Genomic DNA, 72,089 nt, shown 5'->3' with positions numbered 1-72,089 from the left:
AAAAATAATTATTTAATTACAAATAAATTACTTCCCACCCTATTCCCCTATAAACCCACAACCCGCTGTGGTAGTAAAACATATTATTTACTTTTATATATTTTTAAATTATAAAAACATATTAAACACATATTATAACAATTAATTTAAATACTTAACTAATATTTCTAACACATATTAGTAAATCGAAATTACTTACATCGATATATATGCTATCGATATTAGTGATTTCGATATTATTTACCTTAGGGTCGATATTCTGGCCATCGATATTCTGGACATCGATATTCTGTCCCATCGATATTAGCAACTCGATATAAGTGTAGGTCGAAATTAAAAACTCGATATTTTGACTGTTTACCAGAGAATTCACCAGAAAAATATGAACCCAAGAACTGGAATGAAGGCACAATCCTGTCACGTAGGTACACAAAAATGGATGGCTATTCCTATTTCCTTAGAAAAACCTCAGAGACTTCAATACAACATTTTCAGGGTGCCATTCTCAAGGCACTTGCCAAATGTAAGTGATTTGAAAGGAAGGGTAGTTCAGGGCCAACAGAGTTATCTCTGGTTTGATGGGGTAATTAAAAGCCCATGATTAAATGCAAAGGTAGAGGTTATTACCATTATGGACATTGTGAGAAAGACTCCTTTTTTCCCTGATCACCCCCGTTTTTGATTGATACTAGATGTAACTGACTCTGACTGTGCCCTGAGCTCTGCTTACCAGACTTTGGGCCAGTGCTCTGATTGTCAGGCATATGGTAATTAGGTTTAATTACAATTGGTACTGACAGTCTAGCGAATATTTAGCCGGGCATGTAGGTCTGGAGGTCCAGTAGACTTAAAAGACTTAGACGTGCACTACTGTGCTGCCTACTGTCATTTTAAAGTTAGAACTGTTCTTCAGACTGCCTGTACATTAAAATTATATGCAAATTCGACTTTGGAATTGATGGTACTTCCAAAGTCTCAAACTACCTTATTTTTACATATACACCACCCTAAGTGCTCCCCTTTGTGCCCCAGGGTTAAGGTGCCTTGTAACTATCAGCAGGGAGATTATAAAATATGTTTTATATGCCCAGGTGAAGGAAAAACAACCAATTGCATGTTTCCCCATTTTAGCACAATGGCTCTATAGGCTCACATGGGAATACTTTATTGCACTCTAGCAATTGAAAGAAGGAGCTATACATATACTTCAAAGTATCAAAATGAAAGTTAGACTAAATACAACAATTTGCCACTGTTAGATTTATTATAACTATCAAGGAAAAGAAATGATAGAACTTTCTTTTTTATAAGTCAAAATCCAGACTTCCAGTAGCCCTGCTATGATTGGTCAGCCTCTGCCAGGCTGAGACAAGCTTTGGTAATATGGAGAAAAGTAGCCTGACTAGAGACAAAGGATTTCCTGTAGGAGGAGAACTACAAGTTGCAAAGCAAAAGGCAGGGTGGGGGAGGAGTAGTCAAACTGATCTTTAATTAGAGAATGAAAGTTTAGGGCTGCTCAGGCTTACCAGCATATTGTGTAACCCCAGCCAAATTGGAAGCCCTGTAATTAGATTAGCAGAGGGGCTGGAAGGGGAGTGTTAGGGAAACCTAGCCCCAAATTGGGTTGACCTAGCCAGGCGTAAGCCTCCAGGAGCGAGTTTCTCCATTTTGTTTTTTGAATAATAGGGATTTCTGTGGCACATGTATGCCACACTTTAGAGAAAATGACCATACCTGATGGTGGGACCCTACATGTGATTGGTCAGGGGTGCCCCCCTGCTTGACATTCAGGAACTGTCAATAAATATGGGAATGTTGCCCAGCAACTCATATCCCTGCCTGTAACAACAAGGAGAAGAAGGACTGCCTTGCTGGACCCCGTTCTGCATCCTAAGTCTTGCACTCTGAAAGACTGCACCTGCTGCAAAATCTGGAACTGCAGCCATAAGGACTTTGCCTGACTTCACATGGATTAAGGAATGGACTTCCTGACGGCAACAAGTTCACAGATTTCACCTGCATTATCTCCACCAAGAAGTCCTCAGCCTGGAGTGCATCCAGTGGACATTTAAGGATTTAGCCAAGTGCATTGTGGGAACTGTATTCCCAACATCCCAAGGACCATCTCATAGCTTCTAGACATTTGGTTTGGTGTTTTGGACACTTTGAACCCACAAGAGAAACTTCAAGAAGAAGTTCTAGCAGTTTGGAGCAACTTTTAGCCTGAGGAAGTGCCTGGCTCAACGACAAGAGAAAAAGCTCTGAAAACTTTTCTAATTTGGAAGGTAAAGCTTTACCAAGGACTCCCGCCTAGTGTATCCGACCAGGGCTTCATCACAGTTGCCCACAAACTTTGTTTTTGTCCTAGTCAACCATGACCTGATGTCCCAAAGTGGTGCTTAGGGCTTTTAAGCACTAGAAAGTATTTATTCTTATCTCTGGTTTCCTACATTGGGTTTTTGTCATTTTGGTGTCAATTTGCTCATAAAACTATAACCTACTTTTATAAATTTGTGTGGGAGTTTTATTGTGTGTTGTGTCTTACTTATTTAATGAATTAGTGTTTTTAAATTCTTTACATATCTGTCTCCTAAGTTAAGCCTGTCTTCACATTGCGAGCTGCCACAGGTTGAGCAAGGAATTAATTTATTGAGACATTGACTGACCCTTTTATTGTGTTTGCGGCCTTATTACCAGTGGTAAGTCCCTATTTATCATTCCTGATAAACAACTTTCCATTAGCCATATTTTGAAGCATTCTCAATGCTTTGAGGGACACCGAGCGCAAATCATTTTATTGACTGTCATTTCACATTATCTGACAGAAATATTAATTAGCAATAGTGCAAAAGTGTGGAATTCCCATAACAACTTACTACAACTTACAATTTCTATGTAACTAACTTCATAATGTTTGATTAATTTTAATCTTACATAGAATACAATACAATCATATTCAGCGGTGCCCCCCCAATTAGGGCAGAGGAGCGTCGCTACCATGCCGCCAGTGCAGCAAAAGTGACAAATAAAACGGTAATAAAATTAATTACTGTTTTATTTTTCCCCGCTCCCAACCTGAGCAGTGTTCGTGGGTGGGGAACTGCTGATGACTGGCAGCAGGGTAGCTCTAATTCCACAAGTTTACACTGTACAAGTCACTTTGGCTGGCCATCTTGTGACGGGCAGCCTGACATGCGCAGTGTACACCTCTCCACCTAGCTGTCTCAGAAAGTTGGGTGGAGAGCAGACACCAGCCTCCTGTGCCTGCTGGATCGTTGGGGCAGCCTGTTCCAACCAATCCTGGTACTGCTCTTATGCTATTCATCTTCAGATTGAGAGCATGTTGGGATTTCCTGAAGGCAGTTGCACAAGGTTCCATGAGGTGTCCTGGCTTGTGCTAATGCCAGAAGGCACGGGTAAGTACATTTTTTGAATTATCTTTTTGCTGGTCATACATGTTTTTGTATGAGTATATAGTTTTGTGTGAATTCTTGGCCTAATTCTAGGTGTTAGCTACCAAAAAGTCTTGTGTTTTTAGAGCTGATTTCAGAGCAGCATGCAGAAGATTGTTTTCCCAAACTGACTGCGCCTCTAGGTCCTTGACAGAAATTGATAAATACGTAGGCCATGGGGTCACAACAAGACTCTCACTGGACAGATTAGGTAGCAGTACGCAAAAAAAATTGCCTTGCAAGCCAGTTCTTGATGAACTAGGCTGAATTCCAGATACATTTGTGAGTGGGAGCAGCTCCAAGGTAAGTGAAACTATTTTCAAAATGTATTACACTGAATGAGGTCAAGTGTTAAAGCAAAAAGGGCTGGGAAGCACAGGTGATAGAAAGTCATGGATGGGATTATTGTTGCTCTGGTTACATTCAGGAATGATCTTGTTGAAGGGCTGTAAAGGTTTATGTTACGCCACAAAGAGAAAACGCAACAGAAGTTCCTTTAGGTCTCTGCTTATTCAGCTGGTATCTAGGTATTTTTCCATAAGCCAAATGTCCAAATGTTTGTTGAATGGGCGAATGCTAGTGAGAAATAGTTGTACTGTCATGCTTTTTCTGACTTCATTTTTTGGGAAATTTTCATAAAACTTGACTTGTTTAGGCTAAATTTCATTTTTTGTGTTTTTTTCCAGTTGTAATTTAAATCCCTTTGTAGCCTGATATATGTGTATTCAAGGAAGACAATATCTTCTGCACACTGTGGAATTTGTAGGTGGACATCTTGCTCATCTGGGGAATAGTCTTGCTTTCCCAAAAGATTCCCCTATACCTGTGGTGTAGAGGCTGAAGAGAAAAAAAGGGAAAAATATAACAGGGAATTATTCATGTTCTATAATTCCACATCTTCCCTTAGTCACAAAAAACATGTTTGAATGCCCTGTTCTCTCCGTGCTAAGTAACACCCAAGATTATCATGATTGACAGAAGTACTCTTACGCTATTATGGGTCTTTAACCCTTTACCTGTACTACATATTTAAATGTGTTTCATAACCTGCACTATCCGCGCTAAGTAACACTCAAGAATATTGTGATGGACTGCGGTACTCTTATGCTACGTGCCTTTAACTCTTTACTTCTAGTACATATTTGATTGTGTTTCATAAGCTTGTACTACGATAATTTGTCCCTGCTTATACGCAGGTGTTACATTCCTCTTCACTCATACCTTTTTCTCTCTATCTTCCTTTCCTTGTACTCTTTCTTGTCTTGGAACATGGTATCATGTATCTCTGTGTACGCTTTTGATTCCATGCTCCAGAATTCGAGGTTAGTCAGTTACTGCCAGAATCTTGCTTCGTGTGGATGCATTTTGCCAATCTACAATAAAATTCTTTTTACTTACCTCCTGGATGTTTATTTTTTGCAAGTGGCGACGAGTTACAGAAGACATCGTTTGCTGTATAAATCATAAATCATATGGCACAGGTGCAGCAACGTTTTCCGGACCCCTTCTGAGGCCCCGGGCGAAAGGGAAGATGTGAGGCCCCTCTAATTGCAAATTGCGTCGCAAGAAGTGACATCACAGAAAGCGACTTCGCAGGTCTTTTGATCTTAGTTCTTTAGCATCACTGAAGCAAACTAATGTGGATATCAGTAACAGGGACAAAAAGTAGAGGAGATGAAAAACAGGTGAGCAATTATCCATAAGTGTAACACTTTCCAGCTCCTTGAATGATTAGTTGGACATACCCCCAAATTCCAAAAGAACCAGAGGGTCAAGAACATGATAGGCATTTAATTATGATAGCATATTTACTGGTTAAATAAATGTGGAAATATACTAATTTCAGCTTCATTTTTCCACAAAACCATAAATAAATGTGGATAAATACAGATAAAATTGGCAAAAAATAAATGTGGATAAATACAGACGGAAATGCCCAAAAAATAAATACCATAAAACCGGGAGCCCTATTCATAATGTACCACATCATACTGGAGAAAAACACACCTCATACCATAACCCCCAAACTAAAGGGCCTTATCTGCATTCTTCAATCACCGGAACAGCTTCACTAAATCCTGGTGAGATCAAGATCAATTTTTGTGATATTTACATCTTTGTGATTTTTCATATGTGGCTCAGGTGAATTTTTTCATTTTTGGGCGGTTTTCACTGTCAACGTCCATCTCCACTTCAGACTTCCATGACATGTATAGTTACTGTGACAACATAAAGCCTTTGTTTCTATGCTTGGTTGGTGGTGACGCTTGCTAGTATCCTTTGCAACTTTGCGATATTGTGGAACGGACGCATTCGTCACTCCGTGAACATCTGAATGAGGCTGTTGTTGCCAGGTTACCGTTACTGTGACTCTACGCATCGCATCAGCCGTGTGCAGATTCCACGTTGTGCGTCATTACGACAGTGGCCATCTTGTTTTAATCAGAAATCCACATTGAAATTCTCCTGATGTTGGAAGAAATCCTGTCGAGTCTTTTGGAGCGTTTTTTTTTATATGCGTGTTTCGTTTACTTCAACAATTATGACGACATGCACTAAAGGTTTTTACAACTGGACAACAGCTAAACAGTAGCTTTCATTTCTATATTTGGTTGAACCTATTTGTATTTTTTTTTAATAACATGATGGTAAGAAGCCTGTTCATACTACGGTGACAGGAAGACCAAATTTTACAATAATATGATTTTGGACATTTATTACTCAGCCTGTTGATTTAAGGTGACAGGCACACTTTGATGCGCGCAGCGGTGAGAGACACCTCTTCATTTCTAGATCAAGAGCACCTAGTAAAGAGCTCCTCAACTCACACGTGCACTGCTTTTTTGTTAATCTACTTTTAAAATGCTTTTAAAACCCGCTCGCATCCATTGTTGCCACACAATTGTATGCTTGTCACCTCAAATACTCAGCACCTACTGCATCTTAATTTCTGTGCATTTCTCCGGTCCACCGCCGATTCTTCGGTTTGAGTGGAGGGAATTCCAGGCACAACAGGAAGTGATTGATACTTTCGGAACACCCGGGCAACTGAGATGACTAGCAGCTGATCTTCCCCCACCTACTTAATTAGGATGCCATTCGCTTCACGCAGTGGACGCGCACAGCGGTGAGAGAGACCTCTTCATTTCTAGATCAGGAGCGCCTGGTAAATGGTTCCTCAACACGCACTTACACTGCTTTTTTTAATCTACTTTTAAAATGCTTTAAAAGCACGCTCACACTCAATGTTGCCACACAATTGTCTGAATATCACCTCAAATACTCAGCACCTACTGCATCTTAATTTCTGTACATTTCCCCAGTCCACTGCCGATTCTTCGGTTTGAGTGGAGGGAATTCTGGGCACAACAGGAAGTGATTGCTACTTCCAGCACACCCTGGCAAGTCAGCTGACCAGCAGATGATCTTCCCCCACCTACTTAATTAGGATGCCATTCGCTTCTCGCAGCAGACGCGCACAGCAGGCGCACCACTGGTACGCCAAAGGTGCGCCAAAGGAAGCCACCTGTGCAAACACAGACTTTTCTATTTTGTTCCTTACTGGGAAAACATTTTCTCCCATTTAATTGCTTAAAAAGGGTCCGATTGGAGTTGGGGAAAGCCCACATATGTGCAGGTTTGTACATGTTCACAAACTACTAAGAGCAGCTACGGCTTGGAATACTTCCATTCCTCCCACATGACTTGGATTTAGAAATACATTGGTGGGGGAGAAATATGTATTTGTAAATTCCCTTCTAGATACCATGAGTGCCATGGTTGATTTCAGACAAGTGTAAAAAATGGCAATTTGGTAATAATTAAATTTGTGTTTATGATGAAATTTACCTATGAAATTGGGCCCAATGCACTTTAATGTTTTGCATTATAATCAATAACTTTAAATTCTGACGTCATATTGTAACTTACTGCAAATAAAATTGTTAATTGAAAACGTTCTGATCATTAAACAAGTACTTTTCATTAGAGTTTGCAGGCATCCATACAATGTGTTGTTTATTATAGGCTGGGAGTTTATCCTGACTTGGCAAATAACCAGTGTTACCAACCAAATTTGTAATATAAATAGCACTGAAACACAACACTTTTGAGTTCCTCTCAACATAGAGAATTCACCAGAAAAATATGAACCCAAGAACTGGAATGAAAGCACAATCCTGTCACGTAGGTACACAAAAACGGATGGCTATTCCTATTTCCTTAGAAAAACCTCAGAGACTTCAATACAACATTTTCAGGGTGCCATTCTCAAGGCACTTGCCAAATGTAAGTGATTTGAAAGGAAGGGTAGTTCAGGGCCAACAGAGTTATCTCTGGTTTGATGGGGTAATTAAAAGCCCATGATTAAATGCAAAGGTAGAGGTTATTACCATTATGGACATCGTGAGAAAGACTCCTTTTTTCCCTGATCACCCCCGTTTTTGATTGATACTAGATGTAACTGACTCTGACTGTGCCCTGAGCTCTGCTTACCAGACTTTGGCCAGTGCTCTGATTGTCAGGCATATGGTAATTAGGTTTAATTACAATTGGTACTGACAGTCTAGCGAATATTTAGTCGGGCATGTAGGTCTGGAGGTCCAGTAGACTTAAAAGACTTAGACGTGCACTACTGTGCTGCCTACTGTCATTTTAAAGTTAGAACTGTTCTTCAGACTGCCTGTACATTAAAATTATATGCAAATTCGACTTTGGAATTGATGGTACTTCCAATGTCTCAAACTACCTTATTTTTACATATACACCACCCTAAGTGCTCCCCTTTGTGCCCCAGGGTTAAGGTGCCTTGTAACTATCAGCAGGGAGATTATAAAATATGTTTTATATGCCCAGGTGAAGGAAAAACAACCAATTGCATGTTTCCCCATTTTAGCACAATGGCTCTATAGGCTCACATGGGAATACTTTATTGCACTCTAGCAATTGAAAGAAGGAGCTATAAATATACTTCAAAGTATCAAAATGAAAGTTAGACTAAATACAACAATTTGCCACTGTTAGATTTATTATAACTATCAAGGAAAAGAAATGATAGAACTTTCTTTTTTATAAGTCAAAATCCAGACTTCCAGTAGCCCTGCTATGATTGGTCAGCCTCTGCCAGGCTGAGACAAGCTTTGGTAATATGGAGAAAAGTAGCCTGACTAGAGACAAAGGATTTCCTGTAGGAGGAGAACTACAAGCTGCAAAGCAAAAGGCAGGATGGGGGAGGAGTAGTCAAACTGATCTTTAATTAGAGAATGAAAGTTTAGGGCTGCTCAGGCTTACCAGCATATTGTGTAACCCCAGCCAAATTGGAAGCCCTGTAATTAGATTAGCAGAGGGGCTGGAAGGGGAGTGTTAGGGAAACCTAGCCCCAAATTGGGTTGACCTAGCCAGGCGTAAGCCTCCAGGAGCGAGTTTCTCCATTTTGTTTTTTGAATAATAGGGATTTCTGTGGCACATGTATGCCACACTTTAGAGGAAATGACCATACCTGATGGTGGGACCCTACATGTGATTGGTCAGGCGTGCCCCCCTGCTTGACATTCAGGAACTGTCAATATATATGGGAATGTTGCCCCGCAACTCATATCCCTGCCTGTAACAACAAGGAGAAGAAGGACTGCCTTGCTGGACCCCGTTCTGCATCCTAAGTCTTGCACTCTGAAAGACTGCACCTGCTGCAAAATCTGGAACTGCAGCCATAAGGACTTTGCCTGACTTCACATGGATTAAGGAATGGACTTCCTGACGGCAACAAGTTCACAGATTTCACCTGCATTATCTCCACCAAGAAGTCCTCATCCTGGAGTGCATCCAGTGGACATTTAAGGATTTAGCCAAGTGCATTGTGGGAACTGTATTCCCAACATCCCAAGGACCATCTCATAGCTTCTAGACATTTGGTTTGGTGTTTTGGACACTTTGAACCCACAAGAGAAACTTCAAGAAGAAGTTCTAGCAGTTTGGAGCAACTTTTAGCCTGAGGAAGTGCCTGGCTCAACGACAAGAGAAAAAGCTCTGAAAACTTTTCTAAGTTGGAAGGTAAAGCTTGACCAAGGACTCCCGCCTAGTGTATCCGACCAGGGCTTCATCACAGTTGCCCACAAACTTTGTCTTTGTCCCAGTCAACCATGACCTGATGTCCCAAAGTGGTGCTTAGGGCTTTTAAGCACTAGAAAGTATTTATTCTTATCTCTGGTTTCCTACATTGGGTTTTTGTCATTTTGGTGTCAATTTGCTCATAAAACTATAACCTACTTTTATAAATTTGTGTGGGAGTTTTATTGTGTGTTGTGTCTTACTTATTTAATGAATTAGTGTTTTTAAATTCTTTACATATCTGTCTCCTAAGTTAAGCCTGTCTTCACATTGCGAGCTGCCACAGGTTGAGCAAGGAATTAATTTATTGAGACATTGACTGACCCTTTTATTGTGTTTGCGGCCTTATTACCAGTGGTAAGTCCCTATTTATCATTCCTGATAAACAACTTTCCATTAGCCATATTTTGAAGCATTCTCAATGCTTTGAGGGACACCGAGCGCAAATCATTTTATTGACTGTCATTTCACATTATCTGACAGAAATATTAATTAGCAATAGTGCAAAAGTGTGGAATTCCCATAACAACTTACTACAACTAACAATTTCTATGTAACTAACTTCATAATGTTTGATTAATTTAAATCTTACATAGAATACAATACAATCATATTCAGCGGTGCCCCCCCAATTAGGGCAGAGGAGCGTCGCTACCATGCCGCCAGTGCAGCAAAAGTGACAAATAAAACGGTAATAAAATTAATTACTGTTTTATTTTTCCCTGCTCCCAACCTGAGCAGTGTTCGTGGGTGGGGAACTGCTGATGACTGGCAGCAGGGTAGCTCTAATTCCACAAGTTTACACTGTACAAGTCACTTTGGCTGGCCATCTTGTGACGGGCAGCCTGACATGCGCAGTGTACACCTCTCCACCTAGCTGTCTCAGAAAGTTGGGTGGAGAGCAGACACCAGCCTCCTGTGCCTGCTGGATCGTTGAGGCAGCCTGTTCCAACCAATCCTGGTACTGCTCTTATGCTATTCATCTTCAGATTGAGAGCATGTTGGGATTTCCTGAAGGCAGTTGCACAAGGTTCCATGAGGTGTCCTGGCTTGTGCTAATGCCAGAAGGCACGGGTAAGTACATTTTTTGAATTATCTTTTTGCTGGTCATACATGTTTTTGTATGAGTATATAGGACTTTTGATCTTAGTTCTTTAGCATCACTGAAGCAAACTAATGTGGATATCAGTAACAGGGACAAAAAGTAGAGGAGATGAAAAACAGGTGAGCAATTATCCATAAGTGTAACACTTTCCAGCTCCTTGAATGATTAGTTGGACATACCCCCAAATTCCAAAAGAACCAGAGGGTCAAGAACATGATAGGCATTTAATTATGATAGCATATTTACTGGTTAAATAAATGTGGAAATATAGTAATTTCAGCTTCATTTTTCCACAAAACCATAAATAAATGTGGATAAATACAGATAAAATTGGCAAAAAATAAATGTGGATAAATACAGACGGAAATGCCCAAAAAATAAATACCATAAAACCGGGAGCCCTATTCATAATGTACCACATTATACTGGAGAAAAACACACCTCATACCATAACCCCCAAACTAAAGGGCCTTATCTGCATTCTTCAATCACCGGAACAGCTTCACTAAATCCTGGTGAGATCAAGATAAATGTTTGTGATATTTACATCTTTGTGATTTTTCATATGTGGCTCAGGTGAATTTTTTCATTTTTGGGCGGTTTTCACTGTCAACGTCCATCTCCACTTCAGACTTCCACGACATGTATAGTTACTGTGACAACATAAAGCCTTTGTTTCTATGCTTGGTTGGTGGTGACGCTTGCTAGTATCCTTTGCAACTTTGCGATATTGTGGAACGGACGCATTCGTCACTCCGTGAACATCTGAATGAGGCTGTTGTTGCCAGGTTACCGTTACTGTGACTCTACGCATCGCATCAGCCGTGTGCAGATTCCACGTTGTGCGTCATTACGACAGTGGCCATCTTGTTTTAATCAGAAATCCACATTGAAATTCTCCTGATGTTGGAAGAAATCCTGTCGAGTCTTTTGGAGCGTTTTTTTTTATATGCGTGTTTCGTTTACTTCAACAATTATGACGACATGCACTAAAGGTTTTTACAACTGGACAACAGCTAAACAGTAGCTTTCATTTCTATATTTGGTTGAACCTATTTGTATTTTTTTTTAATGACATGATGGTAGGAAGCCTGTTCATACTACGGTGACAGGAAGACCAAATTTTACAATAATATGATTTTGGACATTTATTACTCAGCCTGTTGATTTAAGGTGACAGGCACACTTTGATGCGCGCAGCGGTGAGAGACACCTCTTCATTTCTAGATCAAGAGCACCTAGTAAAGAGCTCCTCAACTCACACGTGCACTGCTTTTTTGTTAATCTACTTTTAAAATGCTTTTAAAACACGCTCGCATCCATTGTTGCCACACAATTGTATGCTTGTCACCTCAAATACTCAGCACCTACTGCATCTTAATTTCTGTGCATTTCTCCGGTCCACCGCCGATTCTTCGTTTTGAGTGGAGGGAATTCCAGGCACTACAGGAAGTGATTGATACTTTCGGAACACCCGGGCAACTGAGATGACTAGCAGCTGATCTTCCCCCACCTACTTAATTAGGATGCCATTCGCTTCACGCAGTGGACGCGCACAGCGGTGAGAGAGACCTCTTCATTTCTAGATCAGGAGCGCCTGGTAAATGGCTCCTCAACCCGCACTTACACTGCTTTTTTTAATCTACTTTTAAAATGCTTTAAAAGCACGCTCACACTCAATGTTGCCACACAATTGTCTGAATATCACCTCAAATGCTCAGCACCTACCGCATCTTAATTTCTGTACATTTCCCCAGTCCACTGCCGATTCTTCGGTTTGAGTGGAGGGAATTCTGGGCACAACAGGAAGTGATTGCTACTTCCAGCACACCCTGGCAAGTCAGCTGACCAGCAGATGATCTTCCCCCACCTACTTAATTAGGATGCCATTCGCTTCTCGCAGCAGACGCGCACAGCAGGCGCACCACTGGTACGCCAAAGGTGCGCCAAAGGCAAGCCCGTCTGCACCCGTCCGTGAACGGACAGGGCTAGGGGCTACAACCCCTGCCCATTTCCATCCACATCTTAGAAGCTACAGCCCTCAATCCCTCCTTAATCTTAAAGGACTGACAGCTGTAAGTTGCCAGCATTCTTGGAATGTAGAAGCCGAACTCAACACTTGCCTACTCTGTGGGTTCCACTTTGAAACTAAAATCACTGAACCTGATCCCCACACCAAGACCATCCAGCAAAGCATGTACCTTTTAAATTGTTGATCACTTCCCAAGCACTCCACCGAAATCACCCTGCTCCTAGAAAAATTTAAATCGGATGGTCTCTTCTTGACAGAGACTTGGCTCAATGCAGAATCCGAACCAGATCTTGTCCAAGCTCTTCCTCACGGATATCACATCCTCCGAGAGGACCGCAAAATGGGTGAGGAGGAGGCCTAGCGATCATTTTGATGGACCTCCTCAACTGCTGCTGTCTCCCTGACCTGGCACCGGACCACGAACATCTATCTTTCGCCATCGATTTCTCCCTCGCTAGTATCCTCTCTGGGCTACTCTATCGCCCACCTGGGGCCCTTGGGCATTTTCTTAATGCCCTCCCCTCTTTCATAGCGAATCTGGCATGCGTACCATCAACCATTCATATTAGGGGACCTTAATATCCATCTTGATGATGTCTCCGACCACATCACCAAGGAACTGATTATGAGCCTCTCTGCACTACAACTTAAACAGATACTACTCAAACCCACCCACACCAAAGGTCACTTACTCAACCCTGTGTTTAGCAACTGCGCACAACTCACAACGGGAACTCCCACTCCGCTCCCTTGATCTGATCCCTTCCTCATCCCTCTCTTCTGGGCTACCCCCGATCTTCATTTTCCTACCAACACGATCATTCGCAGGCAACATAACTAGTCTAAACTTTCACTGGAACTCTGGTTGCCAGTCCTGGAAGCCTCTAGTCCCTCTAGTAACCCTAATCCCATCATAGCTAATGAGGAATACAATAGCTGGATCCATAGCTCCTTAGACGCTGTGCTCCCCCAAAATGTAGTGACACTACCTCCCCCTGGTATTCCCCCAAACTACTGAAGCTTAAATTATATAGTAAAAAGCTAAAGAGGAAATGGCGACTCGATTACTGCCCTACCAGCAAAAATGCATATAGGGAAGATGAAATCAAAGCCTCTCAAGCAGTCTTCAATTGAGAAAAAATTAAGGCAGCTGCTTCTTCCCCCAATGAAATGTATTGAATTGCTAAAACTCTCCTCAAACTTCCCCATAAACCTCCCAAACCGATTGATGCCCAAGCTCGTAACAATCTGGCAGAATTATTTTTCCAGAAAATGCAAAGAATATACAACTCCTTTCCTCTCACTCAGCTTCATCCTCCCCTGGCCACTATTGTAAACTCAGGACCTGGACCTTTAGCCACTCTTGATTCCCTCCCTCTTCTGGTTCCCATATATTAGATTCTACCAAGCACAAGGTAAAATCTAGCTCCCCCCTTGACCCGGCCACCCCACAAGCTTTGCTGCTGGCCATAAGAAACATTCTTCCAACTACCCTCGACCTGCTCAATGCCTCCATCTCCTCTAGCATTGTTCCCCCCTCCTTGGAAGCAAGCTGTGGTCAAGACTATCCTAAAGAAGCCCAACCTTGACCAAAATAATCACAGCAACTATCGGCCAATCTCCCTGCTACCATGGCTGAGCAAGATATTGGAGAAACATGTTAATTCGGTACTGGTTAAATTCATGGAAAATAATCACAGACTTCATCTCTCTCAGACTGGGTTTCATCCTATGCAAAGAAGTGAGACCACCCTCCTCGCAGTAACGGTGGAGGCCAAACAAATTCTTGATCTAAGAGATTCCGCGGCAATTATCCTCCTCGATCTAAGTGCTGCGTTTGACACTGTAAACAGGCTTCAATGCCACCAACAGCACAGAGGCCACTTTGCTGGCCATCACGGACAACATTAAAAACCCCCTAGAACAAGGCAAAGCTGCCCTCTTGATCCTGTTGGACCTGTCGGCAGCGTTCGACACGGTCTCTCATCACCTTCTGCTAGAAAACCTACGGGAAAAAGGCATAAATGGAAAAGCCCTCAAATGGATCAGCTCCTTTCTGTACAACAGAACCCAAACGGTTCAACTAGGAGCCTACTCATCCAAGCCAAAACAACTGAAATGCGGCGTCCCGCAGGGAGCATCCCTAAGCCCTATGCTGTTCAATGCCTATGTTTCATCTTTGGCACAAATTGGAACAAAATGGGGCTTTGGGGTTTGCTCATACGCGGATGACAAGCAACTCACCATCACCATTAGGAAGGGGCATGAAGACACCAAAAATAAACTCACCAGCTGCCTAACTGAAGTGGCTGACTGGATGGCAGATCACTGTCTAAAACTAAACGCTGATAAAACTGAGATCCTCGGAGAAGCCAAACTTATTTGGGACTCTTCCTAGTGGCCCTCCTCTTTAGGAGACGCCGGACACCCAAGCACTGTGCCAAAAACCTGGGTGTAACTATTGACAACACATTATCCATGCAGGCCCACCTATGAATTCTATGTGGGAAAAGTTTTGCTACCTTGAAACTCCTAAAAAGGCTATTCCCATGGATCCCCTTGGTAAGCAGGAAGGCAGTCACACAGGCCCTGTTAGTCAGCAGGGTGGACTACAGCAATACCCTCTTCATGGGCATGCCAGATTACCTATTCAAATGCTTACAGGTAGTGCAGAATGCCACAGCAAAACTAGTGTGTAATAAAGGCAAACACAGCTCTGCAAAGGAATGCCTAAAACAACTTCACTGGCTGCCCATGCGTCAAAGAGCCTGTTTCAAGCTCCTCTGTCATGCCCACAGGACACTTCACAACACAGGTCCCACGATCCTTAAAAACAAAATAAACTTCTATATCCCCGCCAGACCACTAAGGTCGTAACACCTTGCTCTTGTCGAGACAAACAGATCTAGAACAGGAGGCTGTTCTTTCTCTTAACTAACTTAATGAGCTTCCAGTCGAACTTAGGCTGACCAAAGACTACAACGCCTTTAGGAAAAAACACATATTTTCCCAAAAGTCTGATTTGGGCCCTCAACTTTGTCCACCTACCTGTTACTGCAATTCTTAGCGCAGTGACATCCTCTGGGATAAATGTTGCGCTCTATAAATAAATAAATAAACCACGACATATTGATACACCGACTTATGAACTTAGGTGTGTCAGGTAATGCCATCACCTTGTATAGATCCTTCTTAGCTGACTGCTCTATCCAGCTCTTTGAGGGCGACTCTTCCTCTTCCAGCCTGCCGCTCAGATGTGGTGTACCTCGGGCTCCTCCCTGAGCCCCACACTATTTAACATATATATGAGCCTCCTAGCTGGGATTGTCCATCCTTTCGGCACAAACATCATCACATATGCCAATGACACTCAGCTAGTGGTGGCCCTTGACCAGCCAAACATCTCCCCTTCTAATCTGAGTAGCTGTCTAGAGGAGGTGGCAAATTGGATGACACTCTCCTGTCTAAAAATGAATGGAGAAAAAACTGAGCTCATGCTCTTAGGACATACTCCCTCATTTAATGCAAACTTACTGTGGCCTATCTGTCTCGGCCCCACCCCAACTGCAAAAACACAACAAAAAGCTTGGGCATATGGCTGGAACACTCCCTCAATTTCAGCCATCAAGCAGTGAAGCTATCAGCCTCCTGTTATGGTCTACTCAGGCTACTACGGAAAATCCTTCCCATGCTCCCATTCCAGGCAAGACAAATCATGGTCCAGGGCCTAATTCTATCATGCCTGAACTATGGGAATGCCCTTTATCTAGGGGCCCCTCAATCTACTACTCGCAAGCTCCAGATTATCCAAAACTGTGCAGCACGCACACTGCTTCAAATCTCCTGCTGGCACTCAACCAATCCAGGATTAAAGAGCCTTCATTTGCTCCCGGTCAGGGAAATTTCAATTCAAGGCCTTGTGCATTGCCCACAGGGCTTTCTGGAAGACTGGCCCTGCCATCAGCCAATCACTGATCATGCCCTACCGACCTAACAGACAGCTCCGATCGGCCTCTTCTTTCCTCGACCTTGTCGCTAAAATTAAGAAAGCAAGGTGCGGTGGTCGCTCCTTTGTCTATAACTCAGCAAAACTGTGGAATTCTCTTCCCCTCCACCTGCAGGCAAAGCCTAATCTACTGCCTTTCTGCAAACTAATAAAAACTTTCCTTTTCAATAAACCTTTATAGACCCCAGCAACCTCAATGCCCACGTTTGTCCATAGCCCGAGGACTGCTCAGGGTAGCTACTGCGCTTTACAAATATTCTTTCCATTTAATTTCATTGATTATAATTTTAATGTTCTCATACACTTATTGTTTTTTAATATTGTTGTCGGCATTTATTACCATTTTATTACTTTAGATTACGATAGAGCCAATGTTATATCACCATGTAGTTTGATCCACCAAGTAAATTTCTCCAAAGTAAAGGTGAACCACCTATTCCGTGGTCAAGGTGGAAGGAAGAGTTTATTACATATTTAAAGGCTATTGATGGTGAACGCATGTCTGCTGAGAGAAAGATGAATATCTTCCTTCATTTTTTGGGCTCTGAGGGTCAAGTGGTTCACAGGACTCTCCCTCCTGTAAGGTCTGGGGGTGATCATAATGTTTATGATGAAGCTATGTTAAGCATTGAAAATAGATTTAAACCTATTACAAGTGTTGCGTGAAATAGGTTTAAATGTTATACTAGGGCCTAAGAAGAGGGAGAATGTTTTGACGTTTTCCTTAGTGCTCTTTGTGCATTATCTTAACATTGCAACTTTGGTTTGATTACTGATGAAATGATCAGGGATCAAATTATTGTTCATGTGAGAAGCAAAAAAGTCCAAGAACAACTTTGGATTTTGGGTGACCCTAATTTAGAAACAGCTATCAGTACTGCAAAGGCTTTAGAACATTCGGAAATGTGGATGAAGTCCCTTAACATAGATAATAAGACCTCTATTTCCAGTGAAGTGAATAGTGTCACGCCCAGCACTTCTAAAAGTTCATATGATAGCAACTCGAAATGCAACACTAATTACAACATTTTTTACTTAGATATGGTAATCCCGGTCACTTAGCCTCTTTTCCACGATGTCCTGCTATTGGAAAAGAGTGTAGCAAATGTGGATGTAAGGGGCATTTTTCAAGATGTGCAAAGATTTGAATGCAAAAAAAAGTACTACTTTCGTTTCGTCATCTAATTACTCAAAAGGAAGATTTATAGCATCTCTCACGATTCATCCTTGAGTGAAGATGTACAGTCTGAATTGGAATCTGGGTTTGGTATTTCCATTCGAGACTCATTTGATGTTTTAGAAGAAAAGATTGGACCACCTAAATGTATGGTTTGTATCCTTGGAAGACATTTTGGGAACCTAATTGACCTGAATTCTTTATGTGAATCTGATATCGTAGTACAGAATTTTGATAGTTCTAATATTGATTTCATAGGTTTCAAACAAGTATGTATTAAATCAAAAGAAATCAGTGCTTTTATTAACCCCTTCGCTGCGGCGGCTATTCCGCCGCAGCGCTAAAGGGGCGGGGCGGCCGCGCGGCGGCCACATGCTGGTGACGGAGCCGCTCCGTCACCAGCCGCGGTTGAGCTATGCTGGTGACGGAGCGGTTCCGTCATGACCCGCCCGCTCATTAGAACGCCCGCGCAGGCGCGAAATCAGCGCCGCGCAGGCGCAGCGGCTGGGCCATGGCGGAACCGCTCCGTCATCAGCACAGCGCACCCGCAGCTGATGACGGAGCGGTTCCGTCATCAGCATGCAAAGGGTTAAACTATATGTTCCTTTCAAGGGGGTAAATGTGCTGGGATGGCTAGATTTGGAATTGTGTTAAATCCCAGGGAGATAGAACCTGTATCAGTTATTTCGATTATTGCTTCTTCTGCTGAAAGCTTAATTTTATAATTTCTTGATGTGTTTTCTGAAAAACTCAGCAAACGTAATGGTTTCAGTCACAGAATTAGAGTACAAGAAGGATCGGTACCAGTCAAGTAGAAGCTTAGAGGGGTCCCCATCAGCATTAGAGCTGATATGAAATCTATGTTGGATGATATAATAAATGAGGGAACAATTGAGGAGATCGAGTCATCTGAATGGGTTTCTCCCATTGTTTTGATGCAGACGCCTGATAAACGCCGTCTGTTGTGTGTTGATTTGAGAATGCTGAATGCTAACTTGGTGGCTGATTGCCATCCATTTCCCAATAATAATGAGATGGTGTGCAGGTTGGATAGTGCTTGCATTTTCTCCACTCTTGATCTTCGCTCTGCGTGCCACCAAATTGAGCTCACTGGTGACTCCAAACATTTTACTTCTTTTATTACCCCTCATGGGTTGTTTCAGTTCAAAAGGATACCTTTTGGCCTAGCGTCAGCAGCATCCGTATTTCAAAGTGCTATGTATCACATTTTTAAAGATGTTGTTAGCTTTGTGAAATGTTTCCAAGATGACATCTTCATTTTTTCTTAGAGTGAGGATGACCATCTCCAACATGTAAAGAAGTTTGCTTAAGGTTGAGGAAGAGTGGTTTGACACTTAAATCCAGTAAATGCAAATTTTTCCACAAATCAGAGGAATATCTTGGTCACACTCTCTCGGGAGAGGGTGTAGTGCCAGAAAAGTCCTTAGTTGATGCCATTATAAATTCACCTTCACCAGAAAACAAAGACAAACTTCTTTTTTTTGTGGGCCTGTGTGAATACTATAGTAAATTTATAGAGAATTTTGCTACTAAGATACCAAGATGGAGCCTCTCAGAGAGTTAGCCAGAAAATCCACAGAGTTTGTCTGGCCAGAAAACAGGAAATGGCTTTTAAACAAATCAAAGCTGAGATTGTGAATGCTCCCACTCTCAAGTCATTTTGCCTAAATAAAGAAATATATCATTACTGTTTATGCCAGTCTTTACGGTCTTGGAGGAGTACTTAGTCAGTGCTCTGGAAAGGAAGAATAGTGTGTGGCGTTCACATCTGGAACTCTCTTGGCTACTGAAAGAAGGTATGCAGTGATTTAGAGGGAGTTATTTGCATGTATTTGGGCCATTGAGCATTTTCACAATTATCTGTGGGGAAACAGATTTCTTCTCAGGACTGATCATAAACCCCTCATTGGTATTTTATCCCGGGGGGGTGGAACTCTACTGCTCGTATTGCTCAGCTCACTTCCAGAGAACAAGAGTATGATGTTGAGGTTGTGTATATCCCTAGAAGGTGTAATGTTACTGCTGATGTTCTCTCCAGATTCCCTTGTTTCGATGATTGTGAATTTTATGATGAACAAGAGATTGATATTGTGGCCACTGTCAAAGATTTTGTCTCAGAAGAGTTTCTTAGCTTGTTTGAATCTGAATGAATGACTGAAATGAAAAGTGATGCTGTGTCTCAATTTGTACTTGAGTGTGTGAAAAAAGTTGGCCTAAAGAGAAATCTGCTACTTCCCATTTTGCTCCTTTTTGTCAAGTCTCTGATGAGATTGCGGAGAATGGTGGTCTACTTTTCAAAGGTGGAAAGATTATTCCTCCAGTTTCCATGCAGAACAACATTTTATTTTTTGCCCATCAAGGACATCTCTGTATGTCTTCAATGAAACAACTTATTAGGGCTAATATTTGGGTGCCTGGACTTGATAAAATGGTTGATAGAATTGTTAGGGAGTGTCCTGAGTGTATAAGCAGTGACAAGATGCTTAAGGTTTCCTCTGCTCCCCTCAAACCTGTCACATGGCCCGATTTTCCATTGCAGAAAGTGGCTTTTGATATTTCAGGCCCTTTCAATCATTTACCCTATAATACTCATTATGCTCTTGCGATGGTTGATTACCATTCTAAATCTCCAGAGGTAAAGTTTGTGGTAAGTGCTAGCACTCAAGTCATCATTACTTTTTTCAGAGAAGATTTTGTGCGTGAGGGTTCTCCCGAGGTTCTTGTAATGGACAACAGGGTACAACTCATATCACAGGAGATGGAAAGTTTTCTGTGTTTGTGTGGTATCAAGCATTTAACAACATCCCGTTATGAACAAAGGGAGAATGGCCAGGTGGAGCAATTCAATCGTGTTTTAAAGGATGGCTTAGATTCTGCTTCTAAGTCAAGTGAATCCGGGAGGGATGTGGTAAGGAAAAGGTTATGGATGTACCCTATCACTCCACATTCGGTTACTGGAGTAAGTCCTTTCAGACTTTTGAAGGGCAGAGAACCTATTTTGGACATTTGTCCATAGAGGATCAGGAAAGTTAAGAAGGAGGATGATAGTGTTGATTTGGATCTTGTCACCAAGCGTGTGGAAGTTAAGCAGGGCAAGATAAAAGCGTTGTTTGACCCCAACATGAATGTTAAAGTTCCTGAATTTACAGTTGGGAAATGGGTGAGGACAAAAAAAATGGGTTTTTAGCCAAAGGTACATCCAATTTCTGTAATCCTATCAGAATTATTAAGGTTTTCAAGAACTCTGTAATTACTCAAAATTAGAAGAGTAAGGTACGTGAGAAGAGTTGCTAGGTGCATATCTCAAGGACTGTTTAAATCTCAAGGGCTTAGCATGGATTGTGAAGTTGACTCACCATCATGTTCTCATTCTGCTCAGTCTGTAGCATTCAGAGTTAAATGTAATATTAGAAATAATTTGCTACCTGCCAGAAATTTGTCTTGATATTCTTCTCTCTTTTCTTTGTTTTCTTTACTTCTTCTTTGTTTTCCTGTTAGTGGTGAGATGTGTTACATTCCACTTCACTTATCCCTTCTTCTCTCTATCTCTCTTTCCTCATGCTCTTTCTTTTCTTCGAACATGGAATCATGTACCTGCATGTACGCTTTTGATTCCATGCTCCAGAATTCAAGGTTAGTCAGTTAATCCCAAACCGGGTTCCGCCCGGGACACGGTACGGACACCGCCCTTCTTGCCGTCATCGAGGAGGCAAGGCACATTCTAGACTCGGGAGGATCAGTGGCAGTGATCCTCCTGGATCTTAGTGCTGCCTTCGACACGGTTAACCATTGTGTCCTCCTCCATCGGCTGGCGACAGCAGGGCTCACCGGGATGGCACTCAGCTGGATAGAGTCCTTTCTCACCGGACGCACGTTCCAGGTCTGGGACGGTAACTACAACTCGTCTACCCTTCCACTTACGAGCGGGGTGCCTCAGGGATCCTCCCTGAGCCCCACGCTTTTTAACGTGTATATGGCCCCTATGGAAGACGTGGTAACACCATTCGGGATAAAAATTGTGAGCTACGCCGATGACACACAACTGGTCGTCTCCCTATCCCAACTAGACGACCACCCAGACAACTTGCCAAACTGTCTCACCAAAATTCACGGTTGGATGTGTGAATCATCATTAAAACTTAATGGTTCCAAAACCGAAGTGATGCTCATGGGTAAACAATGGGTGACCATCCCCCCGGCGGTCTGGCCAGACATGTTCGGGGAAATCCCCACCCCGAAACACGAAATCAAGACCCTCGGAGTCTGGCTAGAAACCGACCTCTCAATGAAGACTCAAGCGGCCAAAACGGCAGGGACCTGTCTTGGGCTCTTGCGGACTATCCGCAGAATTTTTCCCCTACTCCCTTCCGTGTCCAGGAAACTATTAGTCCAAGGCCTTATATTGTCACGGCTAGACTATAGCAATATGGTCTACCTGGGTGCACCGGAAGCTACCTTGGCAAGACTGCAACGAGCTCAGAACGCAGCAGCCCGCCTACTCATGAGCGTATCTCCCAGAGTATCCGCCAAACCCGCTATTAAGGCTCTGCACTGGCTCCCAGTCCGCCAAAGGGTGGAATTTAAAGCCATGTGCACGGCCTATAAACTGATTAATGGCTCGGGACCTGCGATCCTCAGCGGCCTGGTTACTCCGTACAAAGCATCCAGAGCTCTACGGTCCGAGAATGAGCACCTTGCCAATATCCCCAAATTTAAGAGGACGCGCACCGGAGGTCGACGTTTCTCTGTAAAAGCGTCAACTGGATGGAACTCCCTCCCACGTTCCCTCAGACTGGAGCCCAGCTACCTGGCGTTCAGGAAAAAACTCAAAACCCTTCTGTTTCCTGAATAAGCCCTTCGCCCTTCTCCCTCTCAGCAGGACACAAATCTTTATAGCGCGGGGATGCCCTCGGGTCACCAGGCGCTTTACAAGTCGCTAAATAAATAAATAAATAAATAAATGTCTGACTCTTGCTTCGTGCGGATGCACTGTCCCAATCTACAATAAACTTCTTTTCACTTACCTCCTGGATGTTTTTACTTTTTACAGTAGGCTAATTTGTAATTATGGGTATGTCTTTATCATGATGATGATGCTGAAATTGTCTACACCATTATGGTTTTTGTGACTAAGGGAAGATGTAGAATTATGGAACATGAACAATTCCCTGTTATAATTTTCTTTTTTTTTCATTTGTCTCGCTTTCCATCCTTGCCTTTCCTTTTCATTTCTTTTCCTTTTCCCCCTTTTTTCAATTTTTTTACTACTTTACTACAACATATTCTTACTACTCCCTCACCTTCTAACTGTCCCCGCACATTCTCACTGTCCCCTCATCTGAATCCTGGTTCTAACCCAAGATCTTATGATGCCTCTGTACCTATTCAACATTGAAAAAGCCCTTGGCCGATGGGCCAAATGGGCGAAACACATGTCGGCTGTTTTTTGTTCAATGCGTGAAAATATAAATAAAACATTTCAGATTTGAAACCAACCGATTAACTTTGGAAATAATTCCACCTACAAGACACCTACTAAGAAGGCACAGCCCTCCACCCACTACCCAACCTTTTCCCACTTATACTTAGACCCAGGAGTCAGGGTACAGTTAAACTATAGCTAGAATCGAATTGGAGATGGTACCCCAAGCTTCCAGCTTTTGCCATAGTTTTTTCAGATCAACCTTGTCAAAGGCTGCTGTTTAGTCAGGTAGGAAGGCAAATATTAAGGGATCTTCAGAGTTAATAGAACGGTTAGTCAATAAAGATATTGTCACATTATTATCTATGATGATGCTGTTGTTGGTTGACCAAGTTTCGAGTTCCTGGAGTTCCTTAATATAAGCCTTTCCATCAACATCTAGCAGTGTGATTTGGCAGTGGCTAGAAGGATCCATTCTGCTGCCTTTATTGTTATAGAGTAGGCTTAATATTGACCCACTCCAGGGATCAACAACAGAGTTTCTTAAAAGCGAAGTCCCGAACAGGAGTCAGCGAGAGTTCCCGGTAATCTTTAACAGATTTGAACATAATAGTTGATACACCATTATGCTCAGGGCTCTGCTTGTTATAAACTTGTTAAGAACTTCAATAGTTATTTTTGGGAGGAAGATGCTGTCATTTTTTTTTGGGGTGGCATTGAAGTATTGCTGCGTATCTGGCAAGACTATTTTATACTGCTTAATTTGAAATCTGCTGAGCCATATCCTAAGTAGAATAGATTTTGGTCTCTTGAAAGGGCTAAATTCTAAAGGTAGTTAAGTAGGGGTTGTGGTCACTTTCCTGGCGTTTTAGGACAGAAAAATCCTGACAAATGCTAAAGAGTGACTGGGGCACATAGGTATAGTCAATTATAGTGCCTCCACTATTTGAGTGATGTTTAAGCTTTCTGGCAGCGGGGAAATTTTCTAGATAGTGTCAGAGGCACAATGAAAAGCTGGTAAAGCAGTCATAAATTTGTTTCACAAATGGTCTTGCTTGCAATGGTTTGTTCTTCTAAAGTTATTTAGACCTGTAGGGACTGAATCCTTTGTTGAATTCTGTTCAGTGTTCTGCAGTATAAGATTGAAGTCTCCAGTTATAATCACATCCGAATTGGCAAATATGCAGACAACAGTTTCTAGTTCATCAAGAAAACTCTTACTGAAGTTTTTTTTATCAATATTGTGTAGTTTGAAAAAAAGGTTTATCAGTAATATAGGAAAGTAGAGAATTATGCAGTGAGCTTGGTTAGGCGTTATTATGTAATACTTTGGAGGAGGGTGGGCGCACACTCTCACAATACGCCCAAATAGGTCATTTTAATTCCCACTAATAATTCCCTAACTCAGTTCCAGTAGAGTTGCACAGAGATAATAGTAAGGCTTCAGTAGAGGAACATGTGTTAAGCATTTCATAGTTCCAACATCGAGATGAGTAATTGACACGACTCGAGGAAAATCCGACACCAATTTAAAAAAAACTTGAATGTATTTTTATCTTACATTAGACGCAAAAGTGAATGGATTAGCATACATATAACCATAATTTTAGATTTTAGAAGCAATATTAAATCAATGCAAAATAATACAGTGAACATTTTACATTGCAGTCAATCTGAAATACCATTAGTGTCAATCGGTCACTTGCAGGTTGAGTTCCCTCATACTCCAAGGACCAAACCACAGCAGTCATTTAAATTTTGCCAAGCCTGTGGTGCCTGGGTACAGATTAAAGCAGTGAAGAAAAATACTAGTGAACTGACTATCTTGAGATAAGAGCACACAGAAAGCTTTGTAGAGGTTGGGAAACAAAGCTAGGAAAAACAACATTAAGATTATAAATGTTCTAGAAGGGGAGGGGGCGGGAGATACCAAGGTTTTATAAAGACGTAGGGTGCCCCTTGTAGGAAGGAACTACAGAGGGTTCATGGAGATCCATTTAGACTTAACCCTAAAAGACGTAGACCTAGGAAGATCTTGTTGAACTTCCACACCTTCCTAGTAAAAGATCTAATACTAACTAAGGCTTTGAAGGGTAAGTCCCTCTTATATAAAGGTGTTACTTATGAGATAAGATTAGGGGTGGGTGAACAATTTAGCTCCACTGCCAGAGTCAGCATATTTTTGCCCACTCCACGCTCCATGCTCAGTGGGGAGTTCAGAAAAACCCTGAAGTGAAGCAGAGAAAAGTTGTATTTCTTGCTCATCTCATAGACAGTAAGTTGGCAAGTGCTTGTGAGAAAAGATAACAAGCTAGACCTTCCCCTCGGCGAGAATTCTCATAGCTGGAGGTCGCAGCAGGTCGCCTCCACTCGCATTGAGAAATCTGCCATTTACGTTGAGGAAGCTGCAGCTCGAGTAGAAGGTCTACTTGAGTGGCATAAAGCAGTAGCACCCTCTGGCACGATGCATAGTGCCTTTTACACTGAGTTTACAGTGTGGGACAAACTTCTGGTGCTAAAAATCAGTGTGAGCAGCACAACTTAACAGACTCCGCTGATGGCGGAACACCACAGGGCGCGGTGGAGTTTTTCTGGCACTTCACGGAGTTCTGTGGAGGAGACTCCACGACCTCCGCCTAGGCTTAGATAAGATCTGTCCTCTGCTGTATGACAGAAGAAAAACAATGGCAACTCGGCAGTAAAATGAATGTACTTCAATCAATAGGGGCAAAAGCACGGTTTAAATTCCCGGAGATAATAATAGTTATGCGGAACAACAAAATGCATATAATAGAAAATTAGAAGGAAACAGATAGGTTGGAGAAGTAGTAGTTGTACAGAGAATTAACTCTATTTTAAAATAATTTTTGGGTTTCTCTCCTCCCTGTTTGTACTTTTTATTTCATTTCTATTGTGGCATAATTTTAAACAAGATGAGTAGAAATGTGGGAAATGTGAGTATAGTAATTAGAAAGGGTTTTCTATTTGGTTTTAGCACAGCCCTGATGGTGGGGAGCGGCTCAATTTCTGATTTCAACCAGCTGGGCAAAGGGGAAAGGTTGAGTAGGGTGGGCAGCATTGGGTTGAAATAAAACATTTTGGTCTTCTTGTTTATGCACTCAGATTCTATTCAGTCCTTATCTTACACCTTTACGGAGAGGCTTTTTCGATGCAAGTTAAAGGTTTAAGATTGATCATCTGAAACATGAATGGGCTGAGGGTGAGGAAGAGAATGAGATCTATATTAGACTATTTAATAAGGGTGGGCCACCAAAGTTATTATCCAGCAGGAAACTCATTTGTCAGAAACAGAATGTAAAGAGGTATGTAAGCATCAAGTGTGGGTTCAGTAGGTAGTGGGTACTACTCCAGTAGCTCACAACAAAAGACTTGTTATCCTAATTAGGGCAAATTCTAACATTCAAAATTCTTACAACAGAGGTGGATCAATAGGGGAGGTGGTCAGTAGTCCTATTGCAGCTCGTGGAAGGAGTAACTTGTGTGGGCAAATATGGTCCCAATATTGTTGACGTGGAGCCTCTGAGGAATCTATTCAGGAGATCACTGGATTACAATGACCCAATTGTCTGGGGCAGATATTTTAATATATTGATTGATTGGGCCGTACAATGCTCGACCAGACTTCCACATTGTAATACACCCAGAGTAGCAACATGTGTTAAGAATATCATGAAAGACTCAAGATTTGTAGAAATCAGGAGGGAGAAAGCTGGGTCTGAAAAGATTCTATTCTTTCTAAAATAATAAATATTGCCATAGCTCTTGTATTGATTATTGGTTAGTTCACAATCTGGCACATGAGGTCACAAAATTGAAGTATATACCATCATTTCATTAGGATCACACATTAGTTAGTTTGGAGCTAATAGTGGGAAAAGATAATGTCCTTACAGATGGACTTTAGAAATAAGGTTTCTTGCTAAACTTACCCTAATAATGAAGCTAAAATACCAAATTGGTTCCCCAGGAAATCAGCGTAATTGATCTGGCCAGTATGTTACAAGTTCCTCTAGCTCTGATAACCTGGGATCTAGTTAAAGTATTTCACCAAGAGAATTGGAAGTTTTTATTCTCCTGCCTACAAAAAGTATAGGCTTCCTTCAGGGATTAGTCAGGTGGTTAAGGCCTTGTTTAGGACAGCCTCGGCCAGAATCTTAGTAAATAAAATTCTCACATAGAGAGTGGAGATTGGGCAGGGTACTCAACAGGGTTGACCCCTACCACATATTCTTTTTGATCCTTTTATTGTACCTATGGCACTGGAAATCAAGGCAGAGAAGAGCTAAACTTTTGAGTGTGTGGATATATGAAAAAGATAACACTCTATGCGGATGACTTGATTATCTTCACTTCTGAGCCAGAGGCAGCAATGCACCCTTTTTCACATAAAGCAGGGTATTTTGGGTGGATGGCCGGGGTAGACATATACCAAGGCTTAGAATAAGTGTCTAGAAGAAATTTGCGTTGAGTAGCAATGGTTATTTAAAGGAATTCAAAGAAATGGCTGAATTTCCTGTTGACTATCTCTGGGAGAGTGAATCTGGTGAAAATGTGCATCATTCGTAAGTTTACATTTTTGTTTAACTGTATTCCCTTACTATTCAACCAATGACCCCTCAAGAAAATTCAGGGATATATTAATACGTTTATTTGGGCAGGTAAAGGGGGGAGAATAGCTTGAAAAAAAATTAAGAGAGTAGCTAGAGAAGGGTGGCCTGGGTTTGCTAGATTGCGAATAATTTAGCTAGGCTTTTTAATTAAAAACGTTAAGGCCATTGCTTTAAGATCTAAAAGACAGAGCCAGACAAATATTCCTGGCAATGGCCCATAGTATGAAGTGCACTGAGGGTTTTTTTGTATATAAGTTTGGTTCACCTAAATTTTTTAAGAAAGTTGGATTAAGGTGTTAAAAGCAGCCATAATACTATGGTATAAAAAAAGGATCAGGTCGTAAGTTTTTTATTATGCAGCACAAGCACCAATTTGGGAGTGCCCGGGAATGCCTAAGTGTTTAAATGAAGTTTTAATAGGACTGCTTAGATTAGTGATGAGTGTAAGTTAGGCTGGTCTCATTGTGGACAGTGAGCTGAGATATTGGGAAGGGATCCACCATAAAACATGATAAGTATTATCTAGATTTAAATATATACTACATAGTTCTTGGTTCATAGCACTAAAATAAGAGCATTGCGTAGAGAATTTAAGTTCTGGAGAATTACTTCCATATGGCTGTTATGCATAAAAAGGAAGTGACAAAGTGTTACGAACTATTATGTGATGCAGAGGATAAGGAAACTATCATCCTATAACAAGTGGACTGGATGCTTGCCAGACAAAGACCTTCAGATATTATGGTGAGTATCCTTTAAGCTTTTATACACCATTGTCAGTCCTACTTCCCTGAAGAGAAATCACCTTTTTACCGTGCATGGAGCTTCCTGGACACTACACAAAATGGCAATATTGCAGGAGTAGGTGAAAATTCATGCAAGTAGTGCTGCAAGTTAGATGATTATGATATACATATGTTTGTTTCCTGCCCTGCCCTGCCCTGCCCTGCAGCTGGGAGGATGTAAGTAGTTCTATAAGAGTAGTTACAAGAAGCAAGTTTAAGGTAAACCCTATCATAATTTTGTTTGGTGTCAGAAAATAAAATAAAAGAGAGCAAGACCAAGCCCACAAAAATATGATTTTCTATCTTTTGTTGCTTGCACATCACTTGATATGTAGAAGGTGGATTGATAAAATGCCACCATGAGACAAGGAATGGTTGCAGCTGATCAGTAAGAATCAGTAAGTCTGACAAAGCATGCTTCAAAGAGAAGTTAAAAACATGTAGGTTTCCAGTTCTATATTGGAAAAGATCTAGTAATGAGAGTCAACGAAACATGTAAATGGGAAAGTCTGATGATTACACCACAAAGCACCCAGGATAGTTACTCTGGAAATGTATCAAAAGTGTTCAAGACAAGGGTGTTTTGAAAGGTTGGACAAGAAATGTGGGTGCAAGTGCTCACTGTTTGTGCATGTATCTAAGAGGGTAAGCTGTGTTACTGTCCCTTTGGTAGGTTGGTTTGTGCAGGAATAAGCATGGCTTTGTCCTTTTGATCTCAGTTTTATTTTTTCTTCCGTTTTGTTCAGCAGAGGCAGTTTGAAGTACCTGTTGGCGTCAAGTGAATCAAGGCCCCTTATGATGTCTGATATGATGGTATATTGATTACAGGGCTAGTAGCTGGGGGATTTGGCTCGGTGACTGTAAAATGTAAACTGTTAGACAAAAATATGGCCTCTGGGATCTGTTTCTGTAGCCTTTATCCGGTCACCAGCAATGGCTGAGTGAAGTGTTTCACCATTTGATTGCAGTAAAAAGCCTTTCTTGATGTTCCCTAATGTTGTACATGTAGAGTGCCTTGTATTGGTGGCATCCTGATTGGATAATTGAAGTTTCTTGGTTATGATAGCTATAGGGTGAAACCAGAAGAAGAATTTGAAGTGCCATGCATCATCGTTTTTTTTTAGAAGATTTTGTTTAAAAGAAAATAGGTTATGCATGCTTTGCAGTGATTTCTGGATCACTATAGTAAGATAGGTGTATGATTGTTTGTTCTCTTTGATTTCTTTTAACTTTTTCTTTTTTGCTTATTGGGTGTGGTGCGACAGTTGAGCTGCAGTCAAATGGGTCCTGTTAAGCATTCGATCGACTGGTAACTGGGTTCCTGGTGTCAACCTATCTTCTGATGATACTTGCTGTACCACAATCTTTAAGAGTGCGGGCTCTTGTACTTAACAAAGAATCAGCAACATTGATAGATGGAACTTGATTATTCAAAAGGTTTCGTCAGTGTGTTCAACAGAAAAGAGCTGAGTGAAAGCATTGAAGTGGTCTCTGCCAGTACAAAGTTATCTGGTTAGTCACGATGACTGGCTGCTGTTAGGGTAACATCCTTCAAAATCGAGTGAAGTGGAGACGATAAAATAAACTCAATGACAAGTTGATCTGCACTTGCACTCTTAATTGTAGTTTTTTTTTTCCTTTGGCGGGCAAACTTGAAATAGATGCTCACTTTTAACAAAAGAGAGAGAATCAGATGATTTTGCTTTCAAGATGCAGTGGTTAAAAATAAAGTCGCCTATTGAGGCTTAGCCATGATTTTTATCTGTGACCTTTAAAGGAGAAGAAATGAGATACTCTCAAAAGTTCCTGTGGAGTTTTGTTGAAAAAGAATTTGTGACGCTTTCTCTGTAGGTTCTTTCGTAGTTTACGTTGTCTCTTCATCTTCCTTTTGTACCAGCTCTTGGTACTGACTACTGATTTACCCTGCAGGTCTGCCAGGTTAGCCCGACCTACAATCTTTTTACTGGGAACTGAAAACTGGAAACAGAGGGTCACTTTAAACAGGCATAGGCCTATAAAGATTATGATGTTGCATAATGCGATGTTATCAAAACGGGTGCTCAGATTAAAGTAACTACTCGAGATCTTTTGAAGAAAAAATATAAAGAAAAAAAAGGAAGTTTTAAGGGACGTACCTCCTTCCTGGAGACCTTGCAGTTACTACTGCTGCCACCAACCAAATGCAGGCTGTAGAATGTGGGCTATTAGAGAACTCCTAAGCAGAATGAGTCCAAACCTCTGTTGACACTTTTGCTCATATTACCAAGCCACAGGCAAGGCTTTTTAGGCCACTAAAAAATTTAATGTGACTGTAACATTATCTGTCTTGTGGAGTACCTTTCAAGTGCTCCACATCTGAATGGTTTTGACATCTTCAGAGACAAACGAGAACACATTAATTCACACACAAATGTCGATGTGGGATTGCTATATTGGCTCAAGATTCTGACAGTAGCTACATATCCTCCATTAGCCTTACATAGAGGGTGCTGTCTATTAAAAATCCCAGTTACTGAACGTATTCTTGCCATTTGGAAAGCAATATTGGACATAAGTTGTGTGTCAAACAAGATGATTTCTGTTTTTTCCAAGATATTATTATGTTTTAATGTCGAAAATAACTTGTCATCACCTGTATATGAACAACATCATTAATTAAGTCTTAGAATTACATTTATCTTGGAGATCTTTCAGATTTAAAAGCTAATTCAATCAATCAATCATAGACATTTATAACGCGCACTACTCACCCGGAGGGTCTCAAGGCGCTTGGGGGGGGGGGGGGGGCGCTATTGCTCGAACAGCCAGGTCTTGAGCTTGGGTCAGGCGTAGGTCGGGAGGGAGGGAGTTCCAGGTCTTGGTGGCCAGGTGGGAGAAGGACCTTCCTCCTGTTGTCACTCTTCGGATGCGGGGGACAGCGGCGAGGGCGTGACTGGTCGATCGGAGATGGCGTTTGGGAGCGTAGAAGTTGAGGCGGCTGTTGAGGTACGTCGGGCCCTGGTTGTGTAGGGCTTTGTGTGCGTGGGTGAGGAGCCGGAAGGTAATTCTCTTGTTGACCGGGAGCCAGTGCAGTTCTCTCAGGTGTCCGGAGATGTGGCTGTGTCTGGGGATGTCGAGGATGAGTCTCGCTGAGGCGTTCTGGATCCGCTGGAGTCTCTTCTGGAGCTTGGCGGTGGTTCCGCCGTAGAGGGCATTGCCATAGTCCAGTCGGCTGGTGACGAGGGCCTGGGTCTTCCTGGTCTCGGTGGGGATCCACCGGAAGATCTTGCGTAGCATGCGCAGGATGTTGAAACAGGACGAGGAGACGGCGTTGACTTGTCTGGTCATGGAGAGGGAGGAGTCCAGAATGAAGCCCAGGTTGCGTGCATGGTCTGTCGGTTTGGGTGCGTTGCCCAGGGCGGGGGGCCACCAGGAGTCGTCCCAGGCGGAGGGTGAGGAGCCCAGGATGAGGACTTCCGTCTTGTCCGAGTTCAGTTTTAGGCGGCTGGTCGTCATCCACTCGGCCACGTCTTTCATCCCTTCGTGTAGGTTGGCTCTGGCGGTGGCGGGGTCGTTGGTCAGGGAGAGGATCAGCTGGGTGTCGTCGGCGTAGGAGATGATGTTCAGGTTGTGTTGGCGTGCGATGGCTGCAAGGGGGCTCATGTAGACATTGAAGAGGCTGGGGCTGAGCGAGGAGCCTTGAAGGACGCCGCAGATGACTTCCGTGGCTGCAGATCTGAACAGGGGTAGGCGAACTCTCTGTGTCCTTCCGCCGAGGAAAGAGATGATCCATTCCAGTGCCTTCTCCTGGATTCCGACGTTGCTGAGGCGCTGCACTAGGGTGCGGTGGCGGACAGTGTCGAATGCCGCGGAGAGGTCTAGGAGGATGAGGGACGCTGTTTCTCCGTTGTCGAGCAGGGCTCGGATGTCATCAGTGGCTGCGATCAGGGCGGTCTCGGTGCTGTGGTTGGCCCGGAAGCCAGACTGTGAGGGGACGAGGGATCCATTCGTCTCGAGGAAGGTGGCCAGCTGCTTGTTGACGGTCTTCTCGATGACTTTGGCTGGAAACGGGAGGAGCGAGATGGGGCAGTAGTTCTTGAGTTCGGTGGGGTCTGCTGTTGGTTTCTTTAGTAGAGCGCTGAATTCGGCGTGCTTCCAGCTCTCTGGGAAGGTGGCGGTGTCGAAGGAGGTGTTGATGATGTCCCGCAGGTGGGGTGCGATGACAGCGTCGGCCTTGTTGAAGATGTGGTGAGGGCAGGGGTCGGTTGGAGATCCGGAGTGGATGGAGTTCATCATGCGGATGGTGTCTTCGAGGTTGATCGGTGTCCAGGCGCTGAGGGTGGCGGTGGGGTGGTGGTGGGGGGCGATGGTGTGGTCGTGGGGAGCGTTGGTTGAGTGCTGAAGCTGTTGTGTATGTCAGCGATCTTGTTGTGGAAGTAGGCAGCGAGGGAGTTGCAGAGGTCTTGCGATGGGGTGATGTCATTGGTTCCGGCGTTGGGGTTGGAGAGCTCTTTCACGATGTTGAAGAGTTCCTTGCTGTTGTGTGCGTTGTTGTCCAGCCGCTCCTTGAAAGCTGTTTTCTTGGTGGCGTGGATCAGTTGATGGTGCTTTCGGGTGGCGAGCTTGAGGGTGGTCATGTTGTCTGGTGTTGGGATTCTTCTCCAGGCTTTCTCGAGGGCTCGGCAGTTCTTCTTGGAGCTCTTGAGTTCGTCGGTGAACCATGGGGCCTTCTTGCTGCCGGGTCTGCTGGGTGGGGTCCTCAGAGGGGCGAGTTCGTCCGCGCAGTTGCTGATCCACTTCGTGAGGTTGGCGGCTGCCTGGCTGGGGTTCGCTGAGCTGGCGGGAGGCTGCTGGCTCAGGGAAGCGGCGAGGTGCTCGGCTGTGATCTTGTTCCAGCTTCTTCGTGCAGCTTGTTGCTGGTGGTAAAGGATCGTGGTTCTTCTGAAACTGAAGTGGATGCAGCTGTGGTCTGTCCAGTGGAGTCCGGTGGCGTGGCTGAAGACAATGTCCTTGCTGGATGAGAAGACGGCGTCGAGTGTGTGTCCGGCGAGGTGGGTGGGGGTGGTCACCAGCTGCTTGAGTCCGAGGTTGGCGAGGAAGTCAAGCAGGGTGGTGGTGTTGCGGTCGTTGTTGTTCTCCAGGTGGAAGTTGAGGTCCCCGAGGAGGATGTAGTCAGCGGAGGGGAGGGCGTGCGGGCTGATGAAGTCGGCGAAGTATTCGCTGAATGGTGTGCGTGGTCCCGGGGGTCGGTAGATCAGGGTGCCTCTGAGGGTGGTCTTGGAGTCGGTGTGGATCTGGAAGTGGAGGTGTTCGGCGGTTGTCAGGTGGTCGTCGGTGTTGGTCGTGATGCGGATGGTGTTCCTGTGGATGATGGCGATGCCTCCTCCAGTCTGGATGTTGCGGTCCCTCCGGGTGATCTTGTAGCCCTCCGGGATGGCGATGGCTATGTCGGGCGCTGAGGAGTCGTTCATCCAGGTTTCCGTGAGGAAGGCGACGTCTGGGGATGTGGTGTCGAGGAGGTTCCAGAGTTGGACGGCATGTCTGTAGACGGAGCGGGTGTTGAGCAGGATGCACTTCAGGTGATTGCTGCTGGTGCTCGGCTTGGTGGGTGCGGGTGCAGTGCAGGTCCGGATGCAGGTGAACTTGCAGGAGCGGCAGCTGAAGGGTCCGTGGGTGCTTCTTGGGGTGGCTCGGTAGCATCCCGGGATTCGGCCGTTGTTGAGTGCGTTGAGGGTGGCGGCGTCGTACGTTCGGCGGGCGGGCTGGGGTCCACGGTGGCCAGGGGTCCGGGCGCTGGGCGCGGTCCAGGCGCGGGCGGGCGCAGACGGGCTTACCTTTGGCGCACCTTCGGCGCGCTTAGGGCGCGCCCGCTGCGCGTCAACGCTGCGCATTTGCCACTCTGCCATATGTGGAGAGTGGGGCGGCGGAGCGAGGGCGGGTCAGCTGGGAGGCGGGAGCGGGGCGGCGAATGGGAAGGGTCCCTGGGGGAGGGGGGCGGGCCGCAGGGGATCAGCGGCGGGGAGGTGGCGGGAAACGCAGCGGGGGCACAGCAAGGGAAACGGCGGACACCAACAATGAAGGCAACGAGGAGAAGGCTGGGCACAAAAGGGCAACAGGGGATGCAGCAGAGTCACAGAAATACAAGAAATACAAACGTAATGGCAGGAGACAGTGGCAGGCAGGCACAAACGGGCAGCAGGGGAGAAACACAACAGTCAGCAGGAGCTGCGCTGCGGGGGCAGAGGGTCCGGATCACAGCTGCGGGTAGCGGTGGCAGTCAGCAGGAGCTGCGCTACGGAGGCTGGGAGGTCAGGAGCACAGCTGCGGGCAGCGGCCGGATCGGGGCAGCCTGAGCACACCCACGGGGAGTGTGCGCGGTGCGTGGTGTTGTGACCGGCCCAGAGGGACTGTGGTCACTGCACACCACTGCGTGCACTCCCCCCTATAAGGTCCAGTGGGAGGGCGGGTCAGCTGGGAGGCGGGAGCGGGGCGGCGAATGGGAAGGGTACCTGGGGGAGGGGGGCGGGGCCGCAGGGGATCAGCGGCGGGGAGGTGGCGGGAAACGCGGCGGGGGCACAGCAAGGGAAACGGCGGACACCAACAATGAAGGCAACGAGGAGAAGGCTAATTGCCAAGAGGAACACCATAAATCAAAATAAAATATGTACTAATTTAGCTTTTTGCCTGAAAAGGTTAAATGAAAAGGTAAATCATAGGATGCATGCTCTGCTAACTCATCAACATGGTGGAAATGGAAATTGTTATCAACCAAACACAAATCCACACAGAAAACTAAAAGGCACAAAAGCCCCTTCTTTATGATTGGATTTAGAAGACTGTTCCACAAAATGTAGTCTCCATGTCATAGTTGGCTCAGAAACAAGATTTATTTGTGCTAAAACCTCAGAAATCAGAATTGCCTTTCTGTGTGAGTGGCAGCAAATGTATCATATCCACCAGTTCAGGTCCAAATGACAGATCATGTTTGGTGCTTTGATTTCCTAATTTTAGAAAGACTATTAGATTTAATTGATTCCTGATCAAGTTGAAAAAGTCCGATAGTGTAAAGTTCAAATACCTGCATCTTATGAAGACTGAAAGTAACTTTATTTATGAAATATTTATTGAGATAGCAAACAGGCTCCCTCCAAAGCATTTAACCATATCAAATGTCATTGACACTGAAAAAATGGAGGAAGCTAAAGAGCAGATTTGGTGTTTTATGATTATTCAACTAATTACATTTGAATTGGCATCACTGGCATTAAACGTTATATTCTTTACTTATTTGGCTTCTAAGCCATTCTAAAATTTTATTTTAATTGATTTTCTACACAATACTTATGTATACAATGTAAATGTTCCTGAAGACTACTAGATGAATGATCAGTGTTGTATGACTGGAATATATCTGCAGATATACAATATACGAACCTTAGGAATACAAGTTGAATGGCTATTTATATAGGTAGGTTTTGACATAAAAGTAAAGTAAACACATTATTCTAGCAGATAGAAAACCATAGTTTAAAGGCATTGCTTATGAATAGATGTCATGTCCACCCCAGGGGGAACTCTTCATTACATTTCAATGGTTACTGTATATAACAGTTGTTTATTTTCATGTTAGGCTCACTGCAGTGATGTCTTATGAAAAGTGTTCTTTTCCTTGCATACAGGTTTTATGTTTGTTTTGTGAAGGTTCTACATTACATCCTCAAATTGTACATAGCTATACAAAATGTAATGTGTGATTGGATCATCAAGTTAACCAGAATGCTATGCTATAACACATGTAAAGGGATTTGCACCAGGCTCAAACAATCTGATATACAGTGGTGTGTTGAGTTTAGGATAAGCGATAAAAATCTCCGCAGCTCGGCGATGAAAATATCGCCGCTAAACCAAAATAGCGATAATTATCGCTAGTTGTTGGTAATATGCCCATGTATACTTACATGGTTCCATCCTCTGAAACAGGTTTGAAGTCAAAGGGACGACTGTAAAGTTATTACTAGTAACTTGTCACACAGTGGTAGTGGTCTCTGCTACCTCATTATTGTCCTGAAACATTTAAGAAGCATTTTTAAGTCAAAATTGAGGAGCTTAAATTCCCAAAGGCTGAGGTGGGTTAAGAAAGTGGTTATGTACCTTGATTTTAGTGCTAGCAGGAGTTGATGATACCGTGACCTGAGATCTATCTTTGAGGAACAACTGTACCTTGGTGAAGATATTACTGGGCAAGTCTTTTACATCTGTCCTACACTTTCAACATTTTAATTCCAATAATTCTACTGCTTCCTTTAAAATAATGTCCTGCGTTGAAGACATTGATAGATTAAACTTGCAGCCAATTACATTTGGGTTATTTATATTTGCAAGCTTCTAACCCTCATGATTCCTTTTCATATAAGCAAAAAGCCAGATTTATTGTTGTTTAAGGCTATCTGCTCAAGTGATTAATTGTATCCTGTATTTGATGCCTCTGTTTGAGAAGTCATGGCACAGAAAGGGTTAGTAGTTAGATGTCCAGTTGTAAATGCAGTATTCAGATGAAAAATTTAAAGGGAGGCTGTAAATTATTTAGGGCCTATTGACAAACGTAAATTAAAAAATACACATTTACTCTTACACTTTGTAATAAGTATACTATGTTATTTGTATTTGTATTTGTATTTGTATTTGTAATTACATTTATAAGGCGCTCAGCTACCCACATGGGGTCTCCCGGCGCCGATTGAGATAGCACTAAGGTGAATCAAACAATTACCATTGAGGGAAGAGCCTGGTTTTAAGGTCTCTGCCACATTTCGTCAAGTATGGCTCAAGTTTCAGCGCGACTAGGAGAGAATTCTACAGCCTGGGAGCCAAACAAGAGATGGAGCGTCCGCCCATTCTCATCAATTTGAAACGTGGAATCAGAAAGTTCCCTTGAGATGAGGATCTGAGAAGGCGAGATGGAGAGTATTGTTGGACAAGAGACTGGAGGTAGGCCGGAGCTAACCCCTGCTTGATTTTATACATAAAGGAGAGGGCCTTAAATTTGACTCGGCTTTCAATGCAGAGCCAGTGTAAGTCTTTAGGGAAGGGGGAGATAGAAGATCTCCACGGGACCTTACATAAAAGGCGTGCAGCCGAGTTTTGGACAAGCTGGAGTTTCCTCCGGATCTCCACGGTCACTCCAAGGTAAAGCACATTGCCGTAGTCCAGGCGAGAGGTGACCAGAGCCTGGACCACAGTGCACCTTGTCGAGTCCGGGAGCATCCAGAGGATTTTCTGAAGCCACCCTAAGATGGAGAAACAGGTGGCCACCACTCTGACCACTTGGTACCGCATGGAGAGCGAATCATCCAGAACAAAGCCAAGATTTTGTACCTGCGTAACAGGAAGGGGTGGAGGGCCCATTTCCCGTGGCCAATGGTGGGGGCCCCAAAGATGCTTATGCTTGCCCAAAATAACTCCGCCTTGTCTCTATTCAATTTCAGGAGGTTCATCTGCATCCACTCCGCCACTCGGCTGAGCCCCTGTTTAAGAACAGACGGAGTACCTGACTCAGCCGAGGAAAGAGAACAGATTTTCTGAGGGTCGTCTGCCTATGAGTAGAGGGAAAGACCGGCATCTTCCACGATGGTTGCCAGGGGCCTCACATAGATGTTAAAGAGCATAGGGTTAAGTGAGGACCCCTGAGGCACCCCATGCGCAGATGAACAAACAGAGGAGGAGAAGTTAGAAGAAACGACCTGAAATGATCGGCAGCTCAAGAAAGAGGACAACCAGGCCAAAGCAGGACCAGTCACCCCGGCCGCCTTCAGTGCTTTCAAAAGGACAGGGTGCAAAACCGTGTCAAGTGCCGTGCCTAAATCTAAAAGAATAGACGCCAAGGTTTCGCCCTGATCGAGGCGAGAGCGTAGATTCTCAGTGAGCCCCAAGAGGGTGGTCTCCGTGGAGAAGTGGGTGCGAAACCCAGACTGGGACGGGTGTAAAAATCCTGTAGTCTCCACGTGGTAAGTAAAATGTATATTAATGTGCCTCTTCAAGATCTTTGAGAACATAGGCAGCAAATAGATGGGCCGGAAGTTGGAAAGCGTCTTAGGGTCTGCACCAGGTTTTTTTAGGAGTGGAACCACCATGGCTCTTTTCCATTCGTCCGGGACAATGGATTCCTTTAGTGAAGAATTCAAGAGCTCTTGAATGACCAAAAGTGAGTCAGGAGATAGCTGTCAAAGAATGTCCATAGGAATTGGGTCCAGGGGAGAGCCTGAGTTTACCTTGGCCATACAGGCAAGAAACGAACTCTGATCTAACAAGGGCCACTCCGAGATCTGTAACACTGAAGATGGAGAACTCAGTATACCGAGAATGGGAGGGTCATGAAGTGTCCTAGAGGGAGCCGATGAGAGGGAGTTGTAATTTGTTTCGACTTTAGATATAAAAAAGTATGCGATTTCATTGCATTCAGTTTCCCCTAAAGCAGGTGGAGTAGGGAAAGTATTTGAACCTGCTAGCTTCTTCACCATTGAAAAAAAAACTTTCGTCTGACTAGTGGCGCTTTTGATGGACTCCGACACATAGAAGGCTGACATACAATACTAAAAAAAAATCAACAAATTAATTTGCGTGATAATCAATACACATGAAACAGTACACGAAATGCAACACAGAATCAAACTAACACAACACTAATCACATTAAGCAACTTTTCTTTTGAAAAATGTCACAATTAATCTTTACAGTGTATAACTCATCAGAACATCAGTCATCTTTTGTATTGTATGTAATTTTCTAGATATGACGGTATGTCTTTCTCTATGAATTTTCTGAAAATAAATGAATTTTTTATAAAATAATAAGGGTCAATAAAAACCTGATCAAACAAAATTAAAGGTTGTTGATCATTTCAGCCAATTAATCATATGCTGAAAGCAGTTTTAAGGTTCAGATAATTATTGTTTCTCATTACTTTCCAAAAGTGGCATTTTCAAACACACAATTTTTAAACCATGCAAAGTATTTAACAATCTATCCTATTTGACAGATAGCCTTTAAATAGTGAAAAACGTAATTGGCATTAGTTCACTATCAGGACATACCACACACACACCAGTACATGTACTACCTTTCACATACACTCCATCCTGTCCAGGGGGTACCTTGGGCCTACCATAGGGGTGCCTTACGTATAAGAAAAGGGAAGGTTCGGGCTTGGCAAGTGGGTAGACTTGCCTGCTTGATATGGCAGTTAACAAACTATACAAAGACACTGCAGTGGCAGGTCTGAGATACCTTTTCTGAGCTACTCATATGGTGGCACAACCAGTGCTGCAGGCCCACTGGTAGCATTTGATTTACAGGCCCTGGAACACACAGGGCACTTCACTAAGGGCTAAGCAGTAAATCAAATATGCCAATCAAGGAGAACCAATTGTAATAACAATTTACACAAGGAGCACTTGCACTTTGACACTTATCAGCAGTGGCCAAGTGCCGAAAGTATCTTAGCTAGCAAAAACTAAATCCAGCACAGCATCAAAAATACAGGAGGTAGGGGTAATAATTCATGGGAAATATGCCAGCGATGCTAAGTTTAACATGTGTCCGGTCCAGCTGAAATGTGGGGAGAATTAGCCTCCTTCTTGGGAGTTCTCATCACTGAGGTGGAAGAATCTGGACAGACTATCAGCATTGCTGTGTTCTGAAGGGAGGTGGCCCACCTCAGAAGTTTTAGATTCTCACCCCTCATTTGCATCAGCCATCTGAGGGGCCTGGGGTCTGTGTGAACCTGAAAGTGAGTCCCAAACAAGTAGGGCATTCGTTTTTTTCTCTCTCAATTGCACTCCACCTCTGTTCCCTGGGAAGTAGCATCCTACTAATGAAAGCTATGGGTCAATCCAAACCCTCTTCATTCAATTGTGAGAGTACTGCTCCCACACCATGCGTTGAAGCATCTGTCTGCACAACAAATTCTTGGGAGAAGTTGGGTGCCTTCAGCATGGAAGCCGTGCAAATGGCAGATTTCAGGGCATCAAAAGCAGTCTGACAGGCATCGGTATGTATCACTTTCCTTGGCTGCTTCCTTGAAGTCAGCTCTGTGAAGGGGGCAACAATGGTGCCATATCCCTTAACAACCTGTCTGTAGTACCCGGTGAGTCCTAAAAAGGCTCTCACCTCTGTCTGTGTCTTGGGGGCTGCCAAACTAGAATGGTGTTAATCTTAAGCTGTAGGGGCTCTACCGGGCTGCTTCATGCCTGTAGCCCTAGGTGTACCACAGATCCCTGCCCGATCTGGCACTTACTGGACTTGTTAGTGAGGCTGGCCTTCTGCAGAGCCTTCAACACTTGAAAGATGTGTTGCTGATGTTCCTCCCAGTTGGAGCTGAACACAGTAATGTCATCCAGGTAGGAAGCGCTAAATTTCTCCAGCCAGGATAGTACCTGGTTGACTAGTACTCTGGAATGTGGCGGGGGCGTCCCTCAACCCAAAGGGCATGACATAGAACTGGTAGGGCACCTCTGAAATTGAAGTCACATACCTTTCTCTTGCCTCATCATTCAAGGCAATCTGGCAGTACCCAGAGGTTAGATCAAATGTACTATGGTCTTGGGAACTTCCAGCCGATTAATGAGCTAATCAACTCTGGGGATGGGGTGCACATCAGTCCTGGTGACAGCATTGAGCCCACGGTAGTCCGCACAGAACCAGCATTGAAGAGTGGCACTGGGTGTAGCAGCTTTTGGAACAAAGACTCACTGGGCCAGCCCAGGGCCAGCTTGAGGTCTCTATCACCCATAAGGCCAACATATTGAAAACATCTTCCTTGATGCTGACCCTGACTTTGTCAGTTACTCTGCAAATGTAATGTTTTACAGGTAAAATGTCCCCAGTGTTCACATAATGGACGCACCAATTGGGGATTCCTGGAGTCAGGGAGAAAATGCAGGCAAACTGTCCCAGCACCTGGCGACAGTCCCTCTGCTTCTCAGGGGTCAGGGTAGGAGAGAGGTTCACTCCATCCACTGACCCATCATGATTTTTGGCTGACAGGAGTTCAGGAAGTAGCTCACTCTTCTCTTCCATTCCATCATCTGCTCCCATGAGAATTGTTACTTCAGAGCTCTCTAAGTGAGGTTTGAAGCAGTTCATGTGCAGGACCCTCAATTGGTTCCTGGGAGCCTGTAAGTTGACCAAGTAGATAACGTCACTCTTGCGCTCCACCAACTCAAATGGACCAGTCCACTTGTCTTGTAGCGCACAAGACTTCACTGGTGCCATCATCCACACATTTTGGCCTGGCTGAAACTCAAGCAGAGTGGTATTCTGGTCGTACCAATGTTTCATCTCCTCGTGGCTGACGTCCAGGTTTACCTGAGCGAGTTTCCTCCAGTGCAGGGTCTGGTTCCCAAAGGCCAGCATGTAGCTGAACAAACCGACTGACTGGGCCATAATGATTTCTGCGGTACCCCCCTATAGGCAAATAACAGCCACGGTAAAAAGACTTCGGACTTACACCTCATGGGTTCTGCAAGACCTTTTATCATGCCTTTCAGGGTTCGGTTGAACCTCTCAACCAACCCATTTCCTTGGCCTGTGATACAAAGTCAGGCATCAGAGATAAAACACAGAGCTGGCAATGCATTTGTTTTGTGGAGCTGTGAGGCTGCAATGCATAGTCCGTCGTCATCATCAGGGTTGCTATTGGCTAGCATTGTGATGACCTGAGTTAGGGTTGCGCCATACTGTCTGGTGATGCTTTGGTTCTAAAGACTGCGGAGGCAATGCCGGTCTTTGTGATGGGTCCGATCCACACAGCAGCGTTGATCCATTAATTCTGCTCAGAGATGTGCCGCTCAGCAGAGGAGATGCATTGGTTCTGCTTGGAGATCAGCCGCTCAGCAGAGGACCTGCTTTGGTTCTACTTGCAAGGACCTTAGGTCTACTTCCAAGGGTCAAGTACTGGAGTAGCAGGGTAGACTCAAAAACGGCAGAGTCCAGGTTCTTTTGCAAGATTGTTGGAAGCCTGTTATGTCCTGTAGGCTTCAGATCAGGGAGTCAGTCAACTAGCCCTTGGGGTCACTCTAGGTTCTGGGTTCAAGTGATGCAGGTCCAGTCCTTCTCACCCAAGCAAGAGGGCAACAGAGCAGCACAGCATGGCAGCACAGCAGGGAAGCAGATATTTCAGAGCAGCAGTCTAGCAGAGTGCTAGTCATTCATCAGCACAGCAGTCCTTCTTTCTGGCCAAGTGTGCGCAAGTCCAGAAGTGTACTGATGTTGTGTCTGAGAGCCTCCTTTTATAAAGACAGTCATGTTGTTGAACTGGGCAAAAGCTTCTAGAGGCATGCCTTTGATGTGCACAGTTGTCCTGCCTTGCCTGACCTGATCCAGACTAACTACAAATACAGGGGGTATAAAGCCCTTTTTATGAAGGCAGGAAAAAACCTATTCAGGTGTGAGTGAAGCTGGGCTGAGCTTCTCCCTCCCTGTCTGCCAGTGATGGTTCATTCAATCAGACCTACGCTCCCATTTTGCATCGCTGCTTAGGAGCAATACACAAAGCCCAATTTCCAACTGCACCCAGTAATGTGAGCAGAGACAGGTTGCTGTTACCAAATGGCTAAGATCAGAAAATGCCAAATTTCTAAAAGTGCAATATTACCTATAAAAGAATACCTGACTACTCTTTTATGCACCAGTATTTTATTTAAACAGGTACGATACACAGAATCCAGCTATATGTCTTGCATGGATCTAGTTATTCAATTAACTTGTTATTTATATTTTATCAAATTTTGATTTGTTTTCAGATCTTTCAAAGGGATTGCAAGATCAGGATAAAAATTAAAAACAAATAACAAAACATTTTGTGACCAAATCAACTGTCAATGGAGTACAAAACATATACATAAACACATGAAACACAAATGTGATATAAAGCCCCAATTGCCACCATATGATTTCACAAAGCTTTCAAAACTTTCATTTCGTTCTAGTCCAACAGTTTAGTGTCTGAATTAATAACACTTCTATAAATGCCAAACACTACTCTCAAAGTGCCGACGCGTTTCGAGTTCCAGTCTCTCTCCAAGAACTCTCCTCAGGACTTCTGTTATTTCTAGAATTACTGTTTTCTGTCTAAATGAAAATACAAAAATAAAGGCAGTATCAATGTGTGCAAAAAATGGAACTCCTCTATCTAAGTGCCAATTGCCTCTATGTGCAAAATTGTTACCTTTGATTAGAAGCATCAACTAAATTATGTTGAGCTCTAACAGGGTACATTCGTTTTGATTCAGGACAAGGCGGAGATGGTTGAAACACTCCTACAAATAAATGTTAGGAAAGTTCAGGATTCAATAGTTCTCTTTGTTTGACAATATTGTGAAGCTTAAATAACTTCTGTGCCGCCTCATACCTTATTGCCTTGGCTCCGGTTTAATTTTGTTGAAGCATTTGTCAGATTCAAACTTGTTCCTCCTACAAACAATGCAACCAATTACTCACTAGACTTACATTGTTCTGTGAATACTTTACGATATGTTGTCGCTTGACGGGCACATAGATTTGTACCTTTCTATACTGGAAACAGTCAATGCCTCCTTGGCGGTCTCCGCTATCATCTAAAAGGGGGGTCCCAATCACTCTCAGTTATTCATCAGCATGCTGCAACGTACTCGTATCTGCCACACACACGGAATACATTGAAACATGCATCCCTCAGCTCCGGTTCAAGCTATGTTTTCAATTTGAAGCAGCCGTTTATTTTTTCTCTATGCCGACTGTGGCTTCTCTTGGTTCTGCATCCCGGCCATGTTTTTTTTTAAACGCCGTCTTCTGGGCATAGCTTATGAAAGCTGATATCCAATTGGATAAATCGCATGGCGTAACGCTCCTAATTTATTGTGGGAACTGTAGTTTCTTAAGAAATTAAATGATCGAAGAAGTATTATGTTCGTTTTTAAACTGGAGCCGTATTATGTGATGGATACTTGGAAAGATCTCTTTCATCTCTGAATTTGTGTTGGCTTCTCATTTAGCGTGAACAAAACCTTATAGATGTAACTTTTTTTTAAAGCTCGTGCACCATACTTGGTAACCTCTCCTTTATGTAATGGAGGTTTTGTAGACTGTGTGGTCTGCTGTTTAGTACACTTTGTAGCTTGAAAAACACCACAACGAATGCCATTTCAAATGTCTGTTGCAATACATCCACATCGAGCTATACTTTTGAAAGCTCAGACATTTCGTTCAGTCCTGTGATGGAACAGTTACATTTTAAAATCAAGTAGGCTTTCTTTCTCAGAAGCATCTCTTCAGTATCTCCTCCTCTTGTTCCTGCCGAAACTGCTTTTAGTACTGTCCACTTTAGATAGTTTACTCCATGTTTTTTTATCAAGAAAATGGGATACCATTGGAGGGTTTACAACCTCTTTGTTGATTCTAGAACGATGTTGGATTATTCGATGGTTTACTTGTTGAGATGTCTTCCCAATGTAGATCTTGGGAACAAGTTTGAATCTGACAAACGCTTCAACAAAAAGAAACTGGAGCCAAGGCATTAAGGTATGAGGCGACACAGAAGTTATTTAAGCTTCACAATATTTGTCAAACATAGAAAACTATTGAATTTGAACTTTCCTAACATTTATTTGTACGAGTGTTTCAACCATCTCCGCATTGTCCTGAATGGAAACAAAAATGTACCCTGTTAGAGCTCGACCTAATTTAGTTGATGCTTCTAATCAAAGGTAAACATTTTGCACATAGAGGCAATTGGCACTTAGATAGAGGAGTTACATGTTTTGCACACTTTGACACATCCTTTGTGTTTGTATTTTCATTTAGTCACAAAACAGTCATTCTAGAAATAACAGAAGCCCTGAGGAGAGTTCTTGGAGTGAGACTGGAACTCGAAACGCTTCTTTGAGAATAGTGTTTGGCATTCATAGAAGTGTTATTATTTCAGACACTAAACTGTTGGACTAGAATGAAATGAAAGTTTCGCAAGCTTTGTGAAATCATATGGTGGCAATTGGTGCTTTATATCACATTTGTGTTTCATGTGTTTATGTATATGTTTTGTACTTCATTGACAGTTGATTTGGTCACGAAATGTTTTGTTATTTGTTTTTAATGTTTATCCTGAGCTTGCAATCTCTTTGAAAGATCTGAAAACAAGTCAAAATTTGATAAAATATAAATAACAAGTTAATTGAATAACTAGATCCATGTAAGACATATAGCTGGATTCTGTTTATTTTACCTGCTTAAATAAAATACAGGTGCATAAAAGAGTAGTCAGGTATTCTTTTATAGGTAATATTGCATAAACAGCCCCGACCTGGCTACTGTCACAGGGTCTACCCTCCCTTTGATTAAATTTCTAAAAGTAGCATTGTAATATAAAATCTAGCTTCACTATAAGTTAAGATTTTAAATTAGAATTCCAGAGACACCAAAAATTAACCAGTTATATCTTCCAATTGGGAAATTACACCTATAAAATGTAATAAGGGAACTCCCGTGTTATTCTATGGGAGACACAAGCCTTGCAGTAGTTTTACTACCAGGACATGTAAACCTTAAAAGTACGTTTCCAACTTTTTACATATTTTGCACCCTCTCTTGGGGCTGTCTGGAGCATACCTTAGGGGTGACTTTTATCTATTAAAAATGAAGGTTTTGGGCCAGGCAAAAGGTTTATTTTACCAGGTTGAAACTGCAGGTTAAAACTTCAAATGCAGGCTCCGCAATGCCAGACCAGAGACATGTTTAAAGAGCAACTTAAGTGGGTTGCGCAACTAGTGATGCAGGTCCCACCAGTAGCATTTAATGTATACGCCCTGGGCACTTTTGCACATTACTAGGGAATTCTAGGTACATTTAACACAGCAGTTGGGTATCATCCAATGGTGTCATGCTTTAGGGAAAAAGCACAAGCATCTTAGCACTGAGTAACAATGATAAAGTGTGCGGAGTCCTAAGGCTAGCAAAAAAACAAGGTCAGCAAAAACAGGAGGTCTGAAGGCAAAAAGTTTAGGGGACATAACACCAAGGATATCAGGTCTAACATACTGGCAATGGAATGATTATCCACTAATAAAGAGACTAGATTCATAGGCTGATCTTTATATCACTTCAAAGACAGTGGGGTTTTGTGAAAAGCAACACCTTAACCCATGATTGGTACATATGCTCTTGCAACCTAGTGAACCAGTATACTGAAGGAAGAGTTTAGCAAGAAAAACCACAGGAAAAGGTGGCCATCTTTGTATTTATAGGCCTAACTGCACCAGAGGTGACATGAGTGACTCCTTCCCCTGCCCACATTGTAGAATATGCCATAAACCTAACGAAAATGTACTCTGGTTCATAACATGCCCTTTCCAACATACGGTCTGAAAAGGCGATGATGGAATAAGGAAACTTAAGCATAATACGAAATTTACAGCTATACAATATTATCAGTTGCCTCGGATAGATTGATTGACTTTACAGGTCTGATCAACAAAGGTACATTAACATTTTTGTATAAGTTTTCTATTTTTTACTATTTACTATTTTACTATGATGTCAATGTTGCTAATAGTAAATTTATGACTGTGGAGATTCCACATTTGTGGCTGATAACATTTTTTTGTGTGAAACAGGTCCTAAATAATTAACATAAGAACCCCAACTTCCAATGTGTTAAACCTATCTTGTCAAGGTTATCAAGCCAGAAAGACTTACAGAGAATTATCTGCCGTGGTTCACAGCATAAAGCGAGGACTACTTCGCTTCAGTAGAACATTTTGAAATACATGCCCATACACAAATAAATGCGGCATGTGTGTTATGTTTGCGTGACTTGTGTACGGTCAGAGAAAACCTCTGTACTTATTTACACTTCAGTCAGCGGAAAGAGAGGCTATGCTGATGGGAGCAGGTTGGCAGTAAACCATGGGATTAATGTTTCCTGTGGTGTGACATAAAAACCCAAATCCAATTAGCAAATTCTCTGGCCTTCCTTCAAGGAGATTCCACGTAGTTGATAAGATACAGCAGTGCCAGGAGGGATGCAGAACTTTAATCAAAACATATATTTTTTTTTGCGATATCCCTTATATTTGCTTTCCATAAAACAGATTGTTGCACAGACTGAATCATTACTTAGCGTGTTTAAAGAACATAAAATAACAAAGAAAGCCGTCACATTTTGCATTAAAATATTAGAAAGCTTTTAGGTAGTGCCTCCCTCTTAAACTGATGTCAAAAGGCTTCCATATACCAAATATCTATTGCCTAGATCATTCTAATAGAAGTCAATAATTTATTGAAACCTGTCTACATTCTACCTTAATTTACAGATGTTTGTTTACAATCAATGTAACTTGATCTTTTCTTCAACTCTTGATTATATCGCTACCATGGGAACCAAGCCCGAACATAGCGTTTGTTTTTCTTTTTCTTTTTTATCTGAGAATAATCAACAAGTACCATGGCTGATATTTTTAATAACATCATTAAAAAGGGATTCAGTAATACAAAATAACAATGAAAAAAGTAGCAATTACGGTGATTAGCAATGCCATGGCTGCAATTTACTTTGTTAAATAAATGAACCTGGGAGATGTATTTGTGGACTTGAAAATGTAGGGTTCAGAAAGTGCAACTTTATACATATTGCCAACCTACTTTTGCAATTTACCTGTATACCCAACTACTGACACTTCTGTCAGTACAGAAGCATTATTTCTTAATTTACGTATTATAATGGTTTTAATTTACAAGTTTTAATGGTACTTTCACAGCACATGTGTTTTATTACTGCAATATGCAGAGCTGATTCCTAGTAGTACATACTGGGGTAAACACTCAGGGGCATATTACCAACAACTAGCGAAAATTATCACTAAATAGGCTTAGTGATAATTTTTCTATCGCCAAGCATCGCCGGATTTTTTCGCTGAGATAACGTGCTATCAGCAACGTTTATCTCAAAAGTGATAAAATACCTGGCGATAGCGGCGAAATGCGTGAATATCGCTGAGAATACAGTGATATTCACTCATTAGCGACAAAATGCTCTTAGCCATGTTATCCACCTCCCATTGGATGACATGGCTAAGAACTGGTCTGGGCAGGTGTTAGTATTTGGAGATATTCGCGCTTAGCGCGAACATTTCCCTCGCTACGCCTCCCTTGCTAATAGGCGATAGCGATGTTAGCGACTGCTTCCAGTCGCTAACAGGTTGGGTACGCCCACTTTGCATGTCATTAGCGACAAATATCGCTGGCATGCAAAGCGGGCCCCAAACTGCTTGCTATCGCCTACAAGCTGTCGCTAACTGCTATTAGCGACAGCTTGCTAATAGGGCAATAGAATTTTCGCCACTTAAAGCGGGAAAAATTGCCTATCGCCCCCCATGATAATATGCCCCTCAGTGTTTTTGCCCCAGTATTTTGCAGTTACCAATAAAAGCCCACGGAAGAGGGATTTACAGTTTGGGACAGTTTTTCCAGTCGTAAAACCACATGGAATGTACATCCCCACAGGGTTTTACTGAACCTTTACCTCTGGCTATGAACAGGAAGGATCACTGAAATAATATCGAGGGACAAAATATCGACTTGCAAAAATATCGTGGACAAAATATCGACAGTCAAAATATCGAGTTTGTATCTACAAACAGGTAAGTACAAAAATATCGAGTACAAAATATCGTTTACAATAAAATAGTTATAAAAAATATCGACTTTGTTAAAAACAGTGTTTAATTAAATTAATAATAAAATTTAATTACTAAAATATACTTAAAAATACTTAAATTAAATTATAATAATTAAATAATAAATGAAATTAATAAAAATAATTTTTTACAATCATATTTGTAAAAACATATATATATATAACATACTACAATTAAATAAGATACTATTATATTACCGTACAATACCAGAAGTGTAAAAAATACTATTCCCACTCCAAAGAGTATCAACGGTCACATTATCGACTTGCAAAAATATCGTTTAAAAACTGAAAACTGACCCTGAACCCTAAAAATACCCCTTTACCCTAAAACTGAAAACTGACCCTGAACCCTAAAAATGCCCCTTTACCCAGAAACTGAAAACTGACCCTGAACCCTAAAAATGCCCCTTTACCCAAAAACTGAAAACTGACCCTGAACCCTAAAAATACCCCTTTACCCAAAAACTGAAAACTGACCCTGAACCCTAAAAATGCCCCTTTACCCAAAAACTGAAAACTGACCCTGAACCCTAAAAATACCCCTTTACCCTAAAACTGAAAACTGACCCAAAACCCTAAAAATGCCCCTTTAGCCAAAAACTGAAAACTGACCCTGAACCCTAAAAATACTCCTTTACCCAAAATGTATCAATATTATTTAATTACCAATTAATTATTAATTAACAATAACAATAAAGTAAATATATTAGCACATTAGCTGTAATTATTTTAATAATTAATATTATTTATTTCCCAATTAATTACTTAACAATAACACAAAATTATATATATTAAAAATGTACTCTAATTAATGCAATTAACTAATTACAATTAATTAATTACCAATTAATTACTAATACAAAATATGTACAAAATTATATTAATTAATTAACTAATTATTATTAATTAATTATCAATTAATTATTAATTAAAAATATTTACAAACATATATTAATTAATTAATTAATTATTAATAAATTACTTCCCACCCTATTCCCCTATAAACCCACAACCCGCTACAGAATTACATTACGCAATTATTATAAAAACAAAATTCATTTAATAAAATATTTTATAACATTAATACACACTTTTCACACATATTATTGCATAAAAATACACTATAAAATATTATATATTATTAAAAATTCAATATTTTTGCTATCTATATTTTATACAGTCGATATTACTTCACTTACCTGAAAAACGATATTTTTGTAGTCGATATTATGTCCAGTCGATATTTTGTCCAGTCTATATTTAAAACTCGATATTATGTCCAGTCGATATTTTGGAGTCGATATTTTGTCTGTGCACCAAACAGGAAAGATAAGATGAGGTTCTGCCCAACCCGAAATACTGGGTGTGGAAAAACTGACACATTTGAAATTAGGCAGAGCAGAGTTTCATGAGATACTTCTGCTTTTCCTGATTAAAAGTCAGCCACATAGTATTAATGGTAAATATTGTTAATATTGGTTTTACAAACGACAGGACGAATTGACAAATGACTGTTATATGGTGGAGGGTCATAGAAGCATCTCATATGAAAGGACGAGGCACAGAGATTCTGTCCTTAGCCATTTAAAGAGCAGTAGTCACTTAGAGGCAACCAAAGCTTGTGTGTCTTGAAAACACTACCCAGAGGTCTAAGATTAGGATCAAAATGTAATGTTTTAGTCCCAAAGCTGGTGTATTCCTTATAATTCTGAGCAGTGGCATTAAGCATGAAGGAAGAGAGAGGGCCTTAAGTTGGTCATTTGTATTGGTGAGTGATCAAGTTGCACTCTCTTCCCTGGGCAGCAATGTAAAAAGGATAACAGCAAAACAGAACCCTAAAACTACTGGGAGCAATCAATGATGTATTGCATATAGGGTTACTGCTCTTGTTTGTGCCACAGTGCACCGTTATGGATCTGCCCCAGAAACAAACAGAAACTCTGCGCCCTATTACCTGTTGTAATGTTTCCTGCTATTCAATACATCTTGTGTGAGTCATCTTACTTTCTCAAGGCTTTGTGCAGTCTTCTTTTTGGGCATGTATACATTTTTAAGGACCATAATAAGTCTGTAACTCTAGAATGCGTAAAAAAACCTGAATTGTCCAGAAAATTGGAAACAGGTCACAGTGAGACTGTTTTCAATTTATTTGAAAAGATTCCAACATGTAACCCCTGCCACCACCAATTCCACTGGCTGCCTGTCAGTAAATGCATCCTGTCCAATACCAGCTTTTTAAGGTTCAACACATTTTAAGGCTGCCTTCAATCCTTTCTATCTGAAAAACTTTGAAAATATGAGGAAATATTGCAACTGGTTATGAGCAGCTGTAGGAGCCTGCTCCTCACCCCATCTCACATCAGATATATTGAATAAGGAAGAATACTGCAGTTTCCCAGTAGACTCACTTCCATTGATGGAGGACAGCGCCCGAAGTAAATCGCTCGGCAAACATTACTGACACGGGACAGAAAATGCACAAATTACCAGAAATAGGAGAATTGCAGTGCTGTGTCAAAGGATGCATTGGAAGAGAAAGAATCAGTCACACAAGCTAAAGAAAGTAAACCTGAGCTGAAGCTCAGGCCAGGGAAGGCACAGCCAGACCCGATGGGGGCCTGGGACAAACGCCTCCCAGAGGCCCCGTCACAAAACCCAGTGAAAAAGGGGCGACCAGGATTGGTCACCCGAGGGTAGGCTATGGCCCCTCCCAATACGGGGGCAAGTTGGTAAGCAACTGATGGTGTTAAATAAGGGCGCAGGGCACTGAACGAATACATAACCCCCCCTCTGCCAGGAGGAGTGAAGAATCGCCGCTGCGAATCCTCACCTGGAAGAAGAACCGGAACGTGGGCAGGTGGTGGGCAGGTGGCGTGGACCCATGCCGGGGAGGTGTGCTGTGGCATCATGGAGGCGCAGGGAGTTGACGGACTCGGCAGCGAGATCCAGGCCGCATTCGCTGGAACCTGTGCTGAGGAAGCTGGGGATCTACTACCAGCTGTTGGCCCAACGATCGGGGAGGAGGCGCGTCAGTAGGAGGCAATGGCATGGAGAAGGTTTGATCTTGCGGGAACTGGCAGGAAGGAGCGCAATGGGCTAGGAAGGCTACTAACCCTCCCCCGGGGCCACCACACATCGGGAGGATTCACAGGAGCTGCCCGGTGCAGCAAGGCCAAGAGGTGCGAACACTGCGGCCAAGGGTGGCACCCTAGCAAAGGAACTGAGAGTCTCAGCAAGGTAGGGCCTTCCTGAAAGAAATCCTTAAAGTGGCAGGAGCCTCGTTGTCAGCCTACAACGGTGGCTGCAGGCATGGGGGCTAATACCTCGCCAATTTCGGCAGAAGAGGACACAGACCTTTCTTTAGGCAGCTCCAGCAGGGGTATCAATGGGCATCAGTAGCTGCAAACTTTGGGGGCAATTATCTTCATAAATTCACCGGCGGAGGCAAGTAAACAGCAGCAGCGGCGGTTAACGGATTGAGTTAACTTGATAATTCACTTAAGCAGGCAGGAGAGCAGCGGCGGCTGCAAATAAAAGCAGCCAAACCTTGGGTAGAGGAGAAAGGATCAAGCAGCAGGATTCCAGAAAGACTAGGGTCAACCAGGAGGGACTTTGAAAATAATTTGAAATGAGCACTCACACGCCACTGAACTCTGGGATCTACTTGACACTACATCGCCGGACGTCGCCTTCCTTACTGAAACATGGATGAACGCCTCATCAGCACCCGACATCGCCATAGCCATCCCGGACAATTACAAGATCATCCGAAAAGACCGCACCATCCAAACAGGAGGAGGCATCGCCATCGTCCATAAGAACACCATCCGAATCACAACCAGCTCCGACGACAACCTCGCGTCCGCCGAACACCTTCACTTCCAGATCCACACCGACCCCAGGACCACACTTAGAGGCACCCTCATCTACAGACCACCAGGAACCCGCACACAATTCAACGAAGACATCACTGACTTCATCAGCCCACATGCCCTCACATCCGAGAACTACATCCTACTGGGAGAACTCAACTTCCACCTGGAAAAGAAAAATGACAGCAACACCACCACCCTTCTGGACAACCTGGCCAATCTCGGACTCAAAAAACTTGTTGACACCCCCACCCAGTTAGCCGGACACACGCTCGACCCAATCTTCACCTCCAGCAAACACATCTCCTTCGATCACACCTCAGCTCTTCATTGGACAGACCACAGCTGCGTCCACTTCAGCTACAAAAAGACCACAACTCACAACCCCCCACAACCTATTCCTCGAAGAAACTGGAACAAAATCACCACCGACCAACTCACCACATCGCTTAACCACTACCCTCCTGCCATTTCATCAGACCCAAACCAAGCCGCCACCAAACTCACACAATGGATCACCCACAGCGCTGACGAATTAGCACCCTTGAAAAACCACCAGATCAAACAAGGTAGCAAAAAGGCCCCCTGGTTCAACAATGACCTTAAGAAATCCAAGAAGTTATGTCGCACCCTCGAGAAAACCTGGAGAAAAAACCCAACCACTGACAACCTGACCACCTTCAAGGACACCACCCGCAAACACCAACAATTGATCCGATCCACCAATAAATCAGCATTCAAGGATCGACTCGACAACAACGCCCACAACAGCAAGGAACTATTCAACATCGTCAAAGAATTTACCAACCCCACCGCTGGCACCAACGACATTACTCCCTCCCAAGACCTCTGCGACTCTTTATCCTCTTTCTTCCACAACAAAATCGCCAACATACATAACAGCTTTGAAAACCAGTCCGAAGAACAGTCCACTCCACCCACATCCGAACCAAAACAGCGCTCTCACAACCTTTGCGCCTGGAACCCAATCACTACTAAAGACACCATCCGCCTGATGAACTCCATCCACTCAGGTTCTCAAACCGACCCATGTCCCCACCATATCTTCTACAAAGCAGACGCCATCATCGCACCCCATCTCCGCGATGTCATCAACTGTTACTTCAACTCCGCTACCTTCCCGGAAAGCTGGAAACATGCCGAACTCAGCGCCCTTCTGAAGAAACCCACAGCAGACCCCTCTGAACTTAAGAACTACCACCCCATCTCACTCCTCCTATTCCCCGCCAAAGTCATTGAGAAATCCGTCAACAATCAGCTCGCCGCCTTCCTCGAATCCAACAATTCCCTCGACCCCTCCAGTCCGGCTGCCAAGCCAAACACAGCACCGAAACCGCCCTCATCGCAGCTACAGACGACATCCGAACGCTACTGGACCATGGAGAAACAGTTGCCCTCATCCTACTTGACCTCTCCGCCGCCTTCGACACAGTCTGTCATAGCACCCTCATACAACGCCTCAGCAACGTCGGAATACAAGGAATAGCTTTGGACTGGATCATCTAGTTCCTCGCTGGAAGAACCCAGAGAGTCTGCCTCCCCCCATTCAAATGAGAGGCCACCGAAGTCATCTACGGCGTACCACAAGGATCACCTCTCAGTCCCACCCTCTTCAACGTTTACATGAGTCCCCTCGCAACCATCGCGTGACAACACAACCTCAACATCATCTCCTACGCAGACGACACCCAGCTAATCCTCTCCCTCACCAAAGACCCAAACACCGCCAAAACCAATCTACAAGAAGGAATGAAAGAAGTAGCCGAATGGATGAAGAACAGCCGTTTAAAACTAAACTCTGACAAAACGGAAGTCCTCATCTTAGGATCATCCCCCTCTGCCTGGGACGACTCATGGTGGCCACCGGCCCTGGGTACAGCACCCATACCTACAGATCACGCACGTAACCTGGGCTTCATCCTAGACTCCTCCCTCTCGATGACCAGACAAGTCAATGCCGTCGCATCTTCATGCTTCAACATCCTACGCATGCTCAAAAAAATCTTCCGTTGGATCCCCACCGAAAAAAGAAAGACAGTCACCCACGCACTGGTCACCAGCCGATTGCATTATGGAAATACCCTTTACGCCGGAACCACAGCCAAACTACAGAAAAAACTCCAACGCATCCAAAACGCCTCAGCCAGACTCATACTGGACATCCCCCGTCAAGCTCTCATTTCTGGTCACCTGAAGGAACTCCACTGGCTCCCCGTCAACAAGAGAGTAACGTTCCGTCTCCTCACCCACGCACACAAGGCCCTCTACGACCTAGGACCCGAAATGCCTCAACACACGACTGTCCTTCTACAAACCCACCCGCCAACTACGATCATCCAATCAAGCCCTCGCCGCAATTCCGCGCATCCACAGATCCACCATGGGAGGAAGATCCTTCTCCTACTTAGCGGCCAAAACCTGGAATTCTCTCCCCACTCACCTCCGCCTTACACAGAACCACCTCTCCTTCAGAAAGCAGCTAAAAACCTGGCTATTCGATAAATAATGCACCCACCATCCCTCAAACGCCTTGAGACCCTCTGGGTGAGTAGTGCGCTATACAAATTCCTGAACTTGAACTTGAACAGTACTGAATAAATGTTCATTGGATCTTATTTTATTGTTAATTGAAGAACTGGCAGTTGTCATTAAAGAAATCACTGAAGAAATTTCAACCATACAAACAGATTTGGAAACACGTATGGATTCAGAGGAATAGAACAAAGTGTTGGAAGATATGAACACCAAATTAGAGGTATAATCAATTGAATTACAGGAGGGGAAATTAAGGAAATATAAAACAGACACCTTGGATTACAAGTTAAATGAGGTCTACATTTGGGCTGAGGTATATGCCCAAAGAAGAGCCTATTTCAAAAAAAGCACCAACTCTTATTCAGAAGAAAGCGTAGCCAATGAAGGCGACACAACCATCAATAGAGCTCCACCCCGGGTAGACAAATGAAGTGACAAACCAAGTAAAACCACTAGTAAAATAAGAACAAATCACGCATCCACATCAAAGACTTTTTTAGCCCAGGACACAAACACCAGCCAACCGCCAGGCAAAGGTGCAGGAAAATCAAGAGAAGCCAAAGAAAAATAAAGGCAACATCTGAGGAGCCAGAAACAAGCGCAGTAGTAAATATTTCATCAGTAGAATTGACTTCACAACAAACTCATATACTGAACAAGGGATTAGGATTCATTCCTACCTATCATACCAACTCTTTGGAAAATGAGATTGCTTTATTCAAATTTATGAGAGCGTTACGATTACACTATTGTTTCTCCTTCATCGATACTGGAAATACTGAACGCCCAGAACCTGAATTCGTAGAATTCAAGCGAAAATCTACATTTCAAGCACCCACATTGCATAAAATATTGGATGCTTTTGAGAACTTGGTGAAGAATGATTTGACTAAAATAAATGTAAAAAAATCAGGACCATCAAACCTATCTAAGCATGAGAAACAAATGTTGAAATCATTAACAGCGGATACTCGTATCACCATACAAAGAGCAGACAAGGGAAGAGCCATAGGTATTATGGACAAAGAATTCTACACGTCTAAAGTAAAGGTACAGATCTCTGATACCAGCACTTATTTGAAACTAGATCAAGATCCCACGAAAGATTTAGTGTCCACCTTTGAAGGAATTTTGAAAAAGCCTCAGAAATGTAATGGATAACAACCAACACCAAATTGTATCTTACAGTCACTAATCCAAGAAGACCGGGATTGTACATGCTACCAAAAATCCATAAGGATTTACAAGATCCCCCTTTTCGACCTATCGTCACAGGATGCGGCACTAACTTTGAGCCAATTGGCCAATACATTGTTTATTTTTTGCAACCTTTCGTCCAGGCCTGGACATCTTACGTCAAGGATACCACTCATTTTTTGCACAAATTGAATAAAGTACAACTAAACGCAGACATCATTCTGTGTACCTTGGATGCAAAGGCATTATACACCTCCATCCCCCATCAAGGGTTTATGGAGACTGAAGAATGGGTCCTATTGAGACAAACTGCTATAGCTGCAGACAAAGTGTTCATATTAGATATCTTACATTTATGCCTTCATCACAGCTACTTCAAGTGGGAAAACTAATTTTATTTACAACTGAAGGGCACATCAATGGGCTTTGCTGGGGTTCCAGCATATGCAAATACTTACAAGGCCAGATTTGAAGATTCATTTGTATTCAATGACAAGGAGAGGTCTGAGAATCTACTGCTTGATTGCAGATACATAGACAACATCTTACTAATGTGGAACAACAACATTGAACTTGTCAGGTGCCAGGAAGCGCCTTCAAAAACAAACCTTGCCCGCAAAACTACATGTCCCAGAATCCTTGGCACAAGTGGGAGGAGGATAAAAGGGGAAGTCGGAGGATGCTGTGCGTCGGATATTCTGGTTCCGGACCCGGTGTGGAGAGTTGCGTGTTCTTGGAGTTTCTGTTTTGCTGGTCCTTGTGCCCATTTTACTGTTCTATCACTCTGCCTTGTTGTTTTCCGTGGAGGAGCCTTGCATTCACCGGCTCGTGTGGGGGACGACATGTTGCTGTACGGTGCTGGTGATTCCGTTGATCTAGCACGCTTAAGGAGGCGGCGTGTTGGTTTGCTGGGCGTGTTTGCAGTGTACAGAACTTTACCTTCACGGCTTGTGAGGTAACTCTAGGTATTTCGGTTGTTGTTGGTTACCATTCGGCGTCCCCGTTGGCTGAGCCTTCTTGCACCGGCTCGTGTGGGGAACGCCTGAAGTTTTCCATTCTTTCGGTGCCCCTGTTGGCTGAGCCTTCTTGCACCGGCTCGGGCAGGGTGCGCCACGTTCCAACGTTTAGTCTTCTCATTCGGCGTCCCCGTTGGCTAAGCCTTCTTGCACCGGCTCGTGCGGGGAACGCCAGAAGTTTTCTATTCTTTCGGCGCCCCTGTTGGCTGAGCCTTCTTGCACCAGCTCGTGCAGGGTGCGCCACGTTCCTGTTTGGCCAGACCTGAGGTTCCTATATCAGGTACTGTAGTTGCTATTATTAAGGGTGACGTAACCCAATCTATTTCTTTACTTTTTGAAACATGGTACAGTAGAAACATTGGTCCTTGCAAAGGGATGTTGAAACGTTCTCAGCCACCGTCAGTGTATGCCTGGTATGCACTTAGTAATATTCTTAAATAAGTGACAGAAAGGTTATATCCGCGCTAAGCAATCATATGCTTATATATTTCAGCTGGAGTTTATATACGATTCATATCTATACCTCGGACCAGATAGTAGGGGAAGAGAAGTATCTTCAGGGCCTACTCTAGTTTTCGTTACAGGTATAGGGTACAGTGGTTCTTAGAGTATTGTTGTGTCTAAGATACTTCAAGAAAAGATACGATCATTATCTTCTCTTTTGTCGTTACAGTTCTCCCTCCCTGCTGTTCCCTTCCTTTCCTTCCTGTTTATTATTTTTATCTTCTGCCCTCGCTTGATCCTTCCTGGACCCAGGCTATAATAGCCTTCTGGGTTCGGTTAGATCAGGAGGTGGCCTTGTCACATCAACCTGCTGATTACGAGGACTTGGAGGATAACAGAACTATTGGTCATTAAAATAAATCAAATGAATCACTTTGATGAAAATATTAAATTCACTAAGACAATAGACAAAAAATCGATACAATTTTTAGAAGTTCTAGTTAGTATAGAGAACTGGCAGATCCACACAGAAGAATGGACAAGAACACTGCTTTATTATACACCAGCTTTCATTCGCTGAGCTTGATCAATAATCTTCCCTATTCCCAAATGCTCAGAGCAAAAAGGATATGCTCAGATGACACTTCTTTACAAAAAAACTTTGGTATTATCAAACAACAATATACATCAAAAGACTACCCGGAGATGCTTCTGGATCAAGCAATTACTAAAACAAACAATAACACAAGAAGCAGTTTACTGGAGACAAAAATCAAATCACAAGCCAAAAGATAAGTGCTTGTATCCAAATTCTTCACCAGTTCCAGACAGGTTAAGAAGATCATCAATCACCGATGGGAGATTCTAGTCAATAAAAGCGACTTCCAGCATTTTTTTAAAGACAAACCCATCTTTGCTTACAGAAGAACTCGGAATCTTAAAGAAATTTTAAAACCAAAACCAGTTGAAACAAAGGTGAATTACAGAGGCACACAAAGGTGCCAGAACTGCATCCACTGCAATAATGTAATCTGCAGTGATAGTATACAGCATCCCCAAACAGGGGAGTCTATTAAGACAAAGCATAATGCCAACTGCAACTCTCCAAACCTGATCTATGGTATTAAGTGTCATTGCGGCCTATTGTATTTAGACAAAACCGAACGCAAAATTAAAACTCGAATTTCAGAACATAAAAGCACAATTTGAAACTGCAATATCCACAGCAGTTTAGCAGTACACTGGACCAAAAATTGCCACACTATAGCTCAGTTAAAAATTCAGGTGATAGAGATAGTGAAACCCGCACCTGGGAGAGATTTAACCAAAACTCTACTCCAGAGAGAGATCTACAGAATTAGATGCTTGAACACTCAGGATCCTAAAGGGATCAACAACAAAATAGATCTAGGATGTTTTCTATAGTAGCAGCCTAGTTGGATGGTAGGACAGGTCATTGCCTTTAATTATATACTGGAGCATTAGTCAGAAGGTTCACAGAACTTTGATTATTTTTTCTCATTGTTATTTGACTTATGCCCAGACATGCATTATAGAGATCTGTAGGAAGATGTATGTTTAATATTCATTATTTTCACATCTTCTCTTGCAGTTTTGTTATTAATATCACTCTTATATCGTGGCAAAGTGGAGAAAGGTGTTTAGTTTTTATGTTGCGTTCCACAGAATAATTAATGTTAATAGATGGCATAGTATAATTTTTTTGAATAATAGGCATGTAGCACATCATCGTGACTAGGTTTTTTTTTCACCTTCTTCGGTTGGATATATGTGCAGTATAGGAAGTTTCGCAAGTCAGTAATGGCGTTGGGGTATGAGCACATTGGAATGTAGTCCGTCATTGATCACAGTAGACTCTGAAATAAGAGGTGTCGCATTTCCTGGCAGCTAGCCTGGTGAAGAAGTCCGACGGGAGTTGAATATTACTCCGGTTTTACTCGTTTCGAACGGTCAGTATAACCTTTGCAAGACTGTCTAGCTTTATCGGAAGGTCCTATTGGCGTAGTTTTTAGACTGTATTCAGTCGTATTTTCATAGACTCGTTTCCGAGGAGAGAGAGCGTTGGGTCAAGAAACTTAATAGGCAGCGCCCTGAGTCTTGTGGGAGCATATTCAGGTTAGTGGTGAGGTTTCCGCTTGTAAGCGTGATATAGATCTCGATTGAATTGATACCTGTCAATTAAGTATTACCTGTGTCATGTTTACAGATTTCCTCATGTATTTGTGCATACTATTACGGAGCGAATCAATAGTAAGCTTATACTTCATTTAATTTATTGCACACTCGAATCACAAGCATACGGGCAAATGATTGGTGCACTTGAGACACCTTGGTGTAACTTAGTGTTACTGTTGTTATTTTGTAGGTGTATTTCAGCAAGCAGCGCTTTGTTTGTTTTTTCCATTTTCACTTTTTTTACTAACCAAATACAGATCTTGTTTAGTATTTAATCATAACGCTTTGGGTATAATCAGCAGATTGCATCTGACGTAACAAACAATTCTCTAATGTATACAAATATTGACTTCTTTATCCAAACATGGGTTCTATGTAAATGAGAGTATGTTTTATTCTTTGTTTACAGATTAATCACCTGAAGAAGGGCCATTGAGGCCTGAAATGCATTGGGTGGTTCTGCAAAATAATGCTTTTACTGTGATGCACATGTCATTTATGTCCAGAAAGAATTGATTTATGATGTAAACAAATTAAAATGTTATCAACAACAGGAGGAACCTTGTGGAAGGACAATGTTTAACGAGGTCCAGTGTACATGTCCTAAGAACAGTGGCACAAAGAGGGTAAAAAGTTCCCCAACGTGAGTATGTAAGTGTGCCTAGCGTGGAGAGAGAAACAGGAAAAAGGGAGGGCAATTTCCCTTTTTGGAACTAAAACCCTCACTCACCCAGCAAGCTAGGTGTCATGCTTCATCATATGGGTTCTGCTCCTCGTCAGACTAGCTCTGCAATTTCTGACGGGCACCCGTGAAGGGGCTCTTTATCGGAGATCTTTTGTTCCAGCCATATTGTACATGCGTGTAAAAGGGGAGGGTAATCGCGAGTGAATGTGTAGTCGTGAAGTGAGTGTGAGCTAAAATAGGTAGGTCAATCGACAGGGAACTTTATTAATGTGGATGACTTCCTAGGTTAAAAAGTGGGAGGGGAGATATGTACTGGTGTAAGGTTCACAGTAGAATATCTACAACCCCCTGGTTAGGTCAACATGTTTCTTGCATTAAGCAATTCGTCAGGACCTTAGTTCAAAGTACTACACAGTGAATGGAAAGATACAACCTTATGACTTGAGGTTCAGTATATGCGCAGTATACATGCCTGTTGGTCCTGCCCTGAATGATTCAACCCTAAGGTTATTCCTAAGGTGCAATTTATCAAAAGAGAAACAGACACTTGTAACACATCAGACCATTGGTAAGGAAAGTTTTTAGAGTAACCTCAAAAACCCTATGCCAGTGTGGTTTGTGCGGTATATCTGGTTTGTCCGCCCCGCATATGGGTTGTTGGCAGTTATCATTGGTTACTCCAAAATAGTGATATTGCCAGCCTCAGCCCGAGGCACCTCTGGCCTGTAGTGCAGTGTCCAGAGAAGTGAAAAAAGTGTGTCGAAATTAAAGTCTCAAAAAAGGAAAAAAGGTTTAAAAACTGAAAAATCACCCAGAGTAATTTTAATTGTTGGTGTGATTTCCAGATAGATTTAAAATAGATACGGTACTACTGAGTAGATCGAGTTACTGGATCATAGTAGTTTTGATACAATTCTTACACAAACGTCGACATGTTTCAGCTCTGTCGGCCCATAGGGGTCTATAGAGCCTTCGTCAGGACTAACATATAAACAAACAATGTACGTATTACTCACACCATTTGTGTTGTATTTTAGTAGTAACCTGTTTAAATTTCCAGGAATGAAGACTCCTCCAGTTTCTGAAATAGAATAGGGAGAGTACATAGAGAGATACACACTTGTTCAAAACATCCTGATTTAGGTTTGCGTATTAGATTGAATAAAAATATTATTCATTCGTTCCAGAGACTTATCTCATTGGGGGAGGGGTAACAGGGTTGAGTTTATTTACACTGTGGACATAGTTGTAAGGATTGGCAGTCCATTAGTTTAACGCGCTGGCACATGAAAGCGCTAGTTTCAAAAATTTGTAAAGGAACATTGTGAAGTGGGAAGGGAAAAGAAACTTTAACTTTACGCGCTGGCATGTAAAAAGGCGCAAGGGTAGGTATTTTCATAAGCAAGGCAAATGAACTTATTTATACACGCTGCGCGTTGTCATACCTTGAGACTGGAAGGCACTTGCTTGCGTCGGGGGAACACACTGGGCACAGAGCTGTATTTGAAATGTATTACATTAGCAGATTCTATTCGCGGTCACCTTACCGGGATTCAGTTGTTTGTACAACCTCGCTCCGCCATTACCCGCGTGTAGTTGCAACCTCGTTTTGTGCTGACTCTGCCCCCGGAATTGGGAGACTCAAACTGAGCGAACATTTTTAAAGGGGCAGGCGCTACGTGCAACGTGTTCTGGGTGTGTCAGACGGAGTTTCTTGTTTTTTTGTGTTTGAAAACAAGCTTTATTAGTGCCTGAAGTTGTAAATATGATTCTTTCAATGTCCACTCAAAGAAAATACAGGGAATGAACAGTTTATTTTGACAGGATCATTTTGCAAACTGATGCCACGGTATAAAATCATTGAGTCCGTTTTCATAGGTTTTGAGGCGTTCCACCCACCTCTGTTCTTTCTCAAATAGTGTTCTTTCACATCTCTGAGACTTTTCATTTAGCATTTCAATTACTGTCCAATGAATGTCATCGCAGGAATGACCTGCTTGCACAAAGTGGGAGCACAACTTGGTGGTATTCTTTTTTAATCTAATATTGCTCCGGTGTTCACCAATTCTAGTTTTCACTTTGCGGCATGTCATTCCGATATAACGCTTGCCACAAGGGCAGCTCACCATGTAGATGACATGTGTCGAATTGCAGTTCGTATGTTGACGCTGCTGCCAGAGAAGTGTGTCAGAAAGTTGTAGTGTTTTGGAAGCAATTGTTGTTTTACATGCTACGCATGACCCACACGGATAGTGTCCAGTTACTGGTGACATGGTTATATCTCTAGTAAGGACCGTTTTCGCTTTTCTTATCGGTCGGGTATGTACTAAGACATCCTTGATGTTTTTAGATCTCCGATTTGCGAACCTTGGTCTAGGCCAATTGAAAGGTCCTGTATGGAGGATATGCCAGTTCTTGTTTACCAGTTTCTTTACTTCATAAGAAGCCTGGCTGAATGTAGTGACACAGGTGGTCAGATCTGGTGTTGGTTCTTTTTGAAATGTTTGGAGGAGACATTCTCTTGGCTGATTACTTGCTCTTTTCTTGCAGAGTCTAATTGTTTTCTCTGTGTAATCTCTCTGCCTCAGTCTGTCGCTTAGTTCATTAGCTTGCATTCTGTAGTCTGTGTTGTTGCTGCAGTTTCTCTTTAAGCGTAAAAATTGACTGTAGGGGAGATTGTCCCTCAGAGGTTTTGGGTGGAAGCTTTTATAGGATAAGATGCTGTTTTTAGCCGTTGGTTTTCTGAAGGTCTTTGTATGCAACACATTGTCTTTTACGAATATGGTTATATCCAAGAAGTCAAGGTTGCAACTGGTAGCTGTGTGTGTAAATTTTAGCCATGGGTCAAGGTTGTTGAGCCAGTCCATAAAAGACTGTAGGTCCAGCTTTTTATCCCAAATCATGATGATATCATCAATGTATCTCTTCCAGTATAATATACTGGAAGAGAACATGTTGGTGTTATTTGTTATGTGTTGTTCCTCAAAGTGACTGACGTAGAGCCCTGCCACCGAGGGAGCGAAGGCGCTCCCCATGGAAGTTCCATGAATTTGGAGGTACAAGTCATCACCATAGGCAAAAAAGTTCTCCTTCAGTGCTAGTTTGCAGCACTCGAGGATGAAATGTCTCGGGGTTTTAAATTGCCATTCTCTTGTAAATAGTACATCTTCCAAGACTTGTATGGTGTCATCTTGGGGGAGACTCGTAAATAGAGCTTCCACATCTAGGCCCACGAGTAGCATAGTTTTTGGGTTAAAGGGCTTTTTCTCTATTTGTACTAGTAGGTCACGAGTGTCCTTTAAGTATGCTGGTGTCTGTTGGACAAGTGGCTTCAGATATTCATCAGCAAATTTAGAGAGCGGTTCTAATATTGAACCGATGCCCGAAACTATTGGACGGCCTGGTGGTGGGCTTCTATTCTTGTGCGTTTTAGGCAGAGAATAAAAATAGGGAGTAATGGGCTCTTTTGTCCTCAGGTAGTCTGCCTCCCTGGATGTAATCCAGCCTTTAGTCTCTGCTTCATTTACCATGATTGAGATGGTATTACTGAGTCTTTCAGTGGGGTCGGAATTGATCTTTTGATAGAACCTTGTATCAGATAGAAGGGCTAGGCATTGTGAATTATAACCTTCTTTGCTCAAAATAACAGTTCCACCCCCCTTATCCGCTGGCTTGATCACTATTTCGTCATTGGTTTTTAAAGCCTCAAGGGCCAAGCGTTCTTTTTTGCTAAGATTTTGATAGGGTTTTTTATTTTTCAATTTGTCCACTCCATTTAGAAGTGCCTGCTCAAAAGTCTGTAATTCTGGGTGTACGGTCGAAGTTGGAGGGTTAAAGGTGGATTTCTTCCTCAAAGTAGTATCACCCTGTTCTGTCATCCCAATGTTGGTATTTGGATTGGAAAAGAAGGCCTTCAGTTTTAGTGTCCTACAGAATTCAGCTAGTTCGCTCTTCAATTTGAATGTGTCAAGTCGGGGGTAGGCACAAATCCTAATCCTTTGTTGAGGATTTCAATCTGTTCATTTGGTAGTTCAATACCTGAGAGGTTTACTACGAGAGATTGGTTTTGCTGGTGGAGGGGTGGGATGCTGCCATACTGCGTGTCTGCACATTCCTCTGTAGATCTTGCTATCTGAGTGATTTTTTCTTTCCTCTTAGTTGGTTTTGACCTCTCGATAAAAAATGAGGTTCTTTTTGGGTAGTGTGCATGTTTTGCCCCATCTGTTGGTCTCCCATAGTTGGCATCTGTTGCATACCAGGATTGAAAGGATCCATCCAGCCTCCATATGGTTGGACGAATGGCTGGTAATATGGCATGTTGTAACCGTGGAAGAACGGTCTCTGCCATCTGTTTCCTCTCCTTGGGCGATTTTGTCTGTAATTATTCCTGCCTCTCTTGTGGAAATATTCATCCGTGCTGTTAAATGAATTATTTGAGGAGTTATTTGATTCATTGTCTGATCCTGTGTCCTGTGGGGAATACTCCTCAGCAGTATATGGGTGCATCTTTTCTTGGCTGAATTTTTTTAAATCTTTACCAAGTTTATTTAATTTACTCTGTGTGAGAAATTCTCGAGTTTCCTCCAGTTCTTTATTGATTTCATCCAACCTCTGTTTATAGACTGCGGGATTGATGCCTTTCTTTAGTTCCTTCTCACAATCTTCAATCTCTTTCAAAAGCCTGTCTGATAATCTTTTCGCGGTTTTAACAATGAGTACTAGGTAGTCAAGAGTACATTTCCACGATATTGAGGACCAGTCCCGTCGGAAAACTAAGTCACTCAAAAAAATCTGTGGGGCATTGTTGACCCAGAGACCTCTTGGTGCTGCTTTGACTCTCAGGTATTCTGTCATAATAATACCATGTATAGATGTTCTGATCTGTTCCCTTTTCTTCTCCGTCAGCTTGTCCCAGTCATCTGCTTGTGCTAATACTTCCGTGAGTTCAGTGTTCTCTAATAGTGACTGACCTGCCAGAATTTCTTCTATGTCGTTGGCATCAAAACTCAAACCGAGGTTGCCCTCCATTATAAGTTTCTGGGGGGTATATATATATATACAGATGTATATATTTGAATCCCGCTGCTGCACGCAGCTTTAATAGCAATTAATCAAAAAAAGGGGGGATTAGGGATTTGAATGTCTGTTTCGTTCCCCAGGGTAAGTAGGCAATTTATCAAAAGAGAAACAGACACTTGTAACACATCAGACCATTGGTAAGGAAAGTTTTTAGAGTAACCTCAAAAACCCTATGCCAGTGTGGTTTGTGCGGTATATCTGGTTCGTCCGCCCCGCATATGGGTTGTTGGCAGTTATCATTGGTTACTCCAAAATAGTGATATTGCCAGCCTCAGCCCGAGGATTCAAATATATACATCTGTATATATATATATACCCCCCAGAAACTTATAATGGAGGGCAACCTCGGTTTGAGTTTTGATGCCAACGACATAGAAGAAATTCTGGCAGGTCAGTCACTATTACAGAACACTGAACTCACGGAAGTATTAGCACAAGCAGATGACTGGGACAAGCTGACGGAGAAGAAAAGGGAACAGATCAGAACATCTATACATGGTATTATTATGACAGAATACCTGAGAGTCAAAGCAGCACCAAGAGGTCTCTGGGTCAACAATGCCCCACGGATTTTTTTGAGTGACTTAGTTTTCCGACGGGACTGGTCCTCAATATCGTGGAAATGTACTCTTGACTACCTAGTACTCATTGTTAAAACCGCGAAAAGATTATCAGACAGGCTCTTGAAAGAGATTGAAGATTGTGAGAAGGAACTAAAGAAAGGCATCAATCCCGCAGTCTATAAACAGAGGTTGGATGAAATCAATAAAGAACTGGAGGAAACTCGAGAATTTCTCACACAGAGTAAATTAAATAAACTTGGTAAAGATTTAAAAAAATTCAGCCAAGAAAAGATGCACCCATATACTGCTGAGGAGTATTCCCCACAGGACACAGGATCAGACAATGAATCAAATAACTCCTCAAATAATTCATTTAACAGCACGGATGAATATTTCCACAAGAGAGGCAGGAATAATTACAGACAAAATCGCCCAAGGAGAGGAAACAGATGGCAGAGACCGTTCTTCCACGGTTACAACATGCCATATTACCAGCCATTCGTCCAACCATATGGAGGCTGGATGGATCCTTTCAATCCTGGTATGCAACAGATGCCAACTATGGGAGACCAACAGATGGGGCAAAACATGCACACTACCCAAAAAGAACCTCATTTTTTATCGAGAGGTCAAAACCAACCAAGAGGAAAGAAAAAATCACTCAGATGGCAAGATCTACAGAGGAATGTGCAGACACGCAGTATGGCAGCATCCCACCCCTCCACCAGCAAAACCAATCTCTCGTAGTAAACCTCTCAGGTATTGAACTACCAAATGAACAGATTGAAATCCTCAACAAAGGATTAGGATTTGTGCCTACCCCCCGACTTGACACATTCAAATTGAAGAGCGAACTAGCTGAATTCTGTAGGACACTAAAACTGAAGGCCTTCTTTTCCAATCCAAATACCAACATTTGGATGACAGAACAGGGTGATACTACTTTGAGGAAGAAATCCACCTTTAACCCTCCAACTTCGACCGTACACCCAGAATTACAGACTTTTGAGCAGGCACTTCTAAATGGAGTGGACAAATTGAAAAATAAAAAACCCTATCAAAATCTTAGCAAACAAGAACGCTTGGCCCTTGAGGCTTTAAAAACCAATGACGAAATAGTGATCAAGCCAGCGGATAAGGGGGGTGGAACTGTTATTTTGAGCAAAGAAGGTTATAATTCACAATGCCTAGCCCTTCTATCTGATACAAGGTTCTATCAAAAGATCAATTCAGACCCCACTGAAAGACTCAGTAATACCATCTCAATCATGGTAAATGAAGCAGAGACTAAAGGCTGGATTACATCCAGGGAGGCAGACTACCTGATGACAAAAGAGCCCATTACTCCCTATTTTTATTCTCTGCCTAAAACGCACAAGAATAGAAGCCCACCACCAGGCCGTCCGATAGTTTCGGGCATCGGTTCAATATTAGAACCGCTCTCTAAATTTGCTGATGAATATCTGAAGCCACTTGTCCAACAGACACCAGCATACTTAAAGGACACTCGTGACCTACTAGTACAAATAGAGAAAAAGCCCTTTAACCCAAAAACTATGGTACTTGTGGGCCTAGATGTGGAAGCTCTATTTACGAGTCTCCCCCAAGATGACACCATACAAGTCTTGGAAGATGTACTATTTACAAGAGAATGGCAATTTAAAACCCCGAGACATTTCATCCTCGAGTGCTGCAAACTAGCACTGAAGGAGAACTTTTTTGCCTATGGTGATGACTTGTACCTCCAAATTCATGGAACTTCCATGGGGAGCGCCTTCGCTCCCTCGGTGGCAGGGCTCTACGTCAGTCACTTTGAGGAACAACACATAACAAATAACACCAACATGTTCTCTTCCAGTATATTATACTGGAAGAGATACATTGATGTTATCATCATGATTTGGGATAAAAAGCTGGACCTACAGTCTTTTATGGACTGGCTCAACAACCTTGACCCATGGCTAAAATTTACACACACAGCTACCAGTTGCAACCTTGACTTCTTGGATATAACCATATTCGTAAAAGACAATGTGTTGCATACAAAGACCTTCAGAAAACCAACGGCTAAAAACAGCATCTTATCCTATAAAAGCTTCCACCCAAAACCTCTGAGGGACAATCTCCCCTACAGTCAATTTTTACGCTTAAAGAGAAACTGCAGCAACAACACAGACTACAGAATGCAAGCTAATGAACTAAGCGACAGACTGAGGCAGAGAGATTACACAGAGAAAACAATTAGACTCTGCAAGAAAAGAGCAAGTAATCAGCCGAGAGAATGTCTCCTCCAAACATTTCAAAAAGAACCAACACCAGATCTGACCACCTGTGTCACTACATTCAGCCAGGCTTCTTATGAAGTAAAGAAACTGGTAAACAAGAACTGGCATATCCTCCATACAGGACCTTTCAATTGGCCTAGACCAAGGTTCGCAAATCGGAGATCTAAAAACATCAAGGATGTCTTAGTACATACCCGACCGATAAGAAAAGCGAAAACGGTCCTTACTAGAGATATAACCATGTCACCAGTAACTGGACACTATCCGTGTGGGTCATGCGTAGCATGTAAAACAACAATTGCTTCCAAAACACTACAACTTTCTGACACACTTCTCTGGCAGCAGCGTCAACATACGAACTGCAATTCGACACATGTCATCTACATGGTGAGCTGCCCTTGTGGCAAGCGTTATATCGGAATGACATGCCGCAAAGTGAAAACTAGAATTGGTGAACACCGGAGCAATATTAGATTAAAAAAGAATACCACCAAGTTGTGCTCCCACTTTGTGCAAGCAGGTCATTCCTGCGATGACATTCATTGGACAGTAATTGAAATGCTAAATGAAAAGTCTCAGAGATGTGAAAGAACACTATTTGAGAAAGAACAGAGGTGGGTGGAACGCCTCAAAACCTATGAAAACGGACTCAATGATTTTATACCGTGGCATCAGTTTGCAAAATGATCCTGTCAAAATAAACTGTTCATTCCCTGTATTTTCTTTGAGTGGACATTGAAAGAATCATATTTACAACTTCAGGCACTAATAAAGCTTGTTTTCAAACACAAAAAAACAAGAAACTCCGTCTGACACACCCAGAACACGTTGCACGTAGCGCCTGCCCCTTTAAAAATGTTCGCTCAGTTTGAGTCTCCCAATTCCGGGGGCAGAGTCAGCACAAGACGAGGTTGCAACTACACGCGGGTAATGGCGGAGCGAGGTTGTACAAACAACTGAATCCCGGTAAGGTGACCGCGAATAGAATCTACTAATGTAATACATTTCAAATACAGCTCTGTGCCCAGTGGGTTCCCCCGACGCAAGCAAGTGCCTTCCAGTCTCAAGGTATGACAACGCGCAGCGTGTATAAATAAGTCAATTTGCCTTGCTTATGAAAATACCTACCCTTGCGCCTTTTTACATGCCAGCGCGTAAAGTTAAAGTTTCTTTTCCCTTCCCACTTCACAATGTTCCTTTACAAATTTTTGAAACTAGCGCTTTCATGTGCCAGCGCGTTAAACTAATGGACTGCCAATCCTTACAACTATGTCCACAGTGTAAATAAACTCAACCCTGTTACCCCTCCCCCAATGAGATAAGTCTCTGGAACGAATGAATAATATTTTTATTCAATCTAATACGCAAACCTAAATCAGGATGTTTTGAACAAGTGTGTATCTCTCTATGTACTCTCCCTATTCTATTTCAGAAACTGGAGGAGTCTTCATTCCTGGAAATTTAAACAGGTTACTACTAAAATACAACACAAATGGTGTGAGTAATACGTACATTGTTTGTTTATATGTTAGTCCTGACGAAGGCTCTATAGACCCCTATGGGCCGACAGAGCTGAAACATGTCGACGTTTGTGTAAGAATTGTATCAAAACTACTATGATCCAGTAACTCGATCTACTCAGTAGTACCGTATCTATTTTAAATCTATCTGGAAATCACACCAACAATTAAAATTACTCTGGGTGATTTTTCAGTTTTTAAACCTTTTTTCCTTTTTTTGAGACTTTAATTTCGACACACTTTTTTCACTTCTCTGGACACTGCACTACAGGCCAGAGGTGCCTCGGGCTGAGGCTGGCAATATCACTATTTTGGAGTAACCAATGATAACTGCCAACAACCCATATGCGGGGCGGACGAACCAGATATACCGCACAAACCACACTGGCATAGGGTTTTTGAGGTTACTCTAAAAACTTTCCTTACCAATGGTCTGATGTGTTACAAGTGTCTGTTTCTCTTTTGATAAATTGCCTACTTACCCTGGGGAACGAAACAGACATTCAAATCCCTAATCCCCCCTTTTTTTGATTAATTGCTATTAAAGCTGCGTGCAGCAGCGGGATTCAAATATATACATCTGTATATATATATATACCCCCCAGAAACTTATAATGGAGGGCAACCTCGGTTTGAGTTTTGATGCCAACGACATAGAAGAAATTCTGGCAGGTCAGTCACTATTACAGAACACTGAACTCACGGAAGTATTAGCACAAGCAGATGACTGGGACAAGCTGACGGAGAAGAAAAGGGAACAGATCAGAACATCTATACATGGTATTATTATGACAGAATACCTGAGAGTCAAAGCAGCACCAAGAGGTCTCTGGGTCAACAATGCCCCACGGATTTTTTTGAGTGACTTAGTTTTCCGACGGGACTGGTCCTCAATATCGTGGAAATGTACTCTTGACTACCTAGTACTCATTGTTAAAACCGCGAAAAGATTATCAGACAGGCTCTTGAAAGAGATTGAAGATTGTGAGAAGGAACTAAAGAAAGGCATCAATCCCGCAGTCTATAAACAGAGGTTGGATGAAATCAATAAAGAACTGGAGGAAACTCGAGAATTTCTCACACAGAGAAAATTAAATAAACTTGGTAAAGATTTAAAAAAATTCAGCCAAGAAAAGATGCACCCATATACTGCTGAGGAGTATTCCCCACAGGACACAGGATCAGACAATGAATCAAATAACTCCTCAAATAATTCATTTAACAGCACGGATGAAT

Source organism: Lissotriton vulgaris, chromosome 8, assembly GCF_964263255.1.
Source record: "Lissotriton vulgaris chromosome 8, aLisVul1.2, whole genome shotgun sequence".
NCBI lineage: Eukaryota > Metazoa > Chordata > Amphibia > Caudata > Salamandridae > Lissotriton > Lissotriton vulgaris.
Note: the sequence above shows the minus strand (reverse complement) of the source record.